The 63,497-nt window shown below is 58.4% G+C and overlaps 1 protein-coding gene across 2 annotated transcripts; it reads left to right on the top strand.

The window, feature by feature from the left end:
- Positions 1–24,292: 24,292 nt before the first annotated feature.
- On the top strand, positions 24,293–61,395 carry RASAL3 (RAS protein activator like 3). 2 transcript variants are annotated; one of them, XM_054012221.1, is made up of 17 exons: positions 24,293–24,375; positions 25,716–25,800; positions 34,013–34,110; positions 34,541–34,629; positions 35,438–35,570; positions 35,921–36,019; positions 36,578–37,123; positions 37,925–38,069; positions 39,088–39,232; positions 41,614–41,850; positions 43,635–43,836; positions 48,319–48,419; positions 53,276–53,600; positions 54,116–54,238; positions 54,719–54,918; positions 55,735–55,810; positions 56,711–61,395. In XM_054012221.1, the coding sequence occupies exons 1-17, from the start codon at positions 24,358–24,360 to the stop codon at positions 56,852–56,854; spliced, it is 2,766 nt and encodes a 921-aa protein (XP_053868196.1). In that variant the 5' UTR covers positions 24,293–24,357; the 3' UTR covers positions 56,855–61,395. The 2 variants fall into 2 exon arrangements, with proteins under 2 accessions (XP_053868196.1, XP_053868197.1); XM_054012222.1 differs by lacking the exons at positions 24,293–24,375; positions 25,716–25,800 and adding an exon at positions 26,176–26,241.
- Positions 61,396–63,497: the final 2,102 nt, after the last annotated feature.

Raw genomic sequence — 63,497 nt, 5'->3', positions numbered from 1 at the left:
AATGCTGACAGATTGACCGTGCCAGCACCAGCCATACCAGTGTCACTGGCAGGGGACAGCAGCAAGTTCTCAGAGGTGTTGCAAATGGGCCAGCTGCCCCGGCAATGCCAGGCTGTCCAGGCCAATGGGGAACTGAAGAGCTGATGGTTTGTAAAGTCCCTCTGGTGCCGACTCCCCAGTGGCTGCATCTTGTGCTGAAGGATCTCAACTTCCATTTAAAATAACCTAATCTGGGTCCTTCTGGCTGCAGAGATCCCTTGCCAGTGTGGTGTGTGACCCATGCTGCACTTTCCTGGAGACTGCACAGCCCCGTATAGGAGCTCAGAGAGACCTGGTCCTGTTAACTCTGAAACCTAACGACGACAGTGTCCATTGTTAACTGATTAATGGCTGTTCTTCAGGGGAAGAGAGGGGCAATGGGGTTGTGGGCTCTGCCGAGCCTGCCATGGGGCTGGGCATGAGTGCAGCTTGGCATAGTCCCAGCTTGGTCCACGTGCCTGAGAGCGCCTGGCCTGATGGGTCTGAGCCCAGCCAGAACCATGCCCCACATCCCATCCCCAATGTCCCCTCCTACACCCTTTCCTGCTGCCCCATCCCATCCCCTCTGCCTCAATCCCACCCTCTCTGCTGCCCCATCCCATCGCCCATCCCCAATGCCCCCTCCCACCCTCTCTCCTGCTGCTTCATCCCATCCCCTCTGCCTCCATTCCACCCCCTCTCTGCTGCCCCATCAGCTCCTCTGCCCCCATCCCACCCCCTCTCTGCTGTCCCATCAGCTCCTCTGCCCCCATCCCACCCCCTCTCTGCTGCCCCATCAGCTCCTCTGCCCCCATCCCACCCCCTCTCTGCTGCCCCATCAGCTCCTCTGCCCCCATCCCACTCCCTCTCTGCTGCCCCATCAGCTCCTCTGCCCCCATCCCACCCCCTCTCTGCTGCCCCATCAGCTCCTCTGCCCCATCCCACCCCCTCTCTGCTGTCCCATCAGCTCCTCTGCCCCCATCCCACCCCCTCTCTGCTGCCCCATCAGCTCCTCTGCCCCCATCCCACCCCGTCTCTGCTGCCCCATCAGCTCCTCTGCCCCATCCCACCCCCTCTCTGCTGCCCCATCAGCTCCTCTGCCCCATCCCACCCCCTCTCTGCTGTCCCATCAGCTCCTCTGCCCCCATCCCACCCCCTCTCTGCTGCCCCATCAGCTCCTCTGCCCCCATCCCACCCCCTCTCTGCTGCCCCATCAGCTCCTCTGCCCCCATCCCACCCCCTCTCTGCTGCCCCATCAGCTCCTCTGCCCCCATCCCACCCCCTCTCTGCTGCCCCATCAGCTCCTCTGCCCCCATCCCACCCCCTCTCTGCTGCCCCATCAGCTCATCTGCCCCATCCCACCCCCTCTCTGCTGCCCCATCAGCTCCTCTGCCCCATCCCACCCCCTCTCTGCTGCCCCATCAGCTCCTCTGCCCCCATCCCACCCCCTCTCTGCTGCCCCATCAGCTCTTCTGCCCCCATCCCACCCCCTCTCTGCTGCCCCATCAGCTCCTCTGCCCCCATCCCACCCCCTCTCTGCTGCCCCATCAGCTCCTCTGCCCCATCCCACCCCCTCTCTGCTGTCCCATCAGCTCCTCTGCCCCATCCCACCCCCTCTCTGCTGCCCCATCAGCTCCTCTGCCCCCATCCCACCCCGTCTCTGCTGCCCCATCAGCTCCTCTGCCCCCATCCCACCCCCTCTCTGCTGCCCCATCAGCTCCTCTGCCCCATCCCACCCCGTGTGCTGGGAGCGGAGATGCCATCGGGCCGCTCAGCCACAGGCGGAGTGAGGGCGAGATTAGCATCTGCTCTGATCACATGTGCCTCGCCACAGCTCAGCGCTGCCGGGACGGACCAGCCGGAGAGCGAGCGAGCTAAGGTACCGCTCCGGCGCCGGCTGCGGCCGCTGCTGGGTGGGAGCCGCTCGGCACGGGTGGCCGGAGGGGGGAGCAGGGCGCCTGGGAGGGTGAGGGATGGGGGAGACCAGGGGTCCCGCGGGGAGGAGGGCACTGGAGGGAGGAGGAGACATGGGGAGATGGGGGGAGCAGGAGACCAGTGGGAGGATGGAACGGGTGGTGGGGGAGAGGAGGGAACTGGAGGGAGGAGGGGACATGGGGGGAGCAGGGCTCCTGGGGGGAGGAGGGGACTGGAGGAAGGAGGGGTCCTGGGAGCAGGAGGGGACTGGAGGGAGGAGAAGGCATGGGGAGATGGGGGGAACAGGAGCCCAGAGGGAGGATGGAAGTGGGGGAAGGGAGAGGAGGGGACTGGAGGGAAGGGGGACATGGGGAGATGGGGGAGCAGGGGTCCTGGGGAGGAGGAGGGCATTGGAGGGAGCAGGGGACTGAGGGGGGTAGAAGGGGACTGGAGGGAGCAGGGGACATGGGCAGATCGGGGGAGAGGAGGGGAAGCAGGGGATATGGGGGAGAGGAGAAGGGGCCATGGGGGTGGGGAGGAAGAGATTCGGGTGGGCGGTCGTCAGGGAAAGCTGTCAGCCCCGTGCCCTCAGTGCTGCTGGGGAAGCCCAACCCCATTTGCCCGCATGTTTGCAAAACCCCGCCACCACCTGCGCCTTTGTCAGCAGCACTCGAGGGGGCGCTGCCTCCTGCCTGCCCCAGGAACTCCAGGCAAGGTGCAAGGGGGTCTGGTCCCCACACCCCCCCGCCAGCAGGGTCAGACACTGGGCCCATGTAGGCAGAGGGGCAGAACCACCTGGGATCTGGGGGCACGTAAGGTGTCTGGGCTCCAGAACCCTGGTGTGTGGTGCTGGCCGGATGGCCCAAGCAGGGGTATTGTGTCCCTTCCCCCACTGGTTGGTATGGCTCACGTGTGGGGCCACGGGTCTTTCGGGGGGCTGGTACCCGGTGAGCAGCCCTCTTGCTCAGGGCAGCCTCTGGGCTGTGGCCAGCCCTGCCCCTCCTTGCACTCCAGTCTGGCCCCCAGGAGCTCTGGCATTGGGGGCAAAGGCCCCCAGGGACTGCCCCATCCCCCCTGCAGACACAGGAACCTGGCGACCTTTTATTTACATCAGAAACTGACTGAATACAGGGCCAGGTGCGGGGAGAGGAAACGGCTCGCGGTGGGGGGGGGGGGGGAGGGGCAGCAGCAGCACCACAAGAACCAGATAGAGCGGAAGTGCTGCTGTCTGCACCCCATGGCAAGGGCTGCTCAGCCCAGGCCCGAGTGTCGCACCTCTCCCAGCCTGGCATCTCTGCCCAGCCTGGGAAGCGGAAGGACTGGTTCTGTGCAGGGCAGGGAGGGGCCGTGCTGCCTCCCACAGAGTGCACCTTGCCTGGGTGCCAGGGGGAGACCCAGAGCACCAGGCCCTTCCCCTAGCCCTGGTGCCACAGGGATACCTGGAGCACCGGGGCCACTCCCCCAGCCAACACTCATCCTGGCCAGGTGCCACGGGGAGACCCAGAGCAGCAAGCCCTTCCCCTAGCTCTGGTGCCACAGGGAGACCCAGAGCATCAGGGAGACCCAGACTCATCCTGGCCAGGTGCCACGGGGAGACATGGAACACCAGGCCCCTCTAGTCTGGCTACCCTGCCCCAGCCTTCCTGCATCCCCTGCTGTTCCCACCAGGCCCCTCTCCCAGCCAGGCTGTAGCTGGCCTAGACCCAGTGCCGGGCGCCCACAGTCCAGAGCTACAAACCTCAGGTTTCTCACAGGCTGCAACACTAGCGCTCTCCACACAGGCTCTTGGTACCCATGACGGGGTGAATCCACACACCACAAACAGCCCAACGTTGCCCGGGACTAGAGCCAGCAACCTCCACTCCAGCATCCCAAGTCTCAGCGGCTTGGGCTTCAGGTGACCAGACAGCAAGTGTGAAAAATCAGGCCACTTTTGTTTTTTCGGGGAGGGTGTGTGTGTGTAGTTGTGCATATCAGACAAAGCCCATCATATCGGGATGTCTGGTCACCCTACTTGGGCTACAGGAGAGCTCCCTTCACTGCCACTAACAGTAGGGCCCTTATCTTCTCTTTGGGCCCAGCCCTGAGAGGAAGCCTGATTCACATGCTCAAAGCCAGCCTGCCTGGACCTGCCTCTGGGCGCTGGTGGGTTCATCCATCCTGCTGCCCTAGGCTGAGACCAGCCAGGCCTGCACCACCAAAGCAGAGGAAGGAAAGAAGCTGTCCCTGACCACCCACTGCAGGCCGCCATGCTCCAGAACACATGGTGCAGCATGCACAGCTCTGGGAGCCAGCAGGGCTGCACACAGCCCAGGGAAACCACGGCAACCAGGGGGACCATCTGCCTCCATTTGGGACACCCCTGTCCTTTGCTACCAGGCCCCGCACCATGCCCAACCCAGTCCAGCTGAGCTGCACTGTTGTTCCGTGAGGCACATATGTGCCCCCAAGGGCTTGGCAGTGCAGAATGACCCCTGGCAGTCCCTCCACTCCCCCAGTGCCCGGTTTGCCCTGGGAACTCGTGGGTACCTGGGTAATGTCCCCTGCCTGTGCACCAGAGGCTGGTGGGCAGTCAGAAGCACCATGGGCACATCGGTATCTCAGAGGCTCCAATTACTAGCCCCACTCCCCTGCTGACCTATCCCTTCTGCCCCATGCCACCCACCTCTTCTGCTGCCCCATCCCATCCTTAATGCCCCCTCCTACTCCCTCTCTGCTGCCCCATCCCATCCCCTCTGCCTCCATCCCACCCTCTTTCTGCTGCCCCATAGAATTATAGAATATCAGGGTTTGAAGGGACCTCAGGAGGTCATGTAGTCCAACCCACTGCTCAAAGTGGGACTAATCCCCAACTAAATCATCCCAGCCAGGGCTTTGTCAAGCCTGATCTTAAAAACCTCTCAGGAAGGAGATTCCACCACCTCCCTAGGTAACCCATTCCAGAGCTTCACTACCCTCCTAGTGAAATAATGTTTCCTAATATCCATCCTAGATCTCCCCCACTGCAACTTGAGACCATTACTCCGTGTTCTGTCATCTGCCACCACTGAGAACAGTCTAGATCCATCCTCTTTGGAACCCCCTTTCAGGTAGTTGAAAGCAGCTATCAAATCCCTCCCCCCATTCTTCTCTTCCGCAGACTAAATAATCCTAGTTCCCTCAGCCTCTCCTCATACGTCATGTGCTCCAGCCCCCTAATCATTTTTGTTGCCCTCCGCTGGACTCTTTCCAATTTTTCCACATCCTTCTTGTAGTGTGGGGCCCAAAACTGGACACAGTATTCCAGATGAGGCCTCACCAATGTTGAATAGAGGGGAAGGATCACGTCCCTCGATCTGCTGGCAATGCCCCTACTTATACAGGCCAAAATGCCATTAGCCTTCTTGGCAGCAAGGGCACACTGTTAACTCATATCCAGCTTCGCATCCATTGTAACCCCTAGGTCCTTTTCTGCAGAACTGCTGCCTAGCCACTTGGTCCCTAGTCTGTAGCAGTGCATGGGATTCTTCCGTCCTAAGTGCAGGACTCTGCACTTGTCCTTGTTGAACCTCATCCGATTTCTTTTGGCCCAATCCTCTAATTTGTCTAGGTACCTCTGTATCCTATCCCTACCCTCCAGCGTATCTACCACTCCTCCCAGTTTAATGTCATCTGCAAACTTGCTGAGGGTGCAATCCATGCCATCCTCCAGATCATTAATGAAGATATTGAACAAAACCAGCCCCAGAGACCGACCCTTGGGGCACTCCGCTTGATACCGACTGCCAACTAGACATGGAGCCATTGATCACTACCTGTTGAGCCCAATGATCTAGCCAGCTTTCTATCCACCTTATAGTCCATTCATTCAGCCCATACTTCTTTAACTTGCTGGCAAGAATAAAGTCAAGGAATAACACACCCACTGGGAGGGAGGGATAGCTCAGTGGTTTGAGCATTGGCCTGCTAAACTCAGGGCTTGTGAGTTCAATCCTTGAGGGGGCCATTTAGGGATCTGGGGCAAAAATCTGTTGGATGATTTAATTGGGGATTGGTCCTGCTTTGAGCAAGGGGTTGGACTAGATGATCTCCTGAGGTCCCTTCCAACCCTGATAGTCTATGATTCCCCTCATCCACAGAGCCAGTTATCTCCTCGTAGAAGGCAACTGGGTTAGTCAGGCATGACTTGCCCTTGGTGAATCCATGCTGACCGTTCCTGATCACTTTCCTCTCCTTTAAGTGCTTCAGAATTGATTCCTTGAGGACCTGCTCCATGATTTTTCCAGGGACTGAGGTGAGGCTGACTGGCCTGTAGTTCCTCGGATCCTCCTTCTTCCCTTTTTTAAAGATGGGCACTACATGAGCCTTTTTCCAGTCATCCGGGACCTTCCCCGATCGCCATGAGTTTTCAAAGATAATGGCCAATGGCGCTGCAATCACATCCGCCAACTCCTTTAGCACCCTCGAATGCAGCGCATCCGGCCCCATGGACTTGTGCTCATCCAGCTTTTCTAAATAGTCCTGAACCACTTCTTTCTCCACAGAGGGCTGGTCACCTTCTCCCCATACTGTGCTGCCCAGTGCAGCAGTCTGGGAGCTGACCTTGTTCGTGAAGACAGAGGCAAAAAAAGCATTGAGTATATTATCTTTTACCACATCCTCTGTCACTAGGTTGCCTCCCTCATTCAGTAAGGGGTCCACAGTTTCCTTGACTTTCTTCTTGTTGCTAACATACCTGAAGAAACCCTTCTTGTTACTCTTAACATCTCTTGCTAACTGCAACTCCAAGTGTGATTTGGCCTTCCTGATTTCACTCCTGCACGCCTGAGCAATATTTTTATACTCTTCCCTGGTCATTTGTCCAATCTGCCACTTCTTGTAAGCTTCTTTTTTGTGTTTAAGTTCAGCAAGGATTTCACTGTTAAGCCAAGCTGGTCGCCTGCCATATTTACTATTCTTTCTACATACCGGAATGGTTTGTTCCTGCAACCTCAATAAGGATTCTTTAAAATACAGTAAAAACCTTATATTAGGTGCCACAGGACTCTTTGTCGCTTTTTACAGATCCAGACTAACACGGCTACCCCTCTGATATTTAAAATACAGGTGATCCGAGTTGTGGCACAGCTGGGCCGTGTATGGTGTGTGTGGGTCAGGAATGCCAGTTATGGCATAGATGGGCTGTGTGTGGTGCTTGTGAGTCGGGGATCACAGCTGTGACATAGCTGGGCTGTGTCTGATGCGTGTGGGTTGGGGATCCCAATTTTGGCAAATCTGGGCCATGTGCAGTATATGTGGGTTGGGGATCCCAGTTGTCGCGTAGCTGGGCCCTGTGTGGTGTGTGTGGGTCGGGGATCCCAGTCGTGGCACAGCTTGGCTGTGTGCTGTGTGTGGGGCGGGAAACACAGTTGGGGCACAGATGGGCTGTGTGTGTATGTCTGTGTGTCAGGGATCCCAACCATGGTACAGCTGGGCCTGTGTGTGGATCAGAAATACCACTCGTAGCACAGATGGGCCATGTGTGGTGCATGTGGGTTGGGGATCACAGCTGTGACATAGGTGGGCTGTGTGTGGTGCATGTGGGTCGGGGATCCCAATTTTGTCAAAACTGGGCCATAGAATCATAGAATCATAGAATATCAGAGTTGGAAGGGACCTCAAGAGGTCATCTAGTCCAACCCCCTGCTCAAAGCAGGACCAATTCCCAGCTAAATCATCCCAGCCAGGGCTTTGTCAAGCCGGGCCTTAAAAACCTCCAAGGAAGGAGACTCCACCACCTCCCTAGGTAACGCATTCCAGTGTTTCACCACCCTCCTAGTGAAATAGTTTTTCCTGATATCCAACCTGGACCTCCCCCACCGCAACTTGAGACCATTGCTCCTTGTTCTGTCATCTGCCACCACTGAGAACAGCCGAGCTCCATCCTCTTTGGAACCCCCCTTCAGGTAGTTGAAGGCTGCTATCAAATCCCCCCTCATTCTTCTCTTCTGGAGACTAAACAATCCCAGTTCTCTCAGCCTCTCCTCATAAGTCATGTGCTCCAGACCCCTAATCATTTTTGTTGCCCTCCGCTGGACTCTTTCCAATTTTTCCACATCCTTCTTGTAGTGTGGGGCCCAAAACTGGACACAGTATTCCAGATGAGGCCTCACCAATGTCGAATAAAGGGGAACGATCACGTTCCTCGATCTGCTGGCAATGCCCCTACTTATACAGCCCAAAATGCCGTTAGCCTTCTTGGCAACAAGAGCACACTGTTGACTCATATCCAGCTTCTCGTCCACTGTGACCCCTAGGTCCTTTTCAGCAGAACTGCTACCTAGCCATTCGGTCCCTAGTCTGTAGCAGTGCATGGGATTCTTCCATCCTAAGTGCAGGACTTTGCACTTGTCCTTGTTGAACCTCATCAGGTTTTTTTCTGCCCAATCCTCTAATTTGTCTAGGTCCCTCTGTATCCGATCCCTACCCTCTAGTGTATCTACCACACCTCCCAGTTTAGTGTCATCTGCAAACTTGCTGAGAGTGCAGTCCACACCATCCTCCAGATCATTAATAAAGATATTAAACAAAACCGGCCCCAGGACCGACCCTTGGGGCACTCCACTTGAAACCGGCTGCCAACTAGACATGGAGCCATTGATCACTACCCGTTGAGCCCGACGATCTAGCCAGCTTTCTATCCACCTTACAGTCCATTCATCCAGCCCATACTTCTTTAACTTGGTGGCAAGAATACTGTGGGAGACAGTATCAAAAGCTTTGCTAAAGTCAAGAAATAACACATCCACTGCTTTCCCCTCATCCACAGAGCCAGTAATCTCATCATAGAAGGCAATTAGGTTAGTCAGGCACGACTTCCCCTTCGTGAATCCATGCTGACTGTTCCTGATCACTTTCCTCTCCTCTAAATGTTTCATAATTGATTCCTTGAGGACCTGCTCCATAATTTTTCCAGGGACTGAGGTGAGGCTGACTGGCCTGTAGTTCCCCGGATCCTCCTTCTTCCCTTTTTTAAAGATGGGCACTACATTAGCCTTTTTCCAGTCATCTGGGACCTCCCCCGATCGCCATGAGTTTTCAAAAATAATGGCTAATGGCTCTGCAATCTCACCCGCCAACTCCTTTAGCACCCTCGGATGCAGCGCATCCGGCCCCATGGACTTGTGCACGTCCAGTTTTTCTAAATAGTCCCGAACCACTTCTTTCTCCACAGAGGGCTGGTCACCTTCTCCCCATGCTGTACTACCCAGTGCAGCAATCTGGGAGCTGACCTTGTGCGTGAAGACAGAGGCAAAAAAATCATTGAGTACATTAGCTTTTTCCACATCCTCGGTCACTAGGTTGCCTCCCTCATTCAGTAAGGGGCCCACACTTTCCTTGATTTTCTTCTTGTTGCTAACATACCTGAAGAAACCCTTCTTGTTACTCTTAACATCTCTTGCTAACTGCAACTCCAAGTGTGATTTGGCCTTCCTGATTTCACTCCTGCATGCCTGAGCAATATTTTTATACTCCTCCCTGGTCATTTGTCCAATCTTCCACTTCTTATAAGCCTCTTTTTTGCGTTTAAGATCAGCAAGGATTTCACTGTTTAGCCAAGCTGGTCGCCTGCCATATTTACTATTCTTTCTACACATCGGGATGGTTTGTTCCTGCAACCTCAATAAGGATTCTTTAAAATACAGCCAGCTCTCCTGGACCCCTTTGCCCTTCATGTTATTCTCCCAGGGGATCCTGCCCATCTGTTCCCTGAGGGAGTCAAAGTCTGCTTTTCTGAAGTCCAGGGTCCATATTCTGCTGCTCTCCTTTCTTCCTTGTGTCCTTCCTTGTCATACGGCCATGTGCCGTATGTGTATGGCAGGGATCCCAGTTGTCCCAAACAGGGCCGGCTCTAGCTTTTTTGCCGCCCCAAGCAACAACAACAACAAAAAAGGCGGCCAGACTGCCGAAGCAAAAAAAACCGGCAGCCGAAGGGAGCACATGGAAGGCGGTCAAGGCTGCTCACAGGGGGGTGAAGGGCAGCGCCCGCCCGCTCCCTCCACCCATGGGCAACCAGGCGCTGCAGCCCGCTCGCAGCTGGGCGAGAGGGGCTCCCCCCTCTGGCCTTGGGGTGCCTCTCCCGGGGGCTGCAGGAGGTGCTGGCTCAGCCGCTCCTTTAAAGGCGGCTCGGCCAGGCTGGGCTCAGAGCGGCACAGGAGACGGAGGCCGGTGCGGGCGGCAGGGAGTGGCGCGTCCCGGGGAGCTTGGCGGCACGGTGAGCGGCGGGGATCGCTAGTTCCTGCCCCCCCGAGCTGGTGTCCGTGCCCCTACAGGGCTGGGTTGGGACTGACGGAGCGTGGGGAGCCGGAGCTGCTGACCGGGCTGCCAAAGCAAAAAAAAAAAAAGAAAAAAACCACGGCAGGGTGGCCAGAATGTGCCACCCCAAGATTGGCTGGAATGCCGCCCCTTACAATGTGCCGCCCCAGGCACGTGCTTTCTCGTCTGTTGCCTGGAGCCGGCCCTGGTCCCAAAGCTGGGCACTATGTGGTGTGCGTGGGTCGGGGATCCCAGTTATGGCACAGCTGGGACATGTATGGTATGTGTGGGTCGGGAAACACAGTTGGGGCACAGATGGTCCATGTGTGTATGTGTTGCGGATCGCAGACGTCATACAGCTGGGCCGTGTGCAGTGCGTGTGTGTCAGGGATCCCAGTTGTGGCACAGTCTGGCCTTGTACAGTGTGTGTGGGTTGGGAATCCCAGTCGTGGCACAGATGGGCCGTGTGTGGTGCGTGTGGGCTGGGGATCATAGCTGTGACATAGCTGGCCTGTGTGTGTTGCGTGTGGGTTGGGGATGCCAATTTTGGCAAAGCTGGGCTGTGTGCAGTATGTGTGGGTCAGGGATCCCAGTTGTCGCATAGCTGGGCCCTGTGCGGTGTGTGTGGGTTGGGAAACACAGCTGGGGCACAGATGGGCCATGTGTGTCTGTGTCGCGGATCCCAGATGTCATACAGCTGGGCCGTGTGCGGTGCGTGTGGGTCAGGAATCCTAGTCATGGCACAGCTAGGCCTTGCGTGGTGTGTGTGGGTCAGGGATCCACCCGTGGCACCTCTGGGCTACGGGAACTGCGTGTGGGTCGGGAAACGCAGTTATGGCACAGCTGGGCCGTGAGGTATGTGTGTGGGTTGGGGATCCCAGTTCTGGTACAGCTGGGCTGTGTGTGGTGTTTGTGGGTCAGTGATCCCAGTCGTGGCATAGCTGGGCCATGTATGGTGTGTGTGGGTCGGAAATCACAGTTGGGCTGTGTACGTGGTGTGTGGGTTGGGGATGCCAGCTCTGGCACAGCTGGGCCGTTGTGGTGTGTATGGGTTGGGGATCCCAGCCATGTCACTGATGGGCCGTGTTCTGTGCGTGTGGGTCCAGGATCCCAGTTGTGGCACAGCAGGGCCGTGTATGGTTTGTGTCAGGGATCCCAGCCGTGGTACAGCTGGGCCGTGTGTGGTGTGTATGGGTCAGGGATTGCAGCTGTAACATAGCTGGGCTGTGTGTGGTGCGTGTGGGTCGGGGATCACAGCTGTAACATAGCTGGGCTGTGTGTGGTGCTTGTGGGTCGGGGATCACAGCTGTGACATTGCTGGGCTGTGTGTGGTGTGTGTGGGTCGGGGATCCCAGTTTTGGCACAGCAGGGCCATGTGCAGTATGTGTGGGTCCAGGATCCCAGTTGTGGCACAGCTGGAACTTGTGCGGTGTGTGTGGGTTGGGGGCCTCAGTCATGGCACAGGAGGGCTGTGTGTGGTGTGTGTGGGTCGGGGATCCCAGCTGTGGTACAGCTTGGCCGTGTGAGCTGTGTCTGAGTCGGGGATCCCAGTTGTGGCACAGATCGACCGTGTGTGTGTGTGTATGTCGCGGATCCCAGCTGGGATGAGTGCAGTGTGTGTGGGTTGGGGAACCCAGCAGTGGCACAGCCGGGCTCTTTAAGGTCTGTGTGTGTCGGGAATCCCAGCTGTGGCATGGATGGGCCATGTGAGCTCTGTCTCGGTCGGGGATCCCAGTTGTGGTGCAGCTGGGACCTGTGCTGTGTGTGTGTGTCAGGGATCCCAGAGGTGACGCAGCTGGGCTGTGTGTGGTGTGTGTGCTCGGGGATCCCAATTGTGGCACAGCTAGGCCATGTGCAGTGGTGTGTGTCAGGGATCCCAGGCGTGGTACAGCTGGGCTGTGTGCAGTGTTTGGGTTGGGAATCCCAGTCACGGCCCAGTTGGCCCAGTGTGGTGTGTGTGGGTCGACAGTCCCAGCCATGGTACAGCTGATCTGTGTGTGGTGAGTGTGTGTTGGGGATCCCAGTTGTGGCACAGCTTGGCTGTGCACGGTGTGTGTGGGTAGGGAATCCAAATAGTAGCACAGCTGGGCCGTGTGTGATGCGTGTCGGGGATCCCAGCTGTGGTACAGGTGGGCTGTGTTTGGGTTGGGAATCCCAGTCGTGGCACAGCTGGGCTGTGTGAGGTCTGTGTGTGTCGAGGATCCCAGTTATGGTACAGCTGGACCGTGTGCAGTATGTGTGGGTTGGGGATCCCAGTTGTCATACAGCGGGACTGCGTGCAGTGTGTGTGGGTCAGGAATCCCAATTGTGGCAGAGCTGGGCCGTGTGAGATTTGTGTGTGGGTTTGGGATCCCAGCCATGGTGGGCCGTGTGAGATTTGTGTGTGGGTTTGGGATCCCAGCCATGGTGGGCTGTGGGAGATCTGTGTGTGGGTTTGGGATCCCAGCCATGGTGGGCTGTGGGAGGTCTGTGTGTGGGTTTGGGATCCCAGCCATGGTGGGCTGTGGGAGGTCTGTGTGTGGGTTTGGGATCCCAGCCATGGTGGGCTGTGGGAGGTCTGTGTGTGGGTTTGGGATCCCAGCCATGGTGGGCTGTGGGAGGTCTGTGTGTGGGTTTGGGATCCCAGCCATGGTGGGCTGTGGGAGATCTGTGTGTGGGTTTGGGATCCCAGCCATGGTGGGCTGTGGGAGGTCTGTGTGGCTGAGGGATCACAGTTGTGGCACAGCTGGGCCGTGTATGGTGCGTGTGGGTCGGGGATTTCAGCCATGACATAGCTGTGCTGTGTGTGATGCGTCCGGGTCGGGGATCCCAGTTGTGGCACAGCTGGTCCGTGTACGGTGTGTGCGGGTCGGGAATCCCAGTCGTGGCAGAGCTGGGCCTTGTGACGTCTGTGTCTGGGTTGGGATCCAAGCTGTGGCACAGCTGAGCCGTGTACACTGTGTGTTTGTCGGGAATCCCAGTTGTGGCAGATGAGCTGTGTGCGGTATGTGTGGGTCGGGGATCGCAGCTGTGACATAGCTGCACTGTGTGTGGTGCTTGTGAGTAGGGGATCCCAGTTGTTGCACAGCTGGGCCCTGTGTGGTGTGTATGGGTCGGGGATCCCAGTTGTGGCACAGCTGGGCCATATATGGTGTGCGTTGTGGATCCCAACCATGGTACAGCTGGGCCGTGTGTGGTGTGTGTGGATCGAGGATCTCAACCGTCTCGCAGCGGGGCCATGTGTGCTCGGTTGACCACTTCCTGGGTTATAGCCCCTTTGCTGTTCCGTGTCCCCTCCTGTTTCACTCCTGCCAATTGCTCCGCAGAGTGACTGGCAGCTCTCCGCGCAGGGGAACTTGTTGCTAGTGATCAGCCCATTACCACATCACAGGCATTCTGGTTCTGGCTGTGCCGAGGCCTCTTCCCCCTCTTACTAGCAGCTACCTCCCAAGCCGTGATCCCACGAGCTGAGTTCTAATCTTGCAGCTGAGAGTGGTGCCCCCACCCAGCAGGTCACGGTGGCAGCAGGGAGAGAATGGAGATGCCCCTGCTCCAGAGACTCCGGGCCCTGTGGCTTGAGTAAAGAGGATTCTGTTAGTGACAGCGGGGCTGTGACACACAGTTGAAGTTCTGACTATAACCAGCAGGGGGCAGTGGGGCACGCAGACAGCCTTGCAATCTACGTACAATGCTGGAGCTGGCGTGTGCATTGGAGCTGGGTACAAATCCCAGGGGAGGTAGCCCCAAGCTGGATTTGGGGCTAGGCCAGGCAGTGGGCTGTGGCGGGCTGGGGCTCAGTTAAACCTTTCTGAGCTCCTCTCGCTGGCAAGCTCAGCAGAGAAGCCAGAGACTGAAGAGGCGAACCCCGCAGGGCTGTGTGGTGGGGCCAGCTCTGTGCAGGCAGGACCCCGTCTCCAGGGCTGGGCTATGCCAGCCAATGTCAGCATGTTCAGCTCACCACAACAGAGCAAAGCAAAGGCTCCTGTCTGGGCAAGGCAGAGACTCTTCTCTCAGGATGTTTTCTCAGGTTTGCAGGGGGGAGATGCTACCATTGCTACCCTGACGTGGGCTGCCTGTGATTTGAGCCGTGTCTCGGATGTGGCTGCTGGGCACTGCTCTGAGCACTAGCCAGTGGCCAAGGCAGGATCAGGCTTTCAGCCACAGCTCAAGGGTTGGTCTCTGCTGGGAGACGGGAGCTCAGGCCAATTCTCGTTTGCTTTGCTCCAGCTCAGGGGCAGTGAGAATCGATGAGCAGAAACCATTGTGCTAAACCAGAAAGGCAGTTAGGCCCAGTGCCTATGGAGTCCATACAGGAGTGCTGGCCCAGTCCCTATGGAATCCATACGGGCAGGCAGGCCCATTCCCGGTTCCTCTGAAGTCCATACAGGCGGACAGTCCTGGTCCTGTGGAGTTCATGCAGGCAGGTGGGCCCGGTCCTGGTCCCTGTGGAGTCCATACAGGCGTGGTGGCCCAGTCCCTATGGAATCCATACGGGCAGGCAGGCCCATTCCCGGTTCCTCTGGAGTCCATAGGGGTGGGAAAGTGGGCCCCGGTCCATAACAGTGGAGTCAGGGTAGATAAAAATCCATTAATAAAAAATGTAAAAAATCAGATTTTTTTAATTTAAATCAGATCCATTATAGCTCAAAGATATCTCATCATGGAATGGGGATTATAAATTCTAATTCTATAGTATGAGACAAAATATTCATGTCATGTTTAAGAAAAGTTTTGTCGAGTTCCAATAGTTAATGGATTAGGGACCCAAGCTTATGGGGTTCCAGGGGCTTCTGTATAGATGATTTAGGTTAATCTTTCTATCTACCCAGTGGGACTCAGTGCTCAGTCTAGAAGATACCATCAGAGAGGCTTAGTTTTGCAGTTCTCAAACTGTGGATTTGTGTCTCCAAAGATAACATGCTTATTAACAGCAAAAATGTTTTAAAATAAAATAAATAAATAATATAGAGAGGTGAGAAATAACAGATCTCAACCCTATTGTCCCTCTGCAAATTTGTGTACACAGAGTCAATCCCTTACCTCTCTCTAAACGTGCAAAGTTTCAAAAAGTTCAGTGAATAGAAGATTGTTGATGGCGGAATAGATCTGGACAAGGAGAATAAGTCTGGAGATAAATTTGAGAAGGGGAGGAACAGGCAGTAGAAACAAAAGTGAAACTGTTTGAACAGCGTATTCCAGAAGTCTTGAGGTCTTTCTGAGTGTAGCCTTCATTGCCTTGAGATCTACCATACCATTCTCTCACTAGACGGGAAAACCTATAATGGCAGCAGGCCATAAAAGAGACCCAGTTTGGGAATATTTTAATGAAGTTCCTCTACCTGTGAAGAATATGTATTAAGGCAGAGGTGGGCAAACTTTGGACCGTGGGCCACATCTGGCCTGCGGGACCCTCCTGCCCGGCCCCTGAGCCCTTGGCCCCTCCCCTGCTGTTCCCCCTCCCCCACAGCCTCAGGTCACTGCGCCACCAGCTCAACGCGCTGGGTGGTGGGGCTGCGAGCTCCTGGGTGCTCTGTGCTGCGCGGTGGCGTGGCTGCCTGCCCCGGTGCTCTGTGCTGCGCGGTGGCGTGGCTGCCTGTCCTGGTGCTCCAGGTGGCGCGGCTGTAGCACCACCAGCCATGGGTGCTCCAGGCAGCGCAGTAAGGGGGCAGGGAAGTTCAGAGTGGTAGTCAGGGGGCGGGGGTGTGGATGGGGTCGGGGTGGTCAGAGGGCGGGGAACATGGTGGCAGGGGTCCTGGGGAGGGCAGTCAGGAAGGAGGGGGGGGTTGGATGGGGCGGTGGGGGGCAGTCAGGGGCAGCGGTTCTGGGGCGGTTAGGGAGAAGGGGTGGTTGGATGGGGCAGAGGTCCCGGGGGGGGGCAGTCAGGAATGAGAGGAGGGGTTGGATGGGGTGGCGGGGGGCAGTCAGGGGACAGGGAGGTCCTAGGTGGTCAGGGGACAGGGAGTGAGGGTGTGTGTGTGGATGGGGCAGGAGTCCCGGGGGAGGCGGGGGGCGTCGGGACAGGGAACAGGGGGTTGGATGGGGCAGGAGTCCCGGGGGGGCCATGAGGGGGCGAGAAGCGGGGGAGTTGGATAGGGGGTGTTGACCATAAGAAAAAGAAAATAAGCCTCCCCTAACCGACCCTCCATACAATTTTGGAAACCCAATGTGACCCTCAGGCCAAAAAGTTTGCCCGCCCCTGTATTAAGGTTATAACAACCAACAAGAACGCACTTTTATGTAGAAATCCATGATTAAATCGAGTCTTCCTGATTTAAATCAATTTGATTTAAATCAAATCCACTGAGCGGAGTCCATATCAGCAGGCAGTCCCGGTCCCTGTGGAGTTCATGCATGCGGGCGGGTCCAATCCCAGTCCTTGTGGAGTCCATATGGGCAGGTGGGCCCGGTCCTGGTCCCCGTGGACTCCATACAGGCAGGTAGTCCTGGTCCCTGTGGACAGACTTGCAAAGTAGGATAGCTATGAAATCAGTGCAGTCACCCCCCGCAGAGCGTCTCACTGAGCGATGGCACAGTGGCCCCCCAGCTGCCGGGCATAGCGGTGTCACAGCAGCCTCACCCCCACCCCCTGCCAGGGCCGGCTCTAGGTTTTTTGCCACCCCAAGCAAAAACAAAACAAAACAAACACCTCTGAGAGCGCAACTGCTGAAGCAAAAAAACCAAAAACAATGCTGTCCCTGTAATTGTGCCGCCCCAAGCACGTGCTTGGTTTGCTGGTGCCTAGAGCCGGTCCTGTCCCCTGCCACAGTCACCATCTGGCAGCAGTTCCCCCTCATGACCCCCAGCACGCCAGGGAGCTCTTGCCCTTCCTCCCAGCAGGGGGCCTGCAGCATGCCTGGCAGGGGGCATGCCCCCCCCCCACTGCCTGCCCAGCCCCTTCTCCTCCAGCAAATCTCCCCTCCCACCCCTGCATCAGTGACATTGAGCTGTTCTTCCAATGGAACAAGGGTTCTATGGAAGAAGGGCCCTGCATGTGTCGCTTGTGGCCTGCCCCTGCCCCTGCCCTCAATGAGTGAGAGCCCTTTAGGGCTGCTCCCACCTGCCCTGCTGACATCTCTTCAGGCACCCCCAGCCCCGACCCAGCCCATGAACTCGCATTCCCTGGGCTCAGCCTGTGGTGTGGGGGACATCTCGCTGCACAGCCCGTGAGGGAGGGGAGGGGAGGGTTCAGGTGGGCAGCAGGGATTTGCAAAGAAGGGAGGAGGCTGAATACTATGTGGGCTGCAGCCCCTAGAGCTGCTTTCCTGGGGCCCCTGCACAGTTCAGACAGGACTGGGGCTCCACTGTCCTGGTGCCCAGTGAGGCTCAGACAGGGTTGGGGATTTGCTCTCCTGGGGCCTGGCGAGGCTCAGACAAGGCCGTGACCTATTTGCATGGCACTTCAGGACTCTGCTGAAGGCTGATCTGAAGGTTGGTGCCATTAGGAGCCATTTGCGTCTTGTGTGAATCATCTCACAACTGAGAGACTGACTAATCCTGAGACGCGGGCAGCTAAAAACGGCAGACATACAATTCCTTTTAGTCAGAAGCTAGATGCTGGAGGGCCTCACAGTGTCAGACACCTCCATCCTCCGGATACACTTAGCAGGTGTTTCTAGAGCACCATCCGCCAGAGCACGTCCCCAAGTGCTACACACATCAAGAGAGCTCACTGCCCCACCATTGAAATGCAGCCATCTCGGGGGTGGGAGGCAGCAACGGCTTAGCACCGCTCCACCACACTACACAACAGCTTTGGATGGGACATGGAGACGGATCCTGGGTTTGGAACACTGGGGCAACTGAAGAGGGGACTTGGCCAGGACACCATAGCGAGGCCCCTGGGGATGGGGGAATGGGCGGCAGGGTCTTTGGAGAGAACTGTATCTCTGGGGATGGACACTCAGCAAGTCCTGGTCACAGAAAGGCCAAGGCTGACTCTCCAGGGCTGCACACGCATAGAGTGGGTGATGGGAGTCCTGCCAGCTCAGCCAGCTATACCCATGTCAGGATTCCCGGACTGGCTGCACAAGATGGCAAGTTCCATGTTGGGTTGGGGCCGTTCTGCCTAGCTCTGTCACGTCCAGTGATGGGCTGTTCCCCTTTGGCCTGAGCAATTTGCAAATAGCTGCGGCTTTGCAAGGTTGCTTCTGTTAGGGGGAGTAGTCGTTGCTCCTAGTCAGTGTATTCTCAGTGGGATCTTTTTATTTACACATAGTCCAGTTTCCCTGACCTCAGCAGAACAAACAGCAGCCGGCAGTTTTCTTGTTCAGAAATCTCCCGGCCCGCCCCTCCAGCAAGCTCTGTGCCCAAGAAGTTCTGTCCCTGCCTCCTCTCGGAGTCCTGCTCTCTCTGCCTCCCACATCCACAGCAGGGAGAGGCCGGCTGGGAACTCACAGGGAGCCTGGCCTTGGTGGCTGCCCTTGGTTGGGGGGGTCCTGGGGCCAGCGCTCAGTCTTGCATGTTTTGAGACTCCTTCTGCCTGAGCCAGAAGCCCAGAAAGGGGCCCGGCCTGGCCAGTGTGGTGGGGAAGGGCATCTCCATGGTGCATTGCGCTGTGATTTCTCAAGCCTTGTTCCTCTTTGTGGCCAGGCCAGGACTGAGGCAAGGGTGAGGCCTCCTCTGGCCAGTCAGTTACCTCCTCGTCTGTGCGGGGAGAGGGGATTGCTCTGTCAGTCTGCATGGACGCTGCTGGGGGCGGGGCTGTTTGGAAATTCCGCCCCTTGCGCCTTGTGGGGCTCGGGCCGCCGATGTGCAGGAAGGCACGCAACATGTTTGGCTCACAGCCCTTGTGGCTTTGTTGGTGAGGCCGTCTCGCTATGCATTGAGAGCTGCCCTCGCACGGGTGGCACAGTGCCCCCAGCTCAAAGGAAAAATTCCCTAGGACAGGATCAGGAGAGGTCCAGGTCCCAGCAAGGAGGCCCCGAGCTCTCCCCTGCCACAGGGTTCTTCTAGTAAGGGCAGGCACATTGCACCTGCAGTGAGGCTGGACCTCACTGCTCCTTGCCTGCTGTGGCAAAACCAGCATGTGCCTCATTGTACATCGGCTTGGCTGGCAACGGGGCCCCTTCCCCACTCCTTGCCACAGCCGCATCCCCCCCTGCCAGGAGGCTGTCCCGATAGTCAGCACACATCTGCCCTGATTTTATTTCAGGCCAGTCTGGTCTCCCTCCTTGCAGGGCCGGCTCTAGCATTTTTGCCGCCCCAAGCAGCAAAAAAACAACAACTGTGATCGCGATTGGCGGCAGCTCTACCGCCACTTCATTCTACGGCGGCAATTTGGTGGCAGGTCCTTCGCTCCGAGAGGGAGTGACGGCCCCGCCACCGAATTGCTGCCGAACGTGCCGCCCCCCTCTTCATTGGCCGCCCCAGGCACCTGCTTGCTACGCTGGTGCCTGGAGCCGGCCCTGCCTCCCTGCAGACCCTCCACAATGACCAGGCACAAGGAGGAGTTGTAACACACTGTGGGGGGAACAGATTTACACCCTCAGGGGTGTGTAGGCTCTTTGCGTTATGTGTTTGCTGGGAGGTAGTGCGGCCTAGTGGATAGAGCACAGGGCTGGAACTCAGGAGACCTGACTTCTATTCCCAGTTCTGCCACTGGGCTGTTGGGTGGTTTGGGGCTAGTATCTTTGCCTTCTTCTGTGCCTGTTAAATGGGGATAGGAATACTGATCGCTGAGATCTATAGATGAATTGCACTAGATAAAAGCTAGGTTATAGTTATTATTATTTATTCCCCCCCCCCCCCCCCCCCAAAAAAAAAAAACAACTTTGGCAGGAGCCTCAGGAGGGGAAATCAGGCCTGATCAAGTCTCAGTGAGGGCAGATCTTGCCTGGCACTGTACTCTGTGGACCACTGCCTGCCTGTGAGAAAGTGGGAATCGTAATTTTTTTATGAAGCCTGGGTGTGCTTCAGTTTCCCCTATATGTTGCATGGCTACCCAGAGGCGGGAAAAAGGTCTTGTTTACGTTAAACAGTTTTGTCAGCAAAAGGCAGCTTTTGTCGACAAAACAGTGGAGCTGCACGCACTAGAAAGCTACTCTTGGCGGCAAAACTCTGCTGTTTTGATGACAAAGTAAAACAACCTTGACGAGAGGCTCAGAGCTTATTGAGACAAACGTGTCAGTGTAGACCAGTGGTCTCCAACCTTTTTACGCACAAGATCACTTTTTGAATTTAAGTGCAACCCAGAATCTACCACGCCCCTTCCCTGAGGCGCCGCCCCGCTCACTCCATCCTCCCTCTGTCACTTGCTCTCCCCCACCCTCACTCACTTTCACCGTGCTGGGGCAGGAGTGTGGGCTCTGGGCTAGGGCTGAGGGGTTTGGAGTGTGGAAGGGGGTTCCAGGCTGAGACTGGGGCAGGGGATTGGGGTGCAGGAGGGGGCTCCAGGCTGGGGCAGAGTGTTGGGGTGTAGGAGGGGGTACAGGGTGCTAGCTCTGGGAGGGGGCTCAGGCCTCACTAGGTGGGTGGTGAAGCACTGGAATGGGTTACCTAGGGAGGTGGTGGAATCTCCTTCCTTAGAGGTTTTTAAGGTCAGGCTTGACAAAGCCCTGGCTGGGATGATTTAGTTGGGGATTGGTCCTGCTTTGAGCAGGGGGTTGGACTAGATGACCTCCTCAGGTCCCTTCTAACCCTATGATTCTATGATTTGGGGTGCAGGAGGGGCTATGGGTTGGTGGCTCTGGCAGGGGGTTCAGAGCTGGGGTTTGGGATTCATGAGGGGTGTGGGCTCCCGCCGGGTGGCACTTACCTCGGGCAGCTCCCGGTTGGCAGCGCAGCAGGGCTAAGGCAGGCTCCCTGCCTGTCCCTGCCCCATACTGCTCCTGGAAGCAGCCAGCATGCCCCTGCGGCCCCTGGGGGGGGACACATGGCTCTGCACGCTGCCCATCCCTGCAGGTACTGCCCCTGCAGCTCCCATTGGCTGCAGTTTCTCATTCCCGGCCAATGGGAGCTGCGGGGGTGTGCTTGCAGGCAGGAGCAGTGTGCGGAGACCCCTGCCCCTCCCCCAGGGCCGCAGGGGCGTGCTGGATGCTTCTGGGAGTGGTGCAGGGCCAGGGCAGGCAGGGGGCCTGCCTTAGCCCCTCTGTGCTGCCAGACTTTTAGCAGCCGGAGATTGCGATCGACTGTCAGAGGCTCCAGGATCGACCAGTCAATTGCGATCTACAGGTTGGTGACCACTGGTGTAGATGCTGCTGTTCATTATGTTGATATAACTGGCCTCCCCCAGTATCCCACAATGCCTACCGTGACCGCTCTGCTCACTATTTTGATCTCAGCCACTAGGCGGGCAGGCATGCGCCCCTGTCCTTTCAAAGCTCCCAGAAGCTTTGTCATTCCTCAGCCTGGAGAGCTCACAGAGCTGAGGAGGGAGTCACAGAACCATTAATGTGGAATCAGCAGGTGGCCGCTGCTGCTGGGAGGGGAGACTGCTGTGCTGTGCAGAGCCAGGGACTGATGTGGGAGGGTGTCCACTCCCCCAGGATTGGTTGCTCAGGCTGCTGTCTGAATGTAAAGAGACAGCATGCCGACAGGCTCTTCCCCAACACACACACTGTTTCTGTCTTCCCCCTCCCCACCACACACTCACCACATTCTCCCCTCCTCCCCCACACAGACACTGCAGTTGAAAAGCCACTGGCAATCCAGTAGGATGCCTATGGGGATGGGATTGAGAAACCTGCATCATGTGACACTGCACCTGCCCCATGAGGCATTGCAACCCTTTCCCAAAGCACCTTGTGGCCAGTTGCACAGTGGGATAGCTACTGCTCTCTGTGTCGATGCAAGAGCTGCTAATGTGGATGCGCTCTGCAGACACAAGTTGCTAATGTGGACATGCAACAGCAGTTTAATTAAAGTGGTATAACTTTTGTTGACAAAACTTCGTAGTGTAGACATGGCCTAAGTTTGTTCTCAGGGAAGGCTAAGAGACATAGGTGTGCGTGTTACCTCCCTGTCTGGGTGGAATCAGGGGCGGCTCCAGGCACCAGCGCACCAAGCCTTACGGCCTGCTGGTCGCTGTGAGAGCGGCAGTCAGACTGCCTTCGGCGGCATGCCTGCGGGAGGTCCGCCGGTCCCGTGGTTTCGGCAGCAATTTAGCGGCGGCTATGCCAAAGCCACAGGACCGGTGGACCTCCCGCAGGCATGCCGCCGAATCCGTGTTACCAGCGGACCTCCCGCAGGCGTGCCGCCGAAGGCTGCCTGCCTGCCGTGCTTGGGGCGGCAAAAAACATAAAGCCGCCCCTGGGTGGAATGAATAGAGTAATTAAGGAATCAATTGAATCTGACCCAGATCCACAGGGTGTCCAGAGAGACAATGCCAGCTCCAATGACTCCTGGATCCACTCTCTCAGCAGGGAAGGTGAGCACAGACCAGACTGCCCTCCTCCCCCGTCCTGAGAACAAAGGACTGGGAAGGTCTGAGGTGGGGGATAAATGTTGGCTTCTGGTGGAAGCTGGACTCTCACCAGGGAACTGACCAAGGAGGTCAGACTAAGGCTATGTCTACACTGCGTACCTTACAGCGGCACAAAGGTCTCCCGCGTAGCCGCTCTTTGCTGGCAGGAAAGAGCTCTCCTGCTGGCAAAATAAAACCACCCCCAAAAAGCGGCGGTAGCTTTGTTGATGGGAGATACCGGTGCTTTTCGCCGATAAAACTTTTGTCGGTCAGGGGTGTGTTTTTTCACACCCTTGACCGATAAAAGTTTTATCGACAAAAGTGCAGTGTAGACAGCCCGAGAGACAAACAGAGGCTGTTCACTTCAGCTTGGCTGGGATCTGGGCTAACCAGAATGGTCTGTGCTTTAACCCTCACTGCTCTGTGCTGACCTCAGGACTTCCCATGCTGAGTTCTAGACTAATAAACCTGACTGTCTTGACAGTGCTGTGTGTCACTGTAACATGGGGTGAGGGGCATTAATTCCTGAAGCATGTACAAGTGTCTATCAGGGTCTCTCTCAGCTGGACTCACTGAGCAGAGTTCCCAGGGAGAAGAAGGAGCGCTGAAGCCCAGTGGGTCAGTGAGACTGAGTGGCCTGCCCTGGAGGAAGAGTGAGACCCCTTGGGGTCTGGCACAGGGATGGAGTTCCTCCAAGAGACTGGCTCACAGCTGAGGACCTAGCATCGACCCTGTGGGTCCACACTCGGCATTAGGGATCCCCTTCGAGCAGGCCGCAGTGGTATTTTAAATGTGCAGCGTGGCTGGTTCTGCCGGGCACCACCCTGTGTGTAGAAACTAGAGTGGGTGTGTTCCAGACACTGAGCTCCTGGGCTTGGCAGGTGCCCAACAACCTGCGTGCCCATCCCCTGCCACCGATTCCAGTGGAACCGGCTCCATGCCCTGGCAGCCCACGCCTGCAATGCACAAGTGCAGGCAGGAGTCCCCCTGGGGGACAGGAAGGGCCTGGTCCCCACCCCCTCTATTCCATCCCAGCCCAGACATGGGCTGCTTGCTCCTGGTGCTGCTCCTGGGAGCATGAATGCAGGGGGAGGTGCCCAGGAAAGCTCCGACTCCCAGGACTTGGGCAGCACCTGCCCCACTGCCACCCAAAGGCCCTAACTGCTGGTGAACACTGGGCCTGCCTGACCCGCCAATAACCTGGCTTGCCAATTGCCACAAGTCCCCCAGGTCCCGCGGCGCTGATCTGTAAGGCCAATCTATAGAGAGAGTCCCACTGCCAGAGCCTGCGTGCAGCCCAAAGGGGGTGGACACAGACTCACAACTCACCAGGGGGCAGAGGGGCAGACCCAGAGTGTGGCATGGTGTGATGGGGTCCATGGGCCCACAGCCAGGCCAGCCTCTTACATCTCACATAGTGCAGCATTGCGGGGATCCAGGCCCAGAGCCTGACTGCAGCACTGCCCAGATCCCACAGTGATGGGCATGGTATAAAAACCCAACCAGGAGAGTGGGGCAGGGGAAGAGTAAAGAGAGGCGGGGAGGGAAAGGATGGACAGGAGCGGGGAGAGATGGACAGAGGCGGGTGTGGACAGGAGTCGGGAGATTTGGGGGGATCTGATCCCTGAGGCCAGATGTCACCCTCCTGACGAGCTGCCTCTCTCCCCCCAGATGGCGTGCGCCCCGTGCAGCGGATTCCGCTGGCCCCGTCCCCCGAGGTCCCTGTCTGGGATGTCTCCAACTTCTCCCTGGTGGATGGACAGCTGGTGCTGATGGCCAGGGACGAGGAGGTGAGGGGCCTGGGGGGAATAAAGCAGGGGATGGGGAAAGGAGGTGTGGGGCTTGAGGGGTGGGACGAGAGGTTGCGAATGACAAGATGAAGGGCCTGGGGGTTGGGGGGATGGGGAAAGGAGGTGAGGGGCTTGGGGGTGGTGGGGATGGGGACAAGGAGGTGAGGGGCTTGGGGGTGGTGGGGATGGGGACAAGGAGGTGAGGGGGCCTAGCCAGGGGAAGGGGATGAGGAGGTGCGGGGCCTGGGAGGTGGGGCAGAGGGGGGGGATGGGGATGAGGAGATGCGGGGCCTGGGAGGTGGGGCAGAGGGGGGGGATGGGGAAGAGGAGGTGAGGGGCCTGGGAAGTGGGGTGGAGGGGATGAGGAGGTGCGGGGCCTGGGAGGTGGGGCAGAGGGGGGAGATGGGGAAGAGGAGGTGAGGGGCCTGGGAAGTGGGGTGGAGGGGATGAGGAGGTGAGGGGCCTGTGGTAAGGGCAGGGATGTCGCTCCCAGCATTGCACCCCACTGGTCACTGTGCTCCCAACTGGACTCTGGATCTGTGGAGGGCTCCTCACCCCCCTGCTCCAGCCCCAGGGGTCCCCACCCGGCAGCTTTAGAGTCTGCCAAGGGCTCCCTTGGGAGCTGAACCTGCTGCCCTTGGGCAGAGCCGGTTCCTGAACCCCCAGCTGGAGGCGGGGGCAGCTTCTTGGGCCTGTGTATTGTTGGGGTGGAATGGCATCAGGGGTCAGGGAGGACCCAATGACTGAAGCTGCCCCACAGCAGCCACTGCCCAAGAGGGCTGGTGGGGGGAGACTCTGCTCTGCTGGAGAGGCACCACTGGGAGAGGGCCCAGCCTTGCAGACCCTCTGGGCTTGGGCAGGGATAGGTGTGGGGAATGGAGGGGTGAGTGGGGCATGGGGAATAGAGAGACTGGGCAGGCAGCAGGGAGGGAGGCTGGGCGGAGGGGATGGGGGTGGCAGGGAGGGATGGAGACTGGGTGGAGGGATGGAGGCTGTGGGGAGGGAGAGAGGGCAGGTGGAGGGATGGAGATTGCAGGGAGGGAGGCCAGGCAGAGGGAATGGGATTGCCAAGGTGGGAGGGAGCCCTATGGAGGGCATGGAGGCTGTGGGGAGGGAGGCCAGGTGCAGGGGATGGGACCGGTAGGGAGGGAGGCCCAGCAGAGGGGATGGGGGTCATGGGGAGGGACGGAGGTCCAGTGGAGGGATGGAGGCCATGGGGTTGGCAGAGAAGGAGAGGGGCCGGCAGAGGGAGTGGGGTGACAGGGAGGGAGGCCCAGTGGAGGAATGGACACCGGGGTCAGTCACTTGCTGATGTTCTAGGCTCTGCTCCTTACTCCCAGGTTTTGTACAAGAGCCGGAACAGAACTGGCAGCTCCATTTCGGAGACCAACGCTCATCCGTCCCTGGGCTGCAGGAGGGACACCGGTGAGTGAGCCCTGACACAGTGCCATGGACACTGACACACATGTACACACACACGAGTGCATGCATGCATTCATACGCACACACTCCTATATGCATACTCATACTCACACGGGTATTCTTACACGTGCACTCTCACATACATGCACACACACATGCCACCCGTAGCCCCCGGCCTGGTGCTGTGTGTGAGCCATGCTGCAGAGGGCTATGCGGATGCAGCGCTGGGGAGGAAGCGCTCTCAGCAGAGATGTCTCGGGTGTGTCATGGCTTCCTCTGTGCTGCGTGTGCTGATCCTGAGAGATAGGGCCAGGCTGTTTCCTTCCCCCTCCCCACCCCCCAGGGCTCCCAGCTGCCTGGGTGCTGATGTGGGAGACGCCCCAGCCCAGGGATCAGCTGGAGCGATGGGGTCATGGTGCTGGCTGCTGTGTGCCACACGGAGAGGTGAGTCAGGGCAGCCCCGCCCAGCTTGCCCTCTGTGGGCACCCCAGCACCTCCGGGCACCTGTCCCTCGGCACTGGGAGCAGGGGCACTAGGAGCCTCCCCCTGCCAGCCACAGCTGCTCCTGCTGGGGCTGAGTTTGGCCTGAAGGGGAGCACGCCAGCTGGGCGGGGGGCGCAGGGGCCGGGAGGGGATCCACTCCAGGGGTTCAGTTTGGGAATTGGTCCTTTGTCCCTCCGCTGAGCTCAGAGCAGCCTGTTGGAGAGACGTCAGGGGGGCAAAAGCTGCTGTTTGGCGGCTGGTGGGCTCTATCCCAAAGGTAGCTGCATTACAGGGGCAGGGACAGTTCCACTGTATCCACAGGCAGGATGCAGTGCCAGGGCCCTTGGCAGGTGGGGGACTGGGGGCATGTGGGGGGGGGGAGGTTATTACTAATGGGAGCAGAGACGGGTTGTATTGGTTTGGCAGCTGTGATGATTGCATTGTGCCCAGAAGGCGGCATAGTCTAGGAGTCAGGCAGGCCTGGATTAATCTTTTGTGGGCCCGGGCGGTGCCCAGGGCCATCCTTAGGCATACGCAGCTACGTAGGGCACCAAATTGCCCCAAATGTCACGGTGCCCTAGGCAACTGCGTGCAGCGAACATGGCAGCACCAGTCCTGGCGACTAGCCCTATCCCTCAGCCGTCCCCCCGTCCCCCAAGGGAAAGGGCCATCCCTAGGGGGGTGTGGGGCCCCGAACAACTCCCTCTGCCCTGCCTCTTACCCTTCCCCCCTGCTCCGCCCCCGGCCCAGCCCACTTCCCCCAGCGACCCCGCACTCACCGGCAGCAGTGGGAAGTGGAGCAACCCGGCCCCAGCCCGCTCTCCTCTGCCAGCTCCCTGCCGCAGCGCTCTGCTTCCTGCCGCTGGTGATGCGGGGAAAGGATGCCCCCCGCACTCACCAGCGGCGGGAAGCGGAGAGATGCGGCTCCAGTCCGCTCCGCTTCCCTTGCCCCAGCCCCCGCCGTGTCGCTCGGGGTAGGGAAAGGACTGCCCCCGGCTCTCACCGGATCCCCTCCCCCAAGCCTTCTCCCCCGAGGGACACGGCTGGGGCTGGGGCAAGGGAAGAGGAGCAGGCTGCTCCTGGCCCCCCACTAATCCCTTGGGCCACTCTGGGCCTGTGGAGCCCCCCCAAAGTGGCCCCAGACACCACCTGCCTCCAGACCTGGGGGGGAGGCCTGGGGCCCCACACAGCCCCCTGCGGGGGGGCTGCGTAAGGCACCCAAATGGCTAGGGATGGTCCTGCCGGCGCCAAACATATTTTTGGGCCCCCATGGAGGCAATGGTGCATGGCACAGGGAGGTCAGTCCCCAGAGCAAGGGGCCAGCCAGAGGCAATGGGGCATGGCATGGCAGGGGTGGCCCCGCTCCACCCAGCCCAGTGCGAGGCCACTATTTACAAACTGGCAGTTGCCAGATGCACAGTGGCCCACTCAGCTGTGTGCTGCCAGCGTGCCCCTGCCCCTCAGGGACGGGCCCAAGCCGTGCTACACAGCTCTCCCCGCCCAACACCGCCCCCCTCCCGACTCCCTATGGCCAGAATCCCCCTGGACCTACTATGCCCAGCGCCCCCTCACCCCACAAATGCACAGCGCCCCCCTGCCCACAGCCCCACCACAACTGCCCAGCACTCCCCACAGAACCCCCACTCCCCAGTGCCCCAACACACATTTTCCCTGTCCCCTCACAGCCCATTCCCCCCACATCCCAGAGACCCACTCCCGCATGCCCTGCCTCCCGGCTGCAGTCACCAGGCTCCCTCAAGACGCACTTGCCTGGAGGGGCCCAGCCAAGCCCCTCACTCTGTTCCCCCCGCCTGCACCTGGCTGAGACTGGCCAGGCTTCCGCACTAGTCTCGGGCAGCTCAGCTTCGGGGAGACAGGTGCGGCCCCACAGGTGGTGGGAAGCAGAGACTGCCTGGAGCCAGAGGTGCATAGGGGTCCGGCCAGGGGGCAGAGTGGGCTAAGGGGCGGTGAGAAGCCCTCGGCCAGCTGGGGTTTATCCCTGGCTTGGCCAGACTTTCTGGGGGACCCTCGGAAAATCACTTGACCCTCCCTGTTTCCCCACTGTCTGTGATGGCACCAAGCTTTGGGCACCTGCCCGATGTGGCTGGGTCTCATCTCACCCCTACTGTGCTCTGGGAACGAACCCCAAATCCAGCAGTTAATGCAGGGGCGGGGAAACTTTTTGACCTGAGGGCCACATCGGGGTTCCGAAACTGTATGGAGGGCTGGGTAGGGAAGGCTGTGCCTCCCCAAACAGCCTGGTCCCCGCCCCCATCCGCCCCTTCCCACTTCCCGCCCCCTCAGAACTCCCCGAGCCATCCAACCCCCCCTGCTCCCTGTCCCCTGACCGCCCCCTCCCGGAATCCCCCGCCCCTAACCGCCCCCCCGGTAGCCCACCCCCATCTAACTCCCCCTGCTCCCTGTCCCCTGACTGCCTCAACTCCTATCCACACCCCCGCCCCCTGACAGGCCCCCCCCCGGGACTCCCACACCGATCCAACGTGCTCCCTGTCTTCTGAATGCCCCCCAGGATCCCCTGCCCCTTATCCAACCCCCCTGCTGCCCACCCCCTTACCAGGCCATTCACAGCAGCAGGACTGTCAGCCGGGCCGCCCGGTCAGAGCCAGCCACACCATCGTGCAGTCTAGAGCACCGGGGCAGGCTGGTGGCTCTCGCAGCCCCGCCGCCCAAAGCGCTGGTGGCACGGTGAGCTGAGGCTGCGGGGAAGGGGGACAGCAAGGAACGGGCCGGGGGCTAGCCTCCCTGGCCTGGAGCTCAAGGGCCGGGCAGGACAGTCCCGTGGCCAGATGTGGTCCGCGGGCTGTAGTTTGCCCACCTTTGAGTTAGTGCCTGTGTGAACCCCCTTCCCTGGAGCACACACAGCCCAGGTATCGCAGTACAGGGCTAGTACCTGAGAGCTGGGCAGTGACACCCCCACCCACCAGTAGATAGCACTGCTGTCCAAAGGGGCTGCGTGACCGAATGGGACACATGATTGTCCCCAGGGTCCTACCAAGTGCTGGTAACTCAGATGACTTTTAAATTTGGTGCTGACCCTTTAAGAACCCCCATCCCTTGCTCTGAGAAGGGGCTGGGTATCATCTGCTGCCCCCACCGTCCTGTCTTGCCTATTGGGTGCCAGCTCCCCCACACCCTGCCCTGCCCAGCCCCCAGTGGGGTCAGCTCCCCTGCCCCCTGTCCTGCCCAACCCCCCCAGGGGGTCAGCTCCCCCGCCCCCTGTCCTGCCCAACCCCCCACCCCTGGGGGTCAGCTCCCCTACTCCTTGTCCTGCCAAGCCCTGCCCCAGGGGGTCAGCTCCCCCACACCCTGCCCTGCCTAACACCCCCCACACCCTGCCCTCTCCAGCCCCCAGTGGGGTCAGCTCCCCCACCCCGTGCCCTGCCCAGCCCAGCCCTGCCCCAGGGGGTCAGCTCCCGCACACCCTGCCCTTTATAACAACCCCCACCCTGCCCTGCCCAACCCCCCATCCCTGGGGGTCAGCTCCCCCACTCGTTGCCTTGCCCAGCTCTCCCCGGTGGTTAACTTCCCCACACTCTGCCTTCCCCCCTCCCTGGGTTCCTCTTCCTCCATCACACCCTCCCCATTCCAGGGGTCCGATCCCCTCCTCAGCCCTGCCCCCAGTGCCTGCTCTCCCTCTGCTCCCCCCCAGGACATTCAGATCTGGGATGGGGCCATCTTCAGGGGGTGGCTGAGCCCCAGGTGACGCTTTCTGAGCACTCAGGGGCTGGTGCTCTGTGCTGAGCCTCTTCCTGTCCCTGCGGCTGGCTCTGCACCTCCCACTTCCTCCCAGAGCAGCTCGACTGATGGGGGGGGGGCAGGAACTGGGACTGGTGGGGGCTTGATCCCCTCCAGGGGGAGCGGTAACCCCATCTCTGCCCCCCCCCCGGGAGGCTCCAGCTCTGGATCAGACATGCCTAGGGTGACCAGACAGCAAATGTGAAAAATTGGGATGGGGATGTGGGGGGGGTAATAGGAGCCTATAAGAAAAAGACCCAAAAATCGGGACATCTGGTCACCCTACGCCAGGGTTCTCAAACACGCGGCCCGCTGGGTTATTTTCTGCGACCCGCGAGCTCCTCGCAGCCCGCCCACCCTCCCCCAGCGTTTACCTAGAGCGGCTCCGGCCTTACGCGCACTGGGAAGCAGCCAGAACATGGGAAACGGGGGGCACAGGGGTCTGTGTGTTGCTTTTGCTTCAGGCAGCACCTCCAGCAGCTCCCATTGGCCTTGGTTCCCTGTTCCTGGCCAATGGGAGCTGCTGGGGGCGGTGCCTGAAGCAACAGCAACACACAGACCCCTGTGGCCCCCTTCCCCCAGGTTCCAACCCCTTCCCGGGGCGCCGCTGGGCCAGAGCCCGCCCCCCGAACCTCTCCTGCAGCCAAACCCCCTGCCCTGAGCCCCCTGCCACACCCCGCACCCCTCCTGCACCCCAACCCCCTGCTCTGAGCCCCCTGCTGCACCCCACACGCCTCCTGCACCCCAACCCTCTGCCGTACCCCGCACCCCTCCTGCAGCCCAACCCCCTGCCCTAAGCCCCCTGCTGCACCCCACACCCCTCCTGCACTCCAACCCCCTGCCCTGAGCCCCCTGCCACATCCTGCACCCTGACCCCTTGCTGCACCCCTCACCCCTCCTGCACCCCACACCCCAACTCCCTGCCCTGAGCCCCCACCACATCCCACACCTCTCCTGCTCCCCATGGGGGCAGGGAGGGGGCAGAGTTGGGGTGGGGATTTCGGGGAATGGGTTGGAATGGGAGCAGGGAAGGGGCCTCATGGAAGGGGTGGAGTGGGGGCGGGGCCGAGAGTGGCAGGGGGGAGGTGTCAGTAATGCGGCCCTCGGGCCAATGTACTAGTCCTCATGTGGCCCTCGTGGTTGTTTGAGTTTGAGACCCCTGCCCTACGCCTAAATGGCAGCCCCACAATCTGCCCCTCAGGATCCTCCAGACTCCCCTCGCCTGGGAGACTCCCGCCAGCAAAAAAACAAACAAGGAATCCCCTGCTCTCCCCTGCATAGCCAGGGCCTCACCATGTCCCCAGGGCAGGAACTGCACGTCCCCTAGGGGGATACAGGTCCCATTGCTGGGGTGGGGTGGGCTGCATCCTGGAGAGCAGCAACTGGAAGGGACTCAGGGGGTCACGAACACCCAGGAGCTGCCCGTGCGATACTGGGACTGAGAGGGCTAATGCCAGGGTATAGACCAGGGGTGGACAAACTATGGCCCGTGGGCCGGATCCAGGCCGCGAGCCATTTTAAGCCGGCCCCCAAGCTCCTGTTGGGGAGCAGAGTATGGGACTTGCCCCACTCCGGCGCTCCAGACGGGGCCTCAGGTCGGGGGCCACACCACTCGGCTCCCGGAAGCTGTGGCATGGCCCCGCTCCAGGGCGCAGGGTCGGGGGCCGTACCAAGCAGCTCCCGGAAGCAGCCGCATGGTCCTGCTCCGGTGCTAGCAGAGTCGGGGGCCGCTCCGTGTGTAGGAGCCAGAGAAGGGACATACCTCAAGCAGCTCCTGGAAGCAGTGGCAAGCGCCGCTCGGAGCCTGCACCCCTGAGCCTCTCCCCATGCCCCAATCCCCAGCCCCAGCCCTCATCCTTCTCCCACTCTCCAAACCCCTTGATCCCAGCCCGGAGCACCCTCCTACACCCCAAACTCCTCATCCCCAGAGCCTGCACCCCCAACCAGAGTGTTCACCCCCTCCTGCACCCCAACTCCAATTTTGTGAGCATTCATGGCCATACAATTTCTATTCCCCGGTGTGGCCCTCAGGCCCAAAAGTTTGCCTACCCCTGCTATAGACAGAGCTATCGAGGAGCAGTAGGGAGTCTTAGAGCTGGATCTGGCACTGGGGAGCCCATCACTGGAGACTGGGTCCGGTTCCTGGCCTGCTGCTCCTCGCCTGCTCTGTCTAGACACTGGCATTAGTCTTCTTAGCCCAGCATCGCACGGGGAGCTCCAGGGACCCTGGGAATCAATTCTGCATGAGAGGGGAGCGGTGCGGGCCAGGGGTGATGGATGCGGAGGCTGCTGGGGAGGGTGGTGAGCGGAGCAGGGCCCAGGGGAAGCTCAGAGCCAGAACAGTCACTGAGAAAGGCAGAAGAGATCAAACCCTCCTGCCTTGGTCCCCTGAGCTGCCCCGTAAGGGCTGGCGTTGGGACAAATGCCCCCTACAGGCCTGTTATTCCAGAGTTGGCCACGAAGGGGAGCTCTGTACCTTCCTTGGGAACATCTGGTGCTGGCCAGGGTCAGTGGTGGGAGAATTCCATCCTCTCTGATCCAGCATGACAATTGAGAGCTCAGGACTGAGGGGCACAAGAAGAGCTGGGGGGAGGGGGCAGGGCTGGGATAGCAGGAGGCTATGCGTTGGGCCCAAGGGGCATTAGCAGAGCTGCAGGGGAAGCCCTCAGCTGGGATGGCAGGGGCTGTGGGTTGGGATTGAGGGGCACTGGCTGAGCTGTGGGGAGAGCCCACAGCTGGGATACCAGGGGACTGCGGACCAGGACAGAGGGGCACCGGAAGAGCTGGGGGGAGTCCTGTGCAGTGACATTCCCAGGCCCAGTGGCCATTCAGGCTCCCAGGGCCCCTCTCCCAGGTACCCAGCTGGTTCGGTTGACGCCCTTCTGCCTCTCTGACCCCCCAGCAGTGTCCTGGGTGTGACGGGTTGGATCACAGAAACCCTCTTGGGAGCTGCCACCCGATGTGCCAAGACTACCTCTACTCCTGCCTTCCCTGCCAGCTCGGGACCCCAGCACCCTGTCCTGCTGAACCAGACACTCCCATCTGCTCCAACAAAGACCCAGGGTCTGAATTACTTGCCCCAAAAGCTTCAGGTTTACCTGAAAGCAGCTAACAGAAGTGTTCCTGTTTTAACACTCAGATGCCCAACTCCCAATGGGGTCTATACCCAAATAAATCCGTTTTACCCTGTATAAATCTTATACAGGGTAAACTCATAAATTGTTCACCCTCTATAACACTGATAGAGAGAGATGCACAGTTGTTTGCTCCCCCAGGTATTAATACATACTCTGGGTTAATTAATAAGTAAAAAGTGATTTTATTAAATATAGAAAGTAGGATTTAAGTGGTTCCAAGTAGTAACAGACAGAACAAAGTAAGTCACCAAGCAAAATAAAATAAAATGTGCAAATCCATGTCTAATCAAACTGAATACAGATAAGATCCTCACCAGTTCCAGAATGCTCCCTTTTACAGACTAATCTCCTTTTAGCCTGGGTCCAGCCATCACTCACACCCCTTGCAGTCACTGCCCTTTGTTCCAGTTTTCTCCCAGATATCCTGGGGTGCTAGCAGAGTGGGGTGGAGAGGATCTCTCTTTAGCCAGCTGAAGACAATTGTCCTGGTTAATGGGAGTCATCAAGATTCCAAACCACCATTAATGGCCCCCACTTTTACATAATTACAATAGGCCTCAGAGTTACATTTTATATTTCTAGTTTCAGATACAAAAGTGGTACATTTATACAAATAGGATAATCACACTCAGTAGATTATAAGCTTTGAAATGATACCTTACAAGAGACCTTTTGCATGAAGCATATTCCAGTTACATTATATTCACTCATTAGCATATTTTTATAAAACCATATAGACTGCAACGTCACACTGGGCTCACAGCCCTTCTCCAGTCCCCTCCCTGAGCTGACCCCCCGGAGGGCTGGGATCTCTTGCTGAGTGTGGCTGATTCTTGTAGATCTCTCCTCCGAGGGGAAGAGCTCGCCCAGCCCCCGGGCCCCGGGAAGAGGCCCTGAGAACGACGTGTCAACCAGCTCCCAGTTCAGTAACGTGAAGGTAAGAAAATCCCAGCTGCTGAGCTAGGACTAGAATTTTGCCCTGACCCGGGGAGCTGGGAATGGGAGAGGGGACAGGCCCTAGGTGTCACACCCCAGGGACATAACTCCGGAGAGGGACACAGATCCCACATCTCCCTGGGGACACTCAAGGACGCTCACACATGCCCATAGGGCTATGTAGGAGCACACAGAGACCTCCACCTTGAGCCCAGCGGCCATGCAGACTACCAGGTGCCCAGCTGGTCTGGTTAACTCCTTCCTGCCTCTCTGGCCCCCCAGCATTGTCCTGGGCTCACAGCCCTTGTCCGGTCCCCTTCCCTAGCTATCGGGGTAGCTCTTCTCCCCCCCCCCCCTCCCAAGGTGGCTATGTTTCAGCGCTGGCTGAGTGGCACGAGAGCCTTGTTACTGTTGGCTATTCCTCATCTTAGGGGCTGATATGGAAGAGGCTAAGAGAACGGAAGGGCCGGACTGCATCCAAGCCCGACTCCACAACAGCGCCCCTTACGGACGGCGACAGGTACACCACCGCTGCCCTGGGCATGAGAGCAAGAAGCCTCAGCCCCATCTTCCCTTGCTCGGCCAAGGCTGTGGGGAGGGCCCTAGGATCTGGGGAGTTTGGAGAGCGTGCCTCCTCTGAGCAAAGCCCGTGGGCACCCCTCCAAGGGGACCAGTGCGGGTGATCAGATGCCCTAGTTGTGAGGGCAATGTAACAACCTGTATAGGGTTCAGTAGAACAGCAGCCCCCAGCGAGCAGGGTGCTGGGGGTTCCCCCCCAGCAGGAGCGTCGCCAGCTTTTCTGCCGCCCTAGGCGGAAGGTCCCGCCGCCGAAATACCGCTGCGGTCGCTGCCCCCAAATAGTAGTGCCCTAGGCGACTGCCTAGGTCGCCTAATGGGTTGCACCGGCCCTGCCCCCCAGACAGGACTGAAAGTGTGGATGCCCCTGGGAAGTGCCCCCACCCTGCAGCCTCCTCCCTTCCTAGGCCTAGAGCAGGCCATCCCCGTGTCCCCCAGGGGCCCTGCTGCAAGTGTGTGCCCCCCCAGAGGCTGGGGCCTGGGCAGATGGGTGGAATAACTCCCCACAGTGAGGAGCTGGGTACAGTGGTGCCGAAGGATCCTGTGCAGCAGAACCCCCCTGCCCCTAGGCCGCCCCAGTGCTCTGTGCACCAGGAAGCTGGTATCTCCAGTGGGGAGGGGGCAGGTGTGGGCAAAGGCTGATCACCGCTCCAGGAGAGGCTCTGGACTCGGCCCCCTTGCTGTGGGCAGAGACTGGGTTGGGAGCGGCACGGGGGCTGGGCGGGACGTGACTGGCTCATTCTCCCCCCCAGGCTGCCGAGCCGCCATGGCTCCCGTGAGTCCCTGCTGCCTGCACCAAGTGCAGCTGAGCTGGATCTGAGTGGCGAGGACGTAGTGATCCGCCCGCTGCACAGCAGCATTCTGGGAGAGAAGTTCTGCTTCCAGGTAACGGTGCTGCTGGGCCAGGGACTGACTCGGGGTGGGTCTCCCGGCCTCCCCCATGCTCCCAGGGCGCCTCCCCGTGCAAGCGACCAGCCCCTCCAGGGCCAGAGCGCATTGTTGCCCTGGGGCACCAAGGGCAAGGATTGAATGGGGGTCACCCATGGAGCAGGACAGGCCCAACCCAGGAGCTCCAGCCCTGTCCTGGAAGCACAGGACAAGCCCAAGCAGATTCTCGTCCCCTCCTCCCCGCCATGGCAAGGCTGGCCACTGACCCAGCATGACCCCGCACCAGGTCCCCTCGGCTTTACTGCAGCCGTGCTGCCCCCACTGATGACCTCCCTCTCATCCCGCAGATAATCAATGCTGAGGGGAGCCGCTGTTTCGGCTGCACATCGGTGGCTGAGCGGGACCGGTGGATTGAGAACTTACGCAGAACCGTGCAGCCCAACAAGGTGAGATGGCCCCAACACACCAGCTGCAGAGCAGTTATCCCCCCCATGTCAGCTGGGGAGCGGCTGCGCCCCCCCAAACACTAGCTGGGGAACAGCTATGTCCCCCCGAAATGCCAGCTGGGGAATGGCTATCCCCCCCGCAATGTCAGCTGGGGAGCAGCTGCGCCCCCCCCAGAAATGCCAGGTGTGGAACGGCTATGTCCCCCAGTCCTTGAAATACCATCTACACCCCCCAACATGCGAGCTGGGAAGTAGCTGTGTTCCCCCCCACCCCGATACATCAGCTGGGGAATGGCTGTGTCCCCCCCCGACTCACCAGCTGGGGCGGGGGAGTGCAGCCACTCCCATCTGCACCGGGCACAAGGAATTCACCCTCTGCCAGTTGCCCTTCACATCACCTGGCCCCTCAGCACCCCCCCCACCCTTGCCCTGCCCCACAGCACCCCGGGTTTCTCCCTCCCCACGAGCTGCTCCCCCTCCATGTGAGCAGGGGGGGGTCTCCCTTCGCTTGTATTGCCGAGGCGTGTCCACACCCCTCAAGCTGTGCCGTTCCCCCAGGACAACTGCGAGCGTGTGGAGAACACCCTTAGCCTCTGGGTGTACGAGGCCCGAGACCTGCCCCCCAAGAAGCGCTTCTTCTGCCAGCTGCACCTGGATGGCGCCCTGTACGCCCGCACTACGGCCAAGTCAGCGGGTGCGGACGGGGCCCTCTTCTGGGGCGAGCTCTTCGAGCTGGCCACGCTGCCTGCAGCACGGGAGCTGCACATCAGCGTGCTGCGGGAGGAAGAGGGGCGGCGGCGGGAGGCCAGTCCCCTGGGCACCGTGACCATCCCACTGGGGGAGCTGGCCGCCTCGCGCCAGCCCTTGGAGAAATGGTACCCTCTGTGTGGAGCTGCCCCCAGCCGGGCACCTTCTCTGCGGCTGCGTGGACGCTACCAGGAGATCCAGGTGCTGCCCATCGTGAGCTACAAAGAGTTCGCCGAGTATATCACCTTCCACTACCGAGAGCTGTGTGCCGGGCTGGAGCCTGCTATTGCTGTGCGCCACAAAGAAGAACTTGCCAGCGCCCTGGTGCATGTGCTGCAGAGCACGGGCAAAGCTAAGGTATGGCTGAGCCACCAGGGGGCGCTCTCAGTCCCAGGACATCCGAACTGTACAGGAGAGCCTGAGGTAGGGCCGGCTCCGCGGCCCCCATGTGGGAGAGAGCCCTGCTGTGCTGCGAGGGGCAGGAGCCGAGGCACGACCCGCTGCAGGGGGCAGGGAGCTGTTCTGCAGGGCTCTGGGGGGGCAGGGCCGGCTTTAAGCCGATTCACCTGATTCCCCAGAATCGGGCCCCACGCCAGCGCCTAAGGGGGCCCCGCTCCGGGGGTCTTCGGCGGCATTTCGGCGGCGGGGGGGCCTTTGGGGCCGCGAAAAACCCGGAGCGGACCCCCCCGCCGCCGAAGTGCTGCCGAGGCCCCGGACCGCTGCCGAGTATTCCAATCGGGCCCCCTGCTGCCCCAGGATGTGGGGGGTGGGCTGCCCAGCATCACCTTCTGGGGTATAACTGGGGGGCTCAGCCCGGAGAGGAAGGGCTGTCCTGCCTGGCAGGGGGAGGGGAGGGGGCTGGGGGTGGCACTGTGATGGGGCATGTGCTGGGTGGTGAGTCGCTCACAGGTCCCTGGGAGAGGGTAGTTAGGGTCCTTCCCCAGCTGCGCAGCCCGCGGCTGCTTTCCTCAGGGCCTGGAGGGGCAAATGGTCATTAGCAGCCCCCCCTCCCTCACCCCACAGCCAAACCCAGCCTGGCGGTGCTGCAGCAACCTGGGCTGGGAGTGTGCTGCAGGGATGGGGCTGGGTGGGCCCAGGGATGGGGACCAGGGGTGGAAAGTCTGGATCCCAGTGACCCCACCCCCTCTGGCCCCATAGGCATTTCTCATCGACCTGGGGGTGGCGGAGCTGGACCGCTTCGATGACAGAGAGGCACTGATCTTCCGCGAGAACACACTGGCAACCAAGGCCATCGACGAATACATGAAGCTGGTCGGGGGACAGTACCTGTTGGACACACTGGGTACGGGCCAGCCAGCAAACGCACTGGGGGGGGGATGGTAACAGTTGGTGGTGAGTGACCTATGGGCTGATGGGCTAACGCACGTGTGTGTGAGAGAGAGAGAGAGAGAGAGAGAGAGAGAGATGGGTCATTTGGCTAATGGGGGGGGGGAAATGGGTTGGCGGCTAGCCCACGGGGTGGGTGTGTGTGTTTGTGTGTGTAATAGGTCAGTTGGCTAACACGTGGTGGGGTGTAATGGGCCAGCTAATGCACTGGTGAGTTTGTAGTGGCAGGCTAATGCCCCAGGGGGGCAATACACATTGCAGGGGGGGGGTGCAGAGAGAGGATGGGCCTCCAGGGCCTGTTCCTTGCAGCACTTTGCTTTCTCCTTTCTGCCAGCAATATCCCCGTCCTGCTCTCTCAGCCCCCATGGCCAAGTGCATTTGCATCAGACTGAGCGTTGGCCCTTCAGCTCTGATCAGAGAGTCCTGGCTCTGGCCACGCAGTGCCCAAGATGGGGCAGGGGCAACCAATGCCATTCTTAGCCAGACCTCACCCAGCAGCGGGCAGCAGTAGAGTGCAGCTGTTAACACACGTACACACTCGTGCATGTAAACACAGGTACATGTGCATACACGCACACCCTTGTACACATCCACACATGCACACTTGTACATATGTGCATACACACATGCTCATACACACATGTGCACTCTTGTATGTGCATATACACCACTCATGCACATACATGCACACACACACACTTGTACAAACACACACACATACACATGCACTTGTGCAAACACATACTTGTACATATACACATGCACACATGAGCCCACTTGTACATGTATGTACACACACGTGCATGCACAGTCTCATATACTCACACACAAGTGGGCACATTCTTTGGGCGTCTCCAAATGGCCAGCTCGATTGTACTATGCCCGTTGTGTCCTGTCCGGCTGCAGCCCTGGCACCTCATCTCTGGACCCGCCCAGGCTCCGTGTCAGTCTGGGCTCTTCCATGTGTGTTGCAGGGGAGGCTATTGCCCAGTTGTACGAGTCGGAGGATAGCTGTGAAGTTGACCCCAGCAAGTGTGCAGCCAATGACCTGTCTGACAACCAGAACAACCTGCGGCAGGCGTGTGAGGAGGTCTTCCAGAGAATCATCAACTCCTGCGAGTGAGGGAGAACCCTTGGGGGACGGGGGGCTGGGCTTACCTGAGGGAGAAGGGATGGGACTTGGCTTGCAGGGAGGGAGAGGCGAAAACAGGGCCAGGCTTGCCTGGGGGGCAATGCAGGGCTGGGCTTGCCTGGGGGCGGGGGAGGAAAGGGGTAAGCAGCATAGGCGCCGACTCCATGGGTGCTCCGGGGCTGGAGCACCCACAGAAAAAAATTGGTGGGTGCTCAGCACCCACCGGTAGCTCCCTGCCTCGCCCCCCCTGCTCCAGCTTACCTCCGCCTCCACCTCCGCTGCAAACGCACGCCGCCACGTCCTTCTCCCCCCTCCCTCCCAGCCCTTGCGCCGTGAAACAGCTGATTCGCGGGGCAGGGAGGGAGGGGGGAGGAGGGGGAATGCGGCGTGCCAGGGGAAGAGGCGGGGCCGGAGCGGGGATTTGGGGAAAGGATCCAATAGGGGCAGGGAAAGGGTGGAGTCGGGGCGGGGACAGGGCCGGGGCCGGGGTGGGGGGGGGCATGGACACCCACCGGCGCCGGAGAAAGTTGGCGCCTATGGTAAGCAGAGACTCGGTGTCCTCCCACATGGACAAGTCCAAGCAGCCCTGTGATGCTTTCTTGCCGCCCTGTTGCCTCCAGTATGAAGGAGTCTTTCTTGTGGTAGCTGGAAGTCAGCTCCCTGGCACCACCAGCCTTCCAGCTGCTCACGCCCTCTTCTCAGGACTTTGCTAGTCCTACTGTGCTTGTAGGTTAACAGTCAGTGCTCTCCATCCCCGAGCTCTCTTTGAAGAGCGTAGCCCTGTAATATCCCGCCCCTGTTACTGGGCACTCGCTGGCGTTACTAGGCTCGCTGTCCCCCAAAGGGAACAGTGCACACACCAGCTGGTTTGGTTCAGCTGAGGATTCGCACTGCCTAATATCATAGCACTGAGGTATGTTTATGATAAAACAAGAATACATTTACTTACAAAGATTCAAAGACTCGGATGAGCCGTAAGAATATTGGAGGCAGAACTGGGTACACAGATAAAACAAAACATGAACCACAATCCCAGGCCCACACTCACTCATGGTGGCCTTTCCAGTTTAATAGAGTAGATTCTCTCCCATGGATACAGCCTTTGACAGAGCTGCTAGTTTTCAGCCACAACTAAGATCCAGGGTTTCATGACTCCCCACCCCCTTCAAGGGGTTTCCCTAGCAAATGGACGCTCAAACGTCCTTTTGCTTCTCTTTAGCTTTCCCCAAACTCACTGTTTTGTCCCCCGAAGCCAGGCTGACCCGTGTGGTTCCCTTCCTGGGGTGCTGGTCCCAGGGAGTGCTCCCACACTCCCGTTTGTTGCATAGCCCCCTGTCAACCTGTTTTTTGTGTTGACTTTTACACGTAAATGGGGTCCCTATTGTGTTGGCTTTACAGTGCATCATCTACGTCAGGGGTAGGAGAAGAAATATACTGTGTCTGGAAGAAAACTTGTCTGTCAGCTCTGCCTAGTTCCATAGTTTAGAACATTGTAGTAGATACACATAACTTCTTACGTGCCGACTGTACGTTCATCGCACAGTGCTTACAATGACGAGTGTGTGCAATGAGCTTTCATCTGACACTCCACACAACACTCTCTGCAGATAAATACTATGACAGCAATGTGTTAGGTGCAGTGAGTTTGTCAGGCCTGGTAGGCATTGCTGTTACAGACCAGGGAACCCTTTGCCAGTTGACACTAAGGGGTTGTTAGGGTCCCAAGCCCCCACCAGGGGTTCCCCAAAACTCCTGCTGAACTAAGGTCTCTCCTTCCCTGACCCCAGTGGCTGGGCTGGCCACAGGAAGGATTTTCCCCTCCTCAGCTCCTGTGGGCACTGTGGGGTCTCCTGGTGGGTGGCCATGGGGCCTGTTTCTCCCCAGCTGAGGCCATTGCAGGGGCAGCAGAACCCGAACCGGCCTCCCTCAGGGCTGCCCATTTGCAGGGAGCCTGTGTTTCCCGGGGCAGCCCTGAGGGGAGGGAGCCACTACTGGACAGTCTGTGCTGGGAGCCACGGCCCTAGAGTTAGAGGGGGGGGTCTGGAGGATCGCCCACTATGCTCCCATCACCCCGAATCTGGGTGGGAGCTGGGCCAACACAGTAATGGGAAGCCAGGCCTGACCTCAGGGGAAACAAGGGACATGGGAGCATGAGCAGAACATTGGGGTGAGGCCCGACTCTGGGACCCCAGGGGCAGTGCTGGCCCCTCCGGACACGGGGAGGTTAACCCCTTCTTCCCCAGGCTGTTTCTCAGGGAGGCACCGCGAGGACCTCTGGTCCCATTGGCTGTCAGGGATTGTCTGAGAGATGCTGGTGTTTAGCTGGCACTGTCCCCCTCCCCCTCACCGTCTGTGCCTGTCTCCTCAGCGCCTTCCCAGCGGAGCTCAGCGAGATCTTTGCAGCGTGGCAGGGGGAGTGCCTGGAGCGGGACAAGGAGGACATTGGGCAGCGACTCATCTCGGCCTCACTCTTCCTGCGCTTCCTGTGCCCAGCCATCATGTCCCCCAGCCTGTTTGGCCTCACCCAGGAGTACCCAGATGATGCCACCTCCCGCACCCTCACCCTGGTGGCAAAAGTCATCCAGAACCTGGCCAATTTTGCTACGTATGTATCATGGCTTGCCTCTGCCCAGGGTCCTGCCCCTCTGTGGGGAGATCCCATCTGGATCAGAGCTTGGCTCTGCCCACGGCCCTGCCCCTCTGCGGGGCAATCCTGTCTGTATCACGGCTCGGTTCTGCCCAGGGCCCTGCCCCTCTGTGGGGTGATCACGTCTGTATCACGGCTCGGCTCTGCCCAGGGCCCTGCCCCTCTCTGGGGTGATCACGTCTGTAAAACGGCTCGGCTCTGCCCAGGGCCCTGCCCCTCTGTGGGGCAATCCTGTCTGTATCACGGTTCGGCTCTGCCCAGGGCCCTGCCCCTTTGTGGGGTGATCACGTCTGTATCACGGCTCAGCTCTGCCCAGGGCTCTGCCCCTCTGCGGGGCAATCCTGTTTGTATCTTGCACGCAGCTCTGGCCCCTGTGGTGTGGACCCAGCTCTGGGCGAGCGAGCCAGGCTGTGTCCAGTGTCACTCTGAGTCTCTTACCTCAGTCTGCCCGGGTCTTCCCCTTCCTACTAGCGTTTTGAGGGCCCCTGGCGAGGAAAGGGGATGAAGAAACGTTGGGGGGTTCCTGTAGAAATGTGGGGTGGTCCCAGCTGGGTCCTAGCCCTGGCTTGGTGCTCGGCCAGATAGATACGTGGGCTGGGAGGTTCCTAGCAGGCAGGACCTGAATCCAGGTCACTCTGAGCTCTGGCCCAAGTTGAAGAACTGTAACCAAGCCCCAAAGAGCTTTAAGAGCCTGAACAATACCCAGCCCCCATCTCCATTACTCAGGCCTTGGAGTTGTGATGCTGGGCTCCGGCCCTGGGGCCCATGGTGCCAGGATCTGGTTATTTGCCAGGGGCCCAAAGTCACATTATTAAAAGAAGCAGGAAAAACCCTTCCAGCCTCCTCAACTAGCAAAGGCCACGCAGGAACCCCAGGTAGGTCATCTTGAAATGCATGTGCGCTCCAGATTCAAAAGCCCAGTGCTGCGTAACCCCCAGGCTTCCCCCTCACACTCATTTGCCGCCCATTATCGTAGTACCTGAGTACCTCACAATCACCAGCCCCCTTCTCCTCCCTCATCGCCCTGGGACAGGGCTACTGTCCCCATGGGGCTGAGGGGACCTGAGGCACAGAGTGACTTGGACACACAATGAGTCTGCGTCAGACCAGGGGCTTGATCCCAGGTCTCCTATCTCATAGGCTAGTGCACAAACCAAAGGGCCATCCTTCAGCTACCAGCAGCTTCTTGGCTATGGTTCCCAGTAGCCCTGAGAGCTCAAGCGCTAGCCAGGCACTACAGTGCCCATCACTTTAGCAGCATGTGGGGTGGGCTCAGTTTCCCTTGCAGAGTCAGCTTCTCACTTTCTCCTATGGTTTGTGTGGACCATTCACCCAGCAGCCAGGCAGAGACCCCGGGCAGAAGGCAGGGAGACGTGGCTGTGATGCCCCCATGCGCATGGGCACTTGAGCAGTGTGATTACCTGAATCTGTGGTTCCTCCACCAGGAGAGGGCAGCATAAGGCTGCGGCATTCACGTCTCCAGCAATGCAAGTCACAACCCCGCACCAGCTGCGTGTGTGTGATGCCCGTGTTGTGTGCATGATGCCCACACAGCACCACCGTGTGCGTGACATCCATGCCGTATGCGTGATGCCTGTGCAGTACCACCGTGTGCGTGACGCCCGCGCCATGTGTGACGCCTGTGCTGTGTGCGTGATGCCCATGCCGTGTGCATGACGTCCGCGCTATGTGCATGCCCGTGCCGTGTGCGTGACACCCACGTGACATTGTGGCTCCCGCAGGTTCGGTGAGAAGGAGGCGTACATGGGGTTCATGAACGAATTCCTGGAGCACAACTGGAGCCGCATGAAGTTGTTCCTGCAGAGCGTGGCCAACCCTGACAGCAGTGCCCACCTGGTGGCTTACGACGGCTATGTGGACCTGGCGCTGGAGCTCTCCACCCTGCATTCGCTGCTCTGCGACATTTTCACCGGCCTGGACCAGGTACTGCGGGCTGGGGGTGGAGTGCAAAAGAGCCAGTTAGGTAGGGCAGAGTGGGGGCTGTCCGTTCCCCCCACCCCCCAGTTTCATACAGGAGGTGTGCTCCCAGGCGGAGCTCTTAACTGCTCAGCATTCGTGTGAAATGTGAGTTCTGCAGAGAGGTGCTTCTCTCAGCTTGTGTCCCTGGGGCAGGGAGTCAGTGTTTTGTTTACAGACAGAGGCAGGTAATTAAATGAAGGATCTGGAAGTCGTTAGATGAACAAAATGGCGGGGGGGGGGGATAGAGCCAAGCCTTCTGAGCCAAGGTTACATTCAGAAAAGAGGAAGACTAAGGGGCATAAGTGAAAAGAAGGGGCCAAAACCCAGGAAAGGGCTAGCAATGGTATAGAGAAGTTCCCACTCTACCTCTGGTACTTATGTGGCCCCATCACTGTAGTATCTGCGCGCCTCACATCAGAGCCCCTTGGGGAAGTAGAGCAGTGCTGTTATCCCCATGGTACAGATGGGGCACTGAGGCACAGAGACACTAACAGCCAGTTTTTTATATGTATTTAGGCACCTAGTGGGATTTTCAAAAGCGCCTGCATCTTTGGGTGCCTAAAAAACCATATTATGACGCAAAACGTCATACAGGACGTCCATTGGGGACGGGAGGGGGGAGTAGAACGCAGGTTTCTCAGGGTTAGCTCCCTATCCGTTGGACCAGCCTTTCTCTCTGCTCCATGCTGCAAAAAAGAGGCCTTTGATAGATGGGAGCAAAACCAAGAAGGCCAGTTCACTGAGACTCCAGCGCACGGTCCCAGATGATTGGGAACAATGTCATGGCTGACGGTATCAAAAGCAGCACAGAGGTCAGGAAGGATGAAGAAAGAAAGAGAATGAGAGTCGAATGAGAGGAGATCATTTAATGGCCAAGGGGTGGCAGGTTCTGCCCCAGGCTGGGTTGTACAGCGGTGCCTGCTGTGCAATTTTAGATTTTAACTGAAAACCATTTGTTGTGGCAGTTTTTGTTCTGAGTTTGACAAAAGGAAGGAATGAGAAAGTGTCATATGAGTATCAGATGTGATTATACATCAAGTTCGTAGGGGTTCAGCTGTATTCAGGCCAATTCCAGAACTAAGAGCAGAAATTGATCCACAGAGTCCATAAAAAGAACAGGAGTCCTTGTGGCACCTTAGAGACTAACAAATTTATTAGAGCATAAGCTTTCGTGGACTACAGCCCACCTCTTCGGATGCAGATACAGACTAACACGGCTGCTACTCTGAAAAGAGTCCATAAAGTCGACCATTATTGTCATGATTTGTGTTATTCACTGGGCACCATCTGGGTGCTCAGCACTGGTCAGAATATGCCAGAAAATGTAGTCCCTGAGCCAGTGCATATAAGCTGTGTAACTCTGGATAAGATGGCTCAGATATTTAAGTAAGAATTATTGACCTCACATGTTATCACATGGTCACTTTGATGTTTATATCTGTGAGTGGAGGCGCTGATGGCAATAGAAGTTTTAAGGACTAGAAGATTTGACCCTCCAACTTTCTTTCAAGAGGAAGAGATGCCCAGAGCTCCTGTGTCTGTTTATTTTCCTTTCCTACCTGCAATGGCCCTGAGATCCCTCAGAAGTCTCAATTTCCCCCCAACTTTAAAATGTTGAATTTTCTTGGTGTTTGATTTAAAATATTCTCCTGTGAAAACTGCACTTCAATCACTGAAGTGTTTAGGGGCCTTCTGGAAAGTAACTAGCTTTTAAACAGAAGTGAAAGCAGCGTTGCCAACTCTCATGATTTTGTCATGAGTCTCATGATAATTATTGTTTTCCTTAAAGCCCCAGCTCCTGGAGTCAAGTGATGTGTGATGAGTTCAGCCTTCATTCTTAAAGAAAAATGAAGTTTCTAGCCCTTGTGGCTGTGGAGAAAGCTTCAAAATGTGACCCCAGTGCACCCTAAAGGCTCAAAAAGCAGAATGTAAATAAAAAGAACTCAAAATCTATTATTTTTACATAATCTCATTATTTTAAAGCCAATCTCATGATTTTTGGTGAGCCTGATTCTTGATTTTTGAACATTTGGGGTTGGCAGTACTATGAAAGTGACTTGAAAGTGTCAGTTTCACTCACTCCTGTTTAAAGTCATTTTCTAGTCTATCATTTGTAGCGGGGTAACACCCCTACAGCCCCAGGCAGGTGCAATATAAACTCACAGGACCTTGCCCTAATAGGATGTTTCCAAAAGTTAAATGATCTATTCCAAGCTTGATGAACTACAAGAAAGTGATAGAAAGTCATCTAGGTTTTTCTACAATTGTTTCAATTGTTGTATTCAAGAGTTAGTAACAAAGTAAGAATATACATTAATTTTTAAACCTAACTAGTGTCCCTTAAGTGAATTGACACAAGATGTCAGAACAAGTATTAGAGCTGAATGGGTCTAATATTTATTTAATTTTCTTTCTTTATATAGGAATTAGAAATTATTATCTGACAGGAGCACTGTATCTAAGTTATTATCTGCAAAAAAATAAGAAAGTGCCCAAGTAACGTTTGGAATCACGGTTAAAGTTGGCCCCCCACCCCTACCAAAATCTGAAATGGCGCCCATGATGGGATGGAAGTGCATTGACAGAGCACATCTGCCCCCTTGTGGCCAGAAGGTAGAAAGGTGTTGCTGTGTATGTCTGGAACCTGCTAGCATCCTCGAGCATCTCCATCAGCGGAGACCGTAGGATCTGCATGGGCCACGCTGGGTTGGTCTGAGCTGGAACTGTCTCTCTGTGGCTGTTCCAGTTGAAACCATGCTGAGCTGGACCCAGCCAGGCATCGCCCCTTGGATGTGCTGATGGGAGCTGTGCTGAGCCGACCCAGCTGGGCATTGCCCCGTGACACTTTCCACTGGTAACCAGGGTTGGGTGGCATCTTGCCGGGTTCAGCTCCCCAACTCCATCAGCCACAGGCAACACAAGCACTGCCCTCTAGGCCTCTGCAGGCCCCGCTCTCTCTGCCGGTTAGCAATTGGCACACCCCAGGCCCCAAGGCCCCTGAGTGTGTCCCTGGAGTGTCTAGCCCATGGTCCACTGGACACCGCAGTATTCAGATTCACTGCTTCCAAAGGAACAATCCACCCCTGCTTACCAGTCCCAACTGAGATCAGTGCTCTGTTTAACACACAGCAGATATGACTAGAGTGAAATCCACAATAGGTTTACTTAACAAAGCAGAGATTTGAGTAATAGCAAGGAAAAGGGTTGGAAACTAATGGCTTCATATCAAAGAAAATCATAACACATTCTAGAACCCGGACTTGGTTAGCAAGCTACTCTCCTGGCTAATCAAGTATTGCTTGTTGTAGGAACAGCAGTGATCTGTATGCTATGTATAACCTGTAGGCTCAAAATGTCTGTTACACTTCCCAGCCCCCGCACCTTGTCTCCTCTCCCTCTTTGAATATCTACCTGTGAAGTGGCTTTCCCCCACCCCTCCCTCCTGGAATACTTGTGGGATGAATGGGCTGCTTAAACAGCTGGAAGATCCGAAGAGCTCCCAGTTAGACAAGGTGTCTGGGACTCCGATTACGCAGTACTCACACCCCCAATGCATGGACACTGCCCAAGGTGGAGTGTGACCAACCAGATGTGGCCAAGTCATCTCTAGTCGCAGGCCATGAGGAGCAGGTCCTTAAAAGGGGAAGGGGCCATGTGCTCGGCGGTGCACTCACAAGCTTGTACCTCCCGTGAAGGCCCTTTGCCCAGACTGCCTGGCCAGTGGTTCATGCATTGCATTCCATTGTGCCTCAGGAAGACATACCTTCATCACACCGTCCATCGCTGCGCTGTGGGACACTTACCTTAAAGGATCCTGACATCTCCAGTGCTCAGCCTGTCCTGGGAGCGTGAGTATGCGAGTGTGAGTGGGACACCCTCTCCCCTCTTCTTTTGAGCTTAGCTATCAATATAATAAACGTGCTGCTTTCTACCAAACTCCCTTGGGCCATTAGTCCTCCCTAAGCTTTACTAGCTGGCCCAATTTCGGATAACATTGCTCACTAGAGCTTCACAGCCACTCGGGTTGTGACCTTTTTTCATGAAGCAAACCACATTGCCAGCTCAGTGAAGAATCCAGGGCATCTTTTGGTACCCCTAGATACAGCAGAGCCGTCCTTCATCCTTATTCCTAAACAGAGCAGCCTTGCTGATTGAGTCTTCTATGGCTTTCCTCTCACCGTGATTTTGCAATCTTGATTATCATCCAGTTAAGTGTGCAACTAGACCTCCACTGGGAAGCAGACAATACGCCAGACACGTGCGACCAGACAGGGAGATAAGCGTCTGTTACTGCTGCCCCTGGCCGTGCCAGTCAGAGCCGCGTTGCGCAAAGCTCTTCCAACAGAGCTGGCATGGCCAAGCTGGGTTTGTCTCACAGGAGACTGAGGGACACCGCTATTGGCAAACCCACAGCGGTGAATCTTCTCCCTTTGTGTTTCCCGGCAGCGAACGAGGGAGCAGTTAGAGCCCCTGCCGACCATCCTCAATGCCATCAAAGAGGGGACGCCAGTGCCTGTCTCCATCAGACTTGGCCCCGGCATGGACAGGTACCTCCTCTTCCCTCCCCAGGAGCGGTGATCCATGCAGTGCAGGACTCCATGGGCCTGGGGGGTTCTGTCATTGACAGCAGCAGGAGCAGGACAGGGCTGTTGGAGTTGCCAGAAGAGCTTGGCACTGTGTGGTGATGTTGGGAGATGAGTCTTGGGAAATCCACTCCCCGCAAGATGTGCTGCAGACTGGCCTGATCCCGCCAGTGGGGCTCAGACAAGTGATGGTGCTCGTGGGGGTGGGGCCTGGCCATCATAAGGCCCGGGGGAGGGTTTGAGCTTATGTGGGGGGTTAGGAGGCAGCTCAGGTGTGGGCCTGGAGAGGGTTTGGGTCTGGAGTCTCAGGACCAAAGCTGGGCTGTGGCTTTGGGTTCCTGGGCCAGGTGGACGGGGAAGAGGGACAGCAGGGAGCGGAGACTAAGGCCTTGGCTACACTTGCAGATGTACAGCGCTGTGAGTTAAACCTGACTTCGTGCAGCTGAGTAGGGAAAGCGCTGTAGTCTGTCCACACTGACAGCTGCCCAGCGCCCTATCGTGGCCACATTTGCGGCAATTGCAGCGCTATTGGGAGCGGTGCATTATGGGCAGCTATCCCACAGAGCACCTCTTCCTATTCTGGCGCCGCGGGTTGTGGGAAGGGGGCGTGGGTGCAGGGCATTCTGGGCCCTGTCCCAATGCCCCGTGATGCATCGCTTCGCATCCCAGAAATCCCTTTATTTCCATCCACCTTTGGCGACATCTTTCAACGGTTTCTGGGAAATGGAGTCCGAACTGCTGAGGCATATGACGACTTATCTCGCCAGCACATCACGTTTGGCTGTCGAACTATTCCTTAAGATCCAAAGTGACAGGGAGAGTGAGGAGTCCGACGATGCTATCGAGCTGCGTAACGCGTACGACACGAAATTGCTTGTGGCATTCACAGACATGCTCAGCACCGTGGAACGCTGCTTTTGGGCTTGGGAAACAAGCACCAAGTGGTGGGATCACATGGTCATGGAAGTCTGGGATGACGAGCAGTGGCTGCAGAACTTTCGGATGAGCAAGACCACTTTCATGGGACTGTGTGAGGAGCTTGCCCCCACCCTGCGGCGCAAGGACACGAGATTGAGAGCTGCCCTGCCAGTGGAGAAGTGGGTGGCTATTGCAGTCTGGAAGCTGGCAACTCCAGACAGCTACCGGTTGGTCGCAAACCAGTTTGAAGTGGAAAAGTCGACCGTTGGAATCGTGTTGATGCAAGTTTGCAAGGCCATTAATCACATCCTACTCAGAAGAACCGTGACTCTGGGTAACGTGCAGGAAATAGTGGATGGCTTTGCACAAATGGGGTTCCCTAACTCTGGAGGGGTGATAGATGGGACGCACATTCCTATTCTGGCACCACCCCACCTAGGATCTGAGTACGTTAATCAGAAGGGGTATTTCTCTATGGTTCTCCAGGCGCTTGTGGATCACCGTGGGCGTTTCATTGACATTAACACTGGCTGGCCCAGAAAGGTCTTTTGGAACACTTGGCTGTTCAGGAAGATGCAGGCCGGGACTTTTTTCCCAGAGCGGAAGATCATGGTAGGGGAAGTTGAAATGCCCATTGTGATCCTTGGAAATCCCGCTTACCCGTTAATGCCGTGACTCATGAAACCCTACACAGGGAGCCTTGACAGCAGCAAGGAATGGTTCAACTACAGGCTGAGCCGGTGCTGAATGACTGTGGAGTGTGCCTTTGGCCGTTTAAAGGGCCGCTGGCGATCTCTATATGGGAAGCTGGACTTGAACGAAAACAGCATCCCCGTGGTTATATCCGCGTGCTGTGCCCTCCATAATATTTGTGAAGGGAAGGGTGAAAGCTTCACTCAGGCATGGACCTCCGAGGTTCAACACCTGGAGGCTGAATTTGCACAGCCAGAGAGCAGGGCTATTACAGGGGCCCAGCGCGGGGCTGCAAGGATTAGGGATGCCTTGAGGGAGCAATTTGAGGCTGAAAACCAGCAGTGATATCTGGTGCCCTGCATGGGAGTGAAGTGCAGTAGTTTCAATCTTTAGGAATCAGTGCTTGCTAAGCAGACAAGCAGACTTGCAGTGCCTGTTTATTTCCTGGGCTAAGGAGTCTTTTACTTTATGCAATAATAAAGAATGTTTTCAAAGCCAAAAAATCCATTTATTGAAAAGAAAAAAAAATTATTTATTGAAAAGAAACAAGGGGGTGGAGTGGGGAACAGTGCAATCACAGATTCGTGTATGTCCTGTCTGGTGTGCTGTGCAGTGAGTGCTGCACTTCAGGACAGCTATACTGCATGGTGATGGGGGTTGAGTGCAGAGGGTAAGGGTCGTGGTCTTCAGGGTTGGGTGGTGAAGATACTGGTGTTGGAGGCAGCGGGTGGCGTGAAGAACACGGAAGTTGGGGAAAGTGGGTTGGAGGTGACAGTGGGGCACAACGGAAAGAGTTTTGGGACAAGGGCTGTAGGGGGGGTGGCGTTTGCGTTTGCGGTACTGCTCCTCTTTCTGCATGGCTACCAGCTCCTGGACAGCGTCTGCTTGGCGCTCCAGGATGCTGATGAGCCTATCAGTGCTTTGCTGCCGGTGCGCGGTGCTTTGCCGCCGGTGCGCTGCGTTTTCCTGGTGGTTCCTGCTTTCTCTCTCCCTCCAGTCCTGTGCCTTCTCGTTCTCTTTAATAGATTGCCGCATCACTTCTTGCAGCATGTCTTCTTTGCTTTTTCGCGGTCTCTTCCTGAGTCTTCGCAGTCTCTGAGCAGGCGATAAGAGGGACAGCTGAGGTCTCAAGGTTGATGCAGCTGTATATGCAAAATGCAACATTTAACAGAGGCAGCATTGTTTATACCAGACAGAGTAATGATTCCCCCCGCACTTAGGGAGTAGAAAACACATAGGGTCTACACAATAGCATAATTTTCCTGTTTGAAACAGAGCACACACAACCCATGGGAGCCTCAAAATGGTGAGTAATGGGGACTGATTGTTTCAGGGCTGCACTGTCCTCTGGGTTTCTGTGCCTTGGGGAGAGCCAACAGCTTCAGGGGGCACCTACACTGAACGCTGTCCCAACATTTTCCACAGGAGTTTGTCCTGGACGATATCTCGCTGCTGAGGGTGACCTGGGAAGCAAGGGTGGGTCTTCTACTGCAATGCGGCTTCCGCCCTGGCCCATATGCAGCTTGCCTGTGTGCAGCAATGGTCCCCCCGCCCCTCGCGGCACAGTGGCGCGGACACCTTAGCCTGGCTGGGACAAGGACCACGGTGGCTCTCCCGATAAACCTGTGCAAGCGCATTGCACACGTTCTGGATGAGACATTCAAGGAGATTACCGAGGCCGATTACCGCGATGTGATAAACCACATCAATGCACTCTTCTGCCTAACCCTCCTCTCCCAAAGAGCCCGCACTGAAAAAATTCCTTCTCAAAGAAAAAAAAACCGCTTACCGGGAACCTGCTCTTCTGTCTGTCCTCCACCAAATACCGGCCGCTGCAACTGGCTACCTTCCTCCTGGCTCGAGAAGAGCTCCTGGCTGCATGGCTCCAGGGATTCCGGGGTGTCTCCATCCGGCCCACCACCATCACTCCCGTTTTCCTCCTCCTCTTCCTCCCCCCCCCGCACCGGCTCTGAAGTGTCCATGGTGGTGCTCGGAGTGGAGGTGGGGTTAACCCCAAGCATCACATCCAGCTCTTTGTAGAATCGGCAGGTCGCGGGGGGAGCACCCGAGCGGCCGTTTGCGTCGCGAGCTTTGCGGTAGGCACTCCGCAGATCCTTCACTTTAATCCTGCACTGCAGGGCGTCCCGGTCATGGCCCCTTTCCATCATGTCCTTTGATACCTTCCCGGAGGTATCGTAATTCCTACGGCTGGAGCGCAGCTGGGACTGGACAGCTTCCTCCCCCCAAACACTGATGAGGTCCAGCAACTCGCCATTGCTCCATGCTGGGGCTCGCTTGGTGCGTGGAGACATGGTCACCTGGAAAGATTCGCTGATAGCTCTCCACGCCACGCCGGGCTGAGCAAACAGGAAGGGGATTTTTAAAATTCCCAGGGAATTTTTAAGGGCGGGTCACATGGTTGGTTACCTGAGGCCAGGGCAGTAGAGTTTGAACTGATGACCAGAGTGGCTAGAACAGGCATTGTGGGATACTGCCGAATAATTCTGGAGGCCATTCACAGCGCATTGGGCAGCCACACTGGCGCCGCAGCGCTGCAGCGGCAGCGCAATTCTCGCTATTCCTCTCGGAGAGGTGGAGTACATGCAGCGCTGCAACCAAGGAGATACAGCGCTGCAAATGCCTTGCCAGTGTGGATGGGGAGTGAGTTACAGCGCTGGGGGCGGCTTTACAGCGCTGCAACTCGCAAGTGTAGCCAAGGCCTCAGACAATGGGTTGGGTTGGAGATTCAGGTGATGGCTCCAGTCCAAGGGTTTGCTTGAAGGGCTGGTGACAGGCTGGGTTTGAATTTGGAGTGACTGTAGCTGGCAGTTTGGTTCTGATTCAGGCTGGGTTCACGGGATGGTTCTGGTTCAATTTGGGTAATGGTTCTGGTTCTGGTGATGACTCCAGTTCAGTTTGGGTGTGGTTGCTGGTTTTGGTTCAGGTGAGGATTGCGGTTCTGGTTCGGTTTGGGGTTCAGGGGATAGTTCGGTTTGGGGGATGTTTCCGGTTCTGGTTCAGGGATGATTCTGGTTCTAGGTTCCAGTTCAGGGAATGGTTTCGCTTTGGCTTGAGGTTCAGGGGATAGTTCCGATTCTAGGGTCTGGTTCATGGGATGGTTCTGGGTTCTGGTCCGGACTGTGGGCCCCGGGCAGCACAGTGCTCCTAGCTCTCTCCAATGATGCTCAGCCCCAACTGTTGTGTTTCAGCCCTGGCGAGAAGCCAGGATTCCTGCCCCCGAGGGAGCTGAGCAAGTACAGCCCCCTGATCAAGAGCCACTCCATGACCAACATCCAGAAGGGCCGGGGGAAGGAGGACGAGCAGCACCTCCAGCAGCTGCCCGCCTCCCCACGCCAGGCCTGGGAGAGGAGGAAGGTGCAGCGCACCCAGAGTGTGCCAGCCCAGAGCAAGGCCGGACGCAGGCTGCAGAAGCAAAGCAGCATGGAGCACGTGGTGGAGTCCCAGGGAGAAGAGAGTCACGATGGGAGCCCTCGCCCCTCTACCTCCCGCCCACGGGATGGCCGAGCCCACCCGGTAAGGGGCTCTGGGCAGCTCCCACCCCAGGGGACAGCCGAGCCCACCCCATAAGGGGGTCTGAGTTCACCTGGAAAGGGGGTCCTGGCACCCAGCTGCCCGCCCCTTCTCCGACCCATGCAGGCTGCTCAAGCCGCAAAGTGATCACTGCCAGAGCCACCCCCACAGAGGCCGTGTGCCCCACCCCCCAGAGGCCAGCCACGGCCTGCTCTCCGGAGACCAAGGGCTGCCCTTCCTGGGGCACTATCAATGCCAGGGCCCCACCCCAGCCCCGGACCCCATTCTGTGCAGAGAGGCGCAGGGCAGGGCTGGGCCTGGAGCCGTCATTGTCCCCATTCTCTTGCCACTGGGTAGGGTCTGGTGATGGGCTCCAGCGGGAATCACCAGTTGTTCCAGCCTATCCCGAGAGGAACCGGGAGGCGTCTGGCCCCATGTCACTGACAGGCAGAGCCCTGGCCCCCTGCCAGCCCGTGCTGCCCGCAGCGCCCTGAAGGGCTCTGTGCTGTGTGTTCTAGGGGCGATCCAATCTCCGCCAATCTGCCTCCCTGCCCCGGAAATCCACGGTGCCCTGGCAGCGCCACGCTGAGGAAGTGGCCAAGGCGCAGACTGAGATGTATGCCATGCGGCCGCTGGAGAAGGTAACACTCTGCACCCCCAGAGACCCCAGGCAATACAGGCTCCACAGCAGGCCCGATAGGGCCACGTCAGGGTCCCTCTCCCCTCCTCAATGCCCAGCCTCTGCTAGGGTGTTGGTGCATCACTGCTACCCACCCCGGTCCACAGAACCAGCCCCCATGCTTGCAATGGGGAGGGCAGTGCCATCCCCCCAGCCTCACCACATTAGCCTGGTAGGGGGCAGCAGATGCCTCACCATCCTTTCCCCAACCCTACGGCCTCCAGGCCAGGATCCTAGAGCTCCTCACACACACAACCCGGAGTCCTGACTCCCAGCCCTCACTGCTCTAACCACTAGTCCCCTTTCCTGCTGCCAGCCTGTGCTGGGCTCTCAGCCTTTCTGCAGCTGGGTAAGGAGCCCAGGTGGCAGAGCGGTGCCCTGTCTGTGCCCGTGGAGTGCTGCACGCCCTGTGACGAGCTGACCTTGTCTTGGCCTGCCCTAGCATGGGAAGCAAATTGAGGAGCTGAGGAAGGAGCTGGCCGAGTCCAGGGAGAAGCAGAGGCTCTTTGAGCGCCAGCTGGAAATGCTGGTCACCCAGAACCAGACACTGCTGGAGGAGCAGGCCAAGAGCCAGGGGCAGGAGGAGAGACTCCGGAGGCAGCTGGAGCAGCTGGAAACCCACCTGGCAAACCTCAGCACCAGGTAAGGGAGCTCGTCGGGGAGAAAGGCAGCGCTGGGGCACCATGGCCCTGCTGAGACTCTGGGTGATGCTGGGTGCTGGCTCAGCAGAGAGCCCTGGGTGGCCCTCCATGGCCCAGGCATATGCCGGGCAGCCAGGCCACGAGGAGAGCAGAGTGCATCCTCCACGCGCTGCACTCGCTTCTAGTGGGTCCCTAGGGGCAGCTGAGGCCCCTCCCTGGCTTGGGTCCTGGCCGATTCAGATGCCAGCCAGAGTGGGCTGGGCACTTGCTGACGGCTCTCAGGGGACTCTGGAACTTGCTGCCCGGGTGGGTCTGGACGAGCCGAGGGCCATGGCAGCTAGCCCCCGAATTCCCACCAGGGCCTGGCTAGCTCTCTCCTGATGCTGACAGCAGCTGGGAAGGGGTGGGAAGGCTGGCACTACCTGCCCCCAGGGTGGTCCCTCCCGCCCCTGCACAGTTCGGGGTAGGTTCAGCAGCTGTCAGGGCCCTCGGATAATCTGATTCCATTTGGTGCAGCGAGGTGCAGGGAGGTGCCCCATGATGGAATGGGGGCAGGTTCCCAGGGGATATGGGGAGGTACCCCAGGAACAGTGCGGAGTGAGGTGGGGTGAGATTTTCCAGGGGTGGGGAGGTGCCTTGGGGGCGGGGCAGGGAGGTGTCCAGGGGTGGGGCAGGGAGGTGTCCTGGGGCGGGGAGGTGCCTGGGAAGCAATGCCGTGAAGTGCCTGGGGCCAGGACAGAGGGAGGTGGCCAATGTCGGGGCTCTCGCAGCCAGGCAGAGCAAGCTGCAGGCTCCACCGACACCCTCCCTCCTGCAGGGTGGCGGCAGCAGAGGGCAGCCGGAGGAAGGACCAGGAGAAGCTGAAGGCCAGCGAGGAGAGGACGAAGCGTCTGGTAAGATCCATGGCCCCCTGGGGCTGACGAGCCCAGCGACTCCGCCCCATTGGTGTATCAGGGAGTAACCGAAGGGATTCTGGGAGCCACCCTGCACAATGTATTATGGGGCACGCTGGATCCCAGCTCCAGCCTGTGCCGCCCCATTGCTTTCACTGCGTGGGGAGGAGGAGGGGAGGCAGGGGGAGTTAGCCCCAGGAGTGTGTGATGTCTGTGCCCCTCCCGCCCAGTCAGACAGGGCCCAGGGTTGCCCATGGGTGACCCCCAGCACCTGCATCCAGCAGAGCTGGGGACCCCCGGGCCCTTAGGTGGAAGGACCAGGACCCCCAGCACCTGAGCTCCTCCTACACCCACAGTGAGTCAAACAAGAGGGACCACTGGCCTCCACCCTTATGGCTGATCCCTGCTCAGCGCTCAGAGAGCGGGAAAATACCTAGAGCCATTGAGCTAGGAGGGCCGATATTAGTGGGGTGAAGTAGTCCTTGCTCTGCCCACCAGCCCGCACTCCCCTACCAGCATTGGGAATAAAACCCAGGAGTCCTGACTCCCAGCCCCTCTGCTCTGACCCACTTGATACTCTTTGTCTCCTAGACCTCATGGGAGTGGGGTAAGTTCAGCCACAGCTCCTGCGGGGCTGAGTGGAAGGGTGGCTAAGAAGGCAGCACTAAAGGGGATAGGGAGGGTCCCTTACGGCAGTCTCTCCTGGGGTGGAGCGTGGAAGAGGGAGACCCTGGGAATGAAGGGAGCTACCCCAGACCTTGCCCAGGAGTGAAGGGTGATGGTGCTAGTTGCCTCTGGTGTCAGAGCCCCGTGCAGCGTGGCGTGTGCTGCCGGCTTTGGGCGTCTGACTAGGGGAACAGGGCAGAAGGCTGGGGGTGACTGAGCCCTTTGTCCCTGTAGGAGCGCCGCCTGTCAGCCCTGGAGCTGGAACACGCCGAGCTGCTCTGTGCCATCAGCCAGCGGCAGGGACTCCAGGACAAGCCACCCAACTCACTGCTGATGCCAGTGCCACAGGACGGGGCCGAGGACTGGCAGGAGGTTTAGCCAGCTTGGTGGGCCCAGACGGCCAGCCCCTGGGCCCTGCGTGGGACGCACCCCACCCCAGCAGCTACCACCCGCTTTGGATACCCTGCCAGCCAGACCTTGTCTCTAGAAAGTTGTCACAGACCGAAGCCCGGCAGCCCCTTTCCTGGTATGAGTCCAGCCTGGCAGGGTCCCGAGTCTGCCAGGGATGTTGTTCCAGATAATGGAGTCGCAGGGAGCTGCAGGCTGCTGCTGTGAATCCCCTGCAGCTCTCCACTCCCCAGGAGTGGTGGAGAGTGATGGGATTTGTGAGAGGCCCTCTCTCAGCCCAGCTGGGGTTCCCCTCCCTATCCCTGCATCCAAAGGGTCCCCAGGTGCTTCCTTCTGAACCCCCCCCCCCCCACACACACTCCCGATGCCTTGCTGCCCCCTCCATCGTACCCATGCTGCCAGTAGTGGAACGTGGCCCCAACATGCCCAAGCTTCCCTGGGGCTCTGGCTGCTACATAGCACCAGGGCCACTGCCCAGTGACTGCTGAGAGGCCCAGCCCTGGGCCAGGGGGCTGACTAGAAGGGATGCCCCCGGACCAGTATTCAGGCCTCATTTGGCTCTTGGGGGATTCAGGGATGGGCTGCCACAGTGAGCTTGTCTCCGGGTTCGTGCTTGGGCCACGACTCCCTGCAGAGCCAGAAATGCAGTGGCGGCTTTGTCAAAACCTTCCTTGTCTCTGAGGGTCCTGGCTGCAGGGTGCTGCCTTTTGTGACGAGCATGTGGGTTGGAGCCCGGAGCACTCACCACACGGGACCAGACAAGCCAGGGCCCAAGGATTCAGAGGGAAGCATGACAGGCACCAAGCTCCGAGAGCCTCTTGCCACAGGGCCAGGTTTCAGAAAAGCCCAGCTCCTATTGAGAGCAATGGAGAACCTCCCAGCCCTGCTGTTCATGCACACACACATACACACGTGCACAAGCACACACAGGAACAACACACATGTATGTGCGCGCACACACATGGCACAAGCTGTGCACACACATGTGCGGCTCGCATTGTTCTCAGTGGGTGCTGCTGGGGGCCGAGCACTTCTGCGAGTCTCTCCCTGCGCCCCAGAGCGCTCACACAGACACCTTCCAAGGCATGCAGGGCTGAGGCCCCGTCACAGCTGGCACCCAGCGTGTGTGCAGTGCACACCTGGGAGGGCACGGCAGGGCTGGCTGTCATTTGCAAAGGTTTATCATTTGCTGAATTCCAAGCCAGCTTCCCCCAGGTCCCCAGGTCCCCTGCTCACTGGGGCCATTCCCAGCTCTGTCCCGCACCACTGGGACCCTGGCACTGGGCAAAATGAGAATAATGGGGATATTGGAGGTGGGAGTGAGCTCTTCTCGTCCTCCAAAATGGGTGACCTGACTTGGCCCAAACTCCAGACTGGTTCCCTGTCCCCTGCAGGCTGGGTCTGGGGCAGGCCAGCTGGGAAGGGTCATCGAATTCAGGGAGTTAGGCTCTGACTACACTACGCACCTCTTAGCAACATAGCTTTTGCCACTAAAAGGCACACAGCGTAGCTGCTCTTTGTCGACAGGAGAGAGCTCTCCCACCGACAAAAAACGTCCACCCCAACGAGCGGTGGTAGCTCAGTGGTAGCTCTGTCGGCAGGAGAGAGCTCTTCCACTGACAAAATACTTCCACCCCAACGAGCGGCGGTAGCTCTGTCAGCAGGAGAGCGCTTTTTGTCAGTAAAACTTGTGTCGTTCGGGGGAGGGGAGTGTTTTTTTCACACCCCCGAATGACAAAGGTTTTACTGACGAAAGTCCAGTGTAGACAAAGCCTTAGAATGAAAACCACTCCGTCTCAGAGCTACAGATGGCTTCTGCTCCCATGACAGTCCAGCAACACACAGACAGAGCCAGCTCGCCCCTCAGCCCCTAGGAGCCAGCCTGTCTGCAGGGGCTGGCCTGTGCATTTGCAGTGGAATGATAGTCAGGGTCTTGGGGTGACTCCTTCTGCAGCCTGTCTCCCCAGTGGCGGATTAACAAATTTGCCGCCCCTAGGCCCTGAAAAAATTGCCCCCGCCCTCCCCGCGCGCCAGCTCACCTCTGCTCCCCCGCAGCAAGCTGAGTAGGGAGAAGGGGCTTTGCGGCACGCTCGGGGGATGGCGGCAGTGGAGCGGAGGTAAGATGGGGTGGGGAGTGGTTCCCTGCCCCACCCCCAAGGGTTACTCCCCGCGCCCGCCGGCCCCAGCTCACCTCCGCTCCGCCTCCTCCTCTGAGCGCGCCGCTACTCGCTTCTCCTCCTTCCCTCCCAGCACTTTCGCGCAGCAAGCTGCGGAGGGAGGTGGAAGGAGGAAAGCGTGGCGTGCCTGGGGGGGAGGCGGGCCGGGGATTTGGGGAAGGGGCGGAGTTGGGGGGAGTGAGCAAATTTGCCGCCCCCGCAAATTTGCCACCCTAGGCCTAGGCCTTGGCCTAGGCGATAATACACCGCTGTGTCTCCCCAATGTTTCCTAGCACCTGTAGGAGTTGCCTTCCTGAGGACAGGTGCATTCTGGTCCTGGAGGGGCCCGGCCAGGCTCATGACTGCAGGGAGGGGAAGCCGCAGCATGGAGCCAGGTGGGAGAGGGAGGGGTGAGCAGTTGGGAGGGAGGAAAGCGGGAGGGAACCTGTCTCCACTGCTCTGAGGGCAAGTGACTAGGACCCAGCTTAGTAGTGTAGATCAGGGCTCACTTCCATTGGCTTCAACAGGAGCTAGGTACCTGAATCGCATTGAGGAGCTGAACCTAGATGCCTCTAGGCTTTTGGGTTAACAGAGGGGGCTGGAGCGGCACCACTTAGGGACACACACACACACACCCTGTCCCCAGCTCCGTGGGATACAGTTCAGCTGCTGTGACACCAACACAAACTCTTGTGAGATCCCAGCAGCTGTCACCGTGCAAGGGAAGGGCCGTGGCACACAGATGTGCCAACCCCCCTCCCCCCCAGGCTGTGTTGGATGAATAACGTCAGCCCAGCATGGATCCCGAGGAAAGGGACCCAGGAATCTGAGGTTCTGGTTTGGACCCATCACCCAGGGATCCAGGCCCCTCTGGGGCAGGGCAGGGCTGGCATCCCTGGTGCACAGAGCGGGCCATCCTTCCTCTCTGTCTCTCCTACCCGCCATGTCCTGTCCCAAAGGCCAGCTTAGTAGAGCAAATTCCCTGGTGGTTCAGGGCAGGGGGAGGGCAGCCCCTGCAGGGAGCTAAGGGGGGTGGGTGGGGATGATGCAGAGACCTGCAGCCCCAGGATGTCCCACTTTCAGGGCGGTCGCTGCTGTGAAGACACAGACAAAGGGCTCCTCCTGTGTTCTTCTACATGGCAGCCAGCAGCCCTGGTGTCCATGTGGGGGGAGGGAGGGGAAGGGGAGAGGTCTACAGGCATATTTCCATTCGAATCCCCTTAGCTCTGACCTGCCTGCACTTCCTGGCCTTGGGCCAAGATTTTCCCAAGTGCCTTGTGGGGCTGGCTGGCTCCCCAACTTGGGCCCTGTAAGGGGCCTGGTTTGCAGGACTCAGGCAGCATCCGCTGGAGCAGCCGGACTGGCTAAGCAAGTCAGCCATTGGGGGTGTGCCCAGAGGGAGGATATTTTGTTTTACAGTGTGAGACTGGAGGATGAGGAGGATGGGGGTGGGGACCTTGTAGGCCTCCAGCCCCCTGTCGCCTTGGGCTTGATCCAGCCCCACACTGGGGCAGGGGTCGATCTCTGGCTGGAAAGAGGCCTTCAGAGCCGTGGAGCATCTATCGGTTTGATTTGAGAGCAGGGCATCGTTGTGCCCAATTGCTATGCGCCAGGCTGGGGGGTGCCAGGTACCAGCCTTTGGCTGAGGCAAGGGCTCCACAGTGCGACTGCAGGGAAGTTTGCGGCACTGATGTGCACCAAGGAGCAGGCCGGAGGGTGCCCTGTACTGAAGCGCCCCAGAGGATCCACTGCTGGGGATTCTCATCCCCCCTTGGGCTGCGTCCCCTTCTCCCTCATGGAGGGGCTCTTCCACGCACCCCCACACTCACAGAGAGTGCCCTCCTCCTGGGAAGGGCCCTTCCAACAACCCCACATCACAGGGGGTGGCAAAGTCAGAATTGTCTGGAATATTTTTATGCCTCAGTTTCCCTCTGCACTTTATGTTGCTACCCAGTGGTTGCAAAAGGGTTAAAAGGCTGCTCTTGGGGCAGAGCGGAGCCATGAGGTGTTAGGTCATGTGACGGTCTGGGGTGGAGTGAAGGGGTCCTTTCAGGCCAACCCATGTCAATGGAGGGTCTGGAAAGGCAAAGGGAGCCCCAACAATTGACACCTACCCATGAGCGGCTTGTGGGCAGAACATGTGAACTCAGCAGGGATCTGCAGCGGGGGACAAGATCTGGCTTTGGGAGAGACACCAAGCTCTCACCAGGGACTGCCAGGGGGAGAGGACCAAAAGTGGAGTCCACGGCTGTTCGGCTGGGTGGCGCGCTGGCTTGGCCAGGATGGACGGTGTCTTAGCCTTTGCTTCTCTGTGCTAACCTGGGGACTTCCCGGCCTGGTTTCAGCCGACTAATAAACCCGACTCAGTTTGAAAATGTCACCTGGTGTCGCTGCACATCCTTGCCAGGGTGTGCTGGGCCCTGCGGAGTTGGCAAATCTCTGGCCAGGCGTCTTTCTCAGCTGGATACGCCGGGCGGAGCTCACGGGGTGCAGCAGGAGGGCTGGAGCCCAGGGGCTCAGTCTCGGAGGCGGGGAGGCCACGTGGGCTAACCTGAAGGAAGAGCAGGACCCCTCAGGAGTCTGGCCCACTGAAGGGTTCCTCCAAGGAACTGTTTAAAAGCTGGGACGTAACACAGATCCTGTGGATCTGTGGCACAGGGTCCTGAGTGTGGAATCCCAGGCAGGCTGGTTGGCTCCTGTGAAAGGCCCTAAGCTAGGGCCTGCAGGAAGCCAGGTGCTTCTGGGGAACCAGCATGGGGCCAGAGCAGGGAAAGACTCCAAAGTAGCCCAGGGAACAGGCCCCTGTGAGTGAGCTGAAGAGAAGCCCTGACAGGCAGAAGAACCTTTTTGTTTGTTGAGAAGTTTAGTTGGACTTTGGTTACCCCCGGAGCAGGGCTGGTGCCACCACTAGGCGAACTAGGTGGTCACCTAGAGCGCCAAGTGGTTGGGGGCGCCAAAAAGCGGTGCCCTGGCTTGGCAGGGAGGAGCCGCCTTCCGGAGGACCAGAGAGCCAGAGCGTTGGCTTGCGGGGGCGGCGAGCCCCAGCCATGGAGGAGCTGGTGCAGCGCAGAGGGGGCAGCGCCGCTAGTGGGGAGTAGCTGCTGCATGCGGGTGGCGGCCCCCGTGCGGCCCCCAGCTCCCGCCTCGCCGCACTCGGGTTCTGCGGCTCCCGGGCATAGGAGAAGGACGGCTGTAGGTGGGAAACAGCAGCAGCAGCAGCGCGGCCTCTCCTGCTCCATGGCGGGCTACGCTCCATGCCTGCCCCTGCTGCTGTGGAGGCTGCCACCGCCCTGGGCTTGGGCCGCCCAGCTCCCCCGGAGCAGCGCCCGGTTCCTGCTGCTCTCAGCTGGCAGGTGCAGGGCCCCAGCCGAGCCCAACCCCTTGCGTCTCCTCCGCGGTGGCACCCCCAGCCTGCGTCCTCCTGGGCGGCCGTGGCAGCGGCAGCCAGGGAGCCTGAGAGGAGGAGCGGCCCCCCGGACAAGCGGGGGAGACTCTGAGGTGAAGAGGCTGCTGGTGCGGCCCGAGCGCTGGAGACTGACAGGTACCTGCCCCTGCCCCATCCCGGCATTGCCTGCCCCCCAGCCAGTGAGTGTTTCTTGCCCCACCAGCCTCAGTGCCCTGCCCCATACTGTCAGCTACCCCAAGCTCACTGTGACACCAGCACCCCTTGGCAAAGAGCCCCCTGTTCTTCACAAACAGCTGTCACCGCAGGCCTGATAACTCACTGCACCCCACACGTGTCTTACAGGGCACTTCCCCACAAAGAGGAACGTGGAAGGGATCTACACAAGGCTGGTAACTTGTCAAGAGTGAGAATCTTTGTGAGATGTGTGCATGGGTAATATTGTAGGAATAATGTATTTACCTTAAAAGTCTGCTTTATAGACTTGGAGTAAAATTAGTCACCAGGGGATAATGGCCCTTTGGGGCAAGGGGGATTTGTCATCCTGCCTAACCTGGCTGGTGATGCAATTGTAAGCGGGGGAATGGTCCCGCTATTGTGGGGAACTTTCCTGGCTTCTGCACTACCCCGGTGAAGTGGGCTAGCGAAAGGATCTGAGTCCTCGCTCCCACTTCCTTTACCCAGAGACCTCCCTGCCCTCGAGGACTTCCCTTCCACTCTCCTGTCTGGCAGAGTCCTCGTAACCCCAACAAGGCTGGGCCCAGGATTCCTGGGGAGCTCGACCCCCAACCCTGCTGTGGTCACCTGGAACAGGGGCTAGGGTGTCCCCACTCCAGGGTACTCTCTCTGCACTGGGCACCTCCATGACTCACTGATCATTTCATACAATTTAAAGCAAATTCAAGTTGTTTAATTAACAATTAATTTAAAAAAAGAATAAGGAAAAATGGGAAAGGTTAAAGGAAAACACATCACCCTGCTCTGTGGCAGGGAACATCACAAACAGTGTCTCTGGACATCAGAGCAATTCACAGTCTGTTCCTTGTAGGTCCCA

The sequence above is a fragment of the Malaclemys terrapin genome, chromosome 23 (genome assembly GCF_027887155.1).
Source record: "Malaclemys terrapin pileata isolate rMalTer1 chromosome 23, rMalTer1.hap1, whole genome shotgun sequence".
NCBI classification, from domain to species: Eukaryota; Metazoa; Chordata; order Testudines; family Emydidae; genus Malaclemys; species Malaclemys terrapin.
This window is presented reverse-complemented; position numbering and strand designations above follow the sequence as displayed.

Excerpts from the sequence above, each read along its gene's own strand:
- RASAL3 (XM_054012221.1), top strand. Across the intron at positions 39,233-41,613 it reads AGAATCATCAACTCCTGCGA|CGCCTTCCCAGCGGAGCTCA; the intron begins GTGAGGGAGAAC and ends CTGTCTCCTCAG. Across the intron at positions 48,420-53,275 it reads CTTGGCCCCGGCATGGACAG|CCCTGGCGAGAAGCCAGGAT; the intron begins GTACCTCCTCTT and ends GTTGTGTTTCAG.